Here is a 52,839-nt window from a genome sequence, read left to right as displayed (position 1 = left end):
AGATGTTCAATGAGATTGATGGAAACTTTGATGACGTAGCTATAAGGACCTTCAAGGTTGGCCTACCTGCCGAGCATGATTTGAAGAAGTAATTGACTAGGAAGCCTGTTAGGAGTGTACGTCAGCTTATGGACCATATTAACGAGTATAAACGAGTCGAGGAAGACCAACAGCAAGGGAAAGGGAAAGGGAAAGTTAAGGTTATCCCTCAAGATAGGAGGGATTTTAGGTCTGACAGATACAACAATAATTGGCCCCGAAGAGACTTTGCTAGGCAATTTGGGTTTACTGCTACTCAGGTGGTTGGCACAGTGTTCCGGGAACCAGTGTGTAAAGTTGTAATTTACAACTATGTGTTTTGTTGGCTTATATTTCGTGCCAAATTTGATTGTAATTATATTCAATCTTTTGTATCCTGTATTTCATGTGGGATTTATATGTAAGGGATGTGTGTGAGAAAGAGAAGGTGTGAAGACTCAAGGCATTGAAGACTGAAGTGTTTTCGAGGGTAGCTCGCAAGTAAGCATCCCGCGAAGTGATGCATGTGCCCTACACATTATTGGAATGTGAAGAGTTAGGACAGGATAGAGACAGCTGGTTTTCGCAAGTATCTCGCGGGTAAGGCCTTCCCGCGAGACACCAGCGAAACATTCTGTTTTGCCAGACTGTCATTTCTGATACACACTTTCTGTACCTACACTATTTATACCCATATTACCCACAGATGTTGAGGAGTGCTTCTGAGAGAAAACCCTAGTCACAAACATTGAGAGTTAGAGATTGTTATACCTATAATTCTCTACACAATTGTTTGTGAATTTTCCTCAACTCCTACCTTTCCATTTCCATACCATTGAGAGGTTGATAGCCCAAACACTTACCACACCTTTTCAGAGTGTTCAGTGAGGTTTTGGTGTTGCTGGTAAGTATTGGAAGAAGCCAGGCTTTGGCGGTTGCAATCGGTCGTATTGCGAGATCCGGAGAGCTAGACAAGACACGATTTCAAGAAGCCTTATTGGAGTAGGAGCTTGGAGGGCTTAGGTGCATCGGGTAGATTAGGTTTGGAGGGTTTCTTGTTAACCCATGTATCCCAACTGATTGTCTAGTGGATCAATTACCACTTGGAGGGCGGCGGAGAGGTTTTACGCCAAGTGCTTCGGTTTCCTCTTCGATAACACATCGGCATGTTATCTTGTGTTTGCACTCTTCTTCCCTACTCTTTGAGCTTCCATGTTACTGCTGTGTTATATTGAATATGGTTTAGAGTAGTTTGTTTCTTTATCCGCTCGCATTTACTTTATTCCGCACTTAGTATAAATTAGATTAAAATCTATCGAGCCGTAATTTTTAATTAAGAGGTTTAAACAGCTCTTATGTTTTAACACATTTTTGAGCATTCACAGTGCATCAAGTCTTGGAAAAGATTAAGAATAAGCCATACTTTAAATGGCCAAATAAGAAGGGAGGAGACCCTATGAAGAGCAACTAAAGCCTTCATTGCCAATACCACTAGGAGTGAGGACACACCACAGAAGATTGTAGAACTTTGTGGAGCCATCTGGAGTAGTTGGTCAGAGAAGGAAAGTTAAAGTAATTTTTATATTAGCCTAGTGGGCAAAGGGGCCAGGCAGGATTGGGATTTTAGAGAGATGCTTCTTCGAGAGCTCCTTTGGGCACAATTAATGTTATTCTGGCTGTTCCGGGGAGGACTGGTTCTCATCCCTTTTGGGTATTGTCCATAGCTCGACCACATGAAGAGGACTCCACCCCTGAGCCGAAAAGGTCTAGGATGGAGGTCCGACTAGTGTTGAGTTTCTCGAATAAGGACAAGGTTGGAACCATACAGCCATATGATGATATCCTAGTGGTCACCCTCAGGATAGGGGGGTATGATGTGAAGAAGGTGTTGGTGGATTAGGGTAGTGGGGCAGAGATTATGTACCCTGATTTGTATAAAGGGCTAAACTTGAAATCTAAGGATTTGACAAGTTATGATTCACCTTTGTTAGGCTATGTATGTGAAGTTCCCTCCTGGAGACTTGAACCGCGACCCTTGCCTCTCAGACCTCACAAGTATTTATATTTATGGAGTGACCATCGCACCAAGGGTGCATGGTGGTTAAGGGTCATATTTCTAGCGTAAAAAACATGTGATGTAAGTAGAGCGAGGGGAATTGTCTCCCAGCCACACCAAAATTCACCCTGATGTTATATTTTGTTACTTTTTTTTTTGGTATATATTTATAAATAACTTTAGAGAGAGAGTATTCACCTTTTTGTACGAGCAAAATATGGATTGAATAGAAGAGAAAATAGCAAAATTTATAGTAAATAAAACAGGAGAAGAGCAGTCAAAATAAAAAGAAGATAAAAGGATGGATGAATTGTAATATTACGTTATAGAGTAGTGGGGAGATGAAATGTAAAAGTGCGTGAGGGGGAAATATTGGAGAAAGTGTAATTGTAAAGTGAGAAATTAATAAAGAGCAAAATTGTTAATAATAGGAGAGAAAATGTTAGAAATATGTGGATGGTATATGATTGCTGATGTGATTCAATTGGAGCATAGTAACCAAAGTTTTGAATTCCGTTTCGGAGACCGTTTGGGATTGGTCATGGGAATGGAATATTCCAATATCGGCATGTGCCAGTACACCGTTCCGAGGTTACGCACCGGATATATATATATATATATATATATATATATATATATATATATATATATATATATATATATAAACCACAAATGCATAAAAGAAATATTGCACTTAAAAAAAATACTAGGCCCATAAAACCTCATTCTATCATCCTAAAAAGTCCATACGTCATAACATCTCATACATGATTAAACAAAAAAGAATTCATAACGTCTTATACATAATTTAAACAAACCATATGGAAATACTTAATTTAAACAAACCAAACAGAAAGCCATCTAAGAAACTAACCCCGCTGGTTTAAAAAAAGAAAAAGAAAAGAGAAACTAACCCCGCTCGATCAGTATCAATAAAAAGAAAATCATTAAGGTCAGGGACATTGGTCATGGCAACATCATCATCATCAAAAACAGGACTTTCATCATTTTCTATAGTTAAAGGAAAAGGAAAAGATTTTCAAAACCAAAAGAGAGACCTGTGATTAGAGACCTATGAGATAGAGAGTGAGAGTGAGCTGAAGTGGTAAAGTGTTGAGCAGCCGTGAGGGAGAGTGAGATGGAGGCTTGGAGAAAATGGAGAGTGACAGTAAAAGTGAGATTGGAGGCCAGAGAGATAAGCACGGAGAGATTGAGAAGAATTTAGGGCAACTAAGAGAGTAAATTGACTAAAAAGGGCATGCAACTTTGCTAAAATTTCAGTATATTTTATTGATGTTAATTTCCGGACCGGAACACCATTTTCAGCTAGAGCGCTGGAATTTCAGCCGAACACTGGAACAGGCCGGAATGGGCTGGAATTTGAGGCAAAACGGAACGGGGGGCCAACTGCACCGAACAAGGCACCAGAATGGAATATTCTAGCCGTTCCAGCCGAAATGGAACGGAATTCAAAACTTTAGTAGTAACAATATAGATAACTTACGTATATATGCCACTTGTAAAATATTAAATTGTATACACACATATTCAATTTGAGACAAGAAAAACTTATCCCTATCATTTCCCCTTTTGGACTTAGAAAAACCTATATAAAGGAGAGCTGATAGGCCTCCCTACACTCAATTAAGATTAATAAGCGATTAATAAGTTTTAGACGCAAGTTAATGTTTACTTAGTAAATTTACCAATCATTCCAAATTATGCCAGTTAAACTATTATGTGAAAATTATATGAAGCAAATGATCACACGAGTCAATCATATGAACATAGCTTAACTATTTCTAAAAGCCTTGTAAATAAATAATATTTACTATTTTTAAATAATGAATTCCATGGTTTTTGTTTAGAATAGCATATGTATAATGTTTACGATTCTGAACAAGAACCAATAATCATATCATGATTTTAATTTGAGCTTGTAGGATGAAGAATGACTATCATAGCATAATGAAAGTGAAATGAATAGTGACCATAGAATCAAAAAATCATTATTTCCCATGAGTTTAGGAAATACATAAGTAATTTCAAGTTCTCAAGCTTTTAAATCAATTGCAGTTATGGGCATAGGTAATTTAATCATATGGTATTTTCCAAGTATTAACAATATTGGGCTTTTTACTAAATAGTGCCAATATGAATTGGGCTCTTAAATATCGTCAGTGAGAACTGGGCTTTTTGATGTTGCCAATGAAAACTAGACTTTTAATATTGCTAGTGAGAATTGGGCTTTTAATGTTGCCAATAAGAACCGAGTTTTTAATGTTGCCAATGAGAGTTGGATTTTTTGATATTGCTAGTGAGAACTGGACTTATTGATAAATAATTTGTCATGGACTTGAATCATGTTTTTTGATCTTGAGATTTGAACCCCTTCAATAAAATAATTTGGGCATGAGTTTGAACTATAGGCCTTACGAAATATTGGGTTTTATAATATTTTATATTTGTGACACAATTTTGTGGTGGCACGGAGTATTGCTATGGGTTAGCATGATAATAGGGTAAAAAGAATATATATAGAGGGGCTCAATACTTTATTGGCGATGTTTCAACATACATAGATGGTATTTAAATAAAAATAGGTGTAAAAACATGTACCCTAACAACGTATTACAATAAGAGACAAACCCAATTAATTATAAAGTGACTTCAATTATTATATTGTATAGGTACTAACGAGCAAAAAAAGATCCCTTACCTTTAGATAAGGTAGGGCGCCTTTACTAATATTAGAATATTAAGGCACTTCATTCAGCAAAAAAAAAAAAAAAAGAATATTAGAGCATCCACATCCGGAATTCCTATCTCATCCTATTTTACCATTCCAAAAAGTCACTTTATCAATTATACAATACAATTTTACAATACTCTCAGCAACCCAATTTTTATTTTCCTATTCTACTCATTAAAATAATATTTTCACATAATAAAATAATATATCCCTAAACCCAAATAAAAACAAAAACCCAAAACCCAAGACCCAAATCACAACCACCTGCTACTACAACATTCCCAAACTGTTGCTTGAAACCCCGGCCACAAACTCCGGCAACCACGGCAACCCACAATCAAAATCAAAATCAAACCAAACCATGGCAACCCCCAACTCCACCACCATGAACCCACCAAAAAAAAAAAAATCATACCAATTCCTTTAAGCACCGATCACAGCAACAAAAAAAAAAAAAAAAAAAAAAAAAAAAAAACCAATCCAGAACTCAGAGAAGACGATCCAATCCACGGCAACCCCCAACTCCACCACCATGAACCCACCAAAAAAAAAAAATCATACCAATTCCTTTAAGCACCGATCACAGCAACAAAAAAAAAAAAAAAAAAAAAAAAACCAATCCAGAACTCAGAGAAGACGATCCAATCCACGGCAACCCCCAACTCCACCACCATGAACCCACAAAAAAAAAAAAAAATCAAACCAATGGCAACACAGCACAGCCAAATCCAGCCAAATCAAAATCAAAACCAAAATCAAAATCCAAAATCAAAATCAACATCCAAAATCAAACCCATCTGTTCTCACCAAACCCAAACCCATCTGTTCTCACCGGCAGCGATGGCGAGAGAGAGAGGGTCGCCCGTCGCTGGATTCATCCCAAACGCCAAACGCCAAACACCACCCCAACGCCAACCCAAACACCACCCCAACGCCACCCAAATTCGACCCTAACGCCGAAAACCCACGACCTCCACCACAGCTTTTCTGATCGAGCCTCACGCCGTTGGCCCCATTCCGTTGAAGAAGAGAGAGCAGGAAGAAAGAGAGAGCTTTTCTGATCGAGCCTCACGCCGTTGCCCCCATTCCGTTGAAGAAGAGAGAGCAGGAAGAAAGAGAGAGCTTTTCTGATCGAGCCTCACGCCGTTGGCCCCATTCCGTTGAAGAAGAGAGAGCAGGAAGAAAGAGAGCAGGAAGAAAGAGAGAGAAAAGAAACTGATAAAATGAGAGAGGAGAGAGAAATTTACCGGGATAAATGGATGAAGAGAGAGAAATGAGATTATTAAAAAATTATTTTTTTTTATAACATTCAGCTACAGTACCATCTTACATTTGAGATGGTACTGTAGCTAAATCCCAAATTTGACATTGGCATATGGCATATAGCCTTCCCATTGTTGAGTAGTTTTGGGGCTTGAATGCCAAATGTTTCTAATATTTGGCATATAGCCTTCCCACTGCTGATGCTCTTAAGGCACTTCATGCTTTAAAAAGATTGCAGAGGTACGTTAGCATCCTTCCTTCAGTTGGCTACAACCTATCTATTCATCTCTTTTTCCAAATGCGTATTTAGGGATCTCACTTGCTCATAGATCTTGAAAAAGATCAATATCCTTTATGCAATATTTCTTTCTACCTATTATATGGTTGCTATATTAAAAACTTCAATAAGAACAAAATCTGCCGTGGTTGTGTCTCAACTCTTATTGTTGTATTTATATTTAAAACAAAAAAATTGAGAACGCTTCTTATGAAAGAAATTTTTTAGAAATTGAAAATATTTATAGGAATCTTTTTGTAGATAGCAAATGAAAGTGGGGAAAGATCTCTATTCAAAATCTTGATTTTGTTTGCTCAACTTTACTTCATCAATCCTTTAAGGTGGAACCGGAATGAAGTTGACAAAAATAAAATTTGAAATAATCTTTACCCAAAATAACATTAGAGTGGTGAAGTTCAATAAGTGTGAGTAAAATAATTTTTGTTTCTGGTGTGTGTATAAATATGCTTGAAATACATATGTTTATAAGTATATAGTTAGGACAAAATTTGGTTACAAACTTAGTTCTTGCCTAAGAATACAACTCTCTCAAAAAAAAATTAGCATAGTTACATTTTTTTAATATCTAACCATTAAATTGCATGTTCTTTATGTTCTTAACACAAATGTCAAATTTCATACCAACTGGATGTAATTTACCATTCAATCTATAAACTTATTTTTTATGTATTATTTTAGATTGGCAAGACTTGAAATTTAAACATTAGATTGATGACATCGCTATTAATTTTGATTTCCTTGAAATCTTACAAACATGAAGAATATAAGAAGAATATAAAATACAACAGTGGATTTGGCAAAATTCGCATAAATAAAGAGATATTTAGTATAATTGTAACCTTAGGTTACAACTAAGTTTGTAGTCAAATTTTGTTAATATGATTATATGTCTTAAATGTGTTTATCAATTAGTAAATTCTTTGTGTTATGGAGAAATACTATCCACAAATTTCGTAACAAATCATAGGAGGTTAATTAGAAGGAATTGTTACATTTGTATGATAATTTAAAAATTATACCGCCTATTTTCTTCTTCAATATAAATAATTGCTAAGAGCTCCTCTTTCTTTATTTTACTAAATGATGTCGATAAAAGAGGGTTTTTTTTTTTTTTTTTTTTTTTTTTTTTTTTTTTTCTCACTAACCATCTTCTAAATATTTGAGATCGAAACCACTACCAAGATATTGCTGAGGAACCCTAAGGCCTCCATTAGAAGGTAAAAGAGCACGTGTAATTGAATTATAGGAAATCTAGGAAAGGAAAAACTTGTAAGGTTTACAATTGTTGTTTTTAACCATTGTTATATATATATATATATATATATATATATATATATATATATATGTGTGTGTGTGTGTTTGAAATTTTATTTTAGATAGCAATTGAAAGGAAGAAAGTGATCCCTATTTCAAAGCTAGATATTTTTGCTCAACTTTACTTTATCGTATAAGGTAGAACCCACAATGTTATAAGTGAAGTTATAGAAATAAAATTTTAAAATAAAAATTACCCAAAATAACATCATAGTGGGTGAAGTTGAATAAATATTTGAATAAAATAGTTATTGTTGCTTATGTTTATAAAGATGTTTAAGATATATATGTTTATAAGTATGTTTAAAATTAAAATGGGTATATGTCTATAAATATGCTTATTATTTAGTAAATACTTTGTGTTATGAATAAATTTTGCCTATATATCAGCCCTTTATACGACTCCATTCTCGACCACATCCTCTCCTTGGGCACAGAAGCCGCCATCAGAACCAGCGTTTTATCAAAGAGATGAAACTGGTTATGGACTTCTGCCTATGACTTATACTTCTATAACCTTCCTAGCGTAGCACGTGCCCCTGATTTCGTTGCCTTCCTGTGCAAAACTCTAGAGCTATACAGTTCTTCTGGTAAGTTAGAGAAGTTTCTCATTGACTTCGAATACAAAACTAGTTACGCTTCTGAAGTGAACAAGTAGGTTTGCTTCGCCACAACCCACAAAGTAAGAAAGCTCTATTTAGAATTCGAAACATCTGGTTCGAGTTACTTGTTCCCTCGACGTTTATGCACAAGTTCGACGTTAAAGACCTTGTCTCTAAGGTTTTGTCACTTTACAAAAAAAACTACTATTTGTTGGGGTTCGCTTAAAGTACAATGGTTGGTTATGCAAGGTTAATTAAGCCATGATATGATGCAGAATATTTTGTTGGGTAGTCTTGCTCTTACAGAATTGAGATTGTATAACTTTGTGTTTAAAGGTTACAAAGTGATCATACCTTCACAGGCCTGAAAAAATTAGAGCTAGTTGGAGATAAAGTTCTTGCCAATAGTGATGATGATTCTGCTATTGTAGAAATTTCGGCTCCTAATCTTCAGTCGCTAAACATTTCTGGGTTTATGAACAAAAAGAGGTTCCAGTTGACACAATTACTGAATATGGAAGAAACAGCTGTTACATGATCGATCAGATTGATTTAGTGCGTCTTCTTTTATAGCTTCCTCATGTTCCTAAACTTAGGATATCAGCTTGGTGTCTTAAGGTGAGGTTTTACATACTTTCTTGGCCCATTATTTAATACACAAATTCTTTTGTATGTTTTCTTTGAAGGCTAAAACTTAGGTAAAATGTATAACACCTAACTGTATCTTAAGTTCCTCACTTATGGCTTGTTTGGAAGTTTAAAAAAGGAGGGGGAGTAGAGTAGAAGGAGGGAGAGTAATTCAATTACCTTGTTTGGAAGTTTTTTAAGGAAGGAGGGAGAGGAGTTTGGAAGGGTTTCAACTATCTCTAACCCCTCATTTTTAATTCCCCCAAATTGGAGAAATTTGTAGGGAGAGTAGAATAGATAAATTATTGATTAGATAAATTTCTCAATTTACCATTTCTAAATTAATAATAGACCAATATTGCAAGTCCATTTTCAAATAGGGGTAAATTTGTCTATTTTAATCATTTTCTCTCATCTCCATCCTAATTTTAAAACATTCAAACAAGGGAAATGGAGTAATGTCCTTCCTCCTTACTAATTTTAAAAACATTCAAACAAGGTAGAGGGGAACCATTCCCCTCTACTCCCCTCTACTCTCCTCCCTCTCTAAACTTCCAAACATGCCATTAAATTGAATAATATAGTTGTATTGACTAACCAGGAAATTTGAATTTAATTGTTATTGTAAAAGATATATTGTTTCGTTGCATTAGTTAATACAACTATGTACGTAATTAAAGTCACCAAAGTAACTGCACCTCAATTTTGCAATATAAGATCTTATACCCAAGTTATGTCACCTTGTAAATTTGAGGATGTGCAATCATGTCATTAGGTCTTTTCTATTTTTCTTTGGTGGCTACCAAAGAAACTGAGAAAGGTCAATTGCTTCATTGTATCAACCAGTAATGAAGCCCACTAGCTTCCTCTTTGCTAAGAATGATCAATATTCTTGTCTGTACATGCTATGAAAACATAATTTCTCAATCATTTGAAAAGTTATCAATGCTAAACTCTCTTGCTTCTCTCTTGATTTGCTAAGATCTTAACAATTAATATTGAAAATGCAAAGTTGGCCATCTCCGTTAGCAAAGCTCAAAACTTTGGTATTGGACACAGAGCTTGGTAAGTGGGACCTTCCCGGAATAAAATTAGCTATAAACCTCGTGCCCTCCTACGGCTCCAAGGTGAGTTTTTAATTTTTAGTCAGAACTTCCTTTTTCTTTTCCAGTGCTATATTTTACAATACAAAGTTCATAAAAACTTTAGTATCTTACCACTTCTATTTGATCTATCTCACTTTATTTGTTAAAGTGGTTTTTAAAATGTCCAATTTCAATTGGAATTTTTTTCCCTTCTGGAGCCTTTCCAGTTGCTTTAAGATATACCCTTGTACTTTTTTTAAAGGAAATTACATAGCAAATTTCAATATGTATCCCTAACTTATTGTCTATCTTTTAGTTTGAGTTTCCCCCAGACTATACAGACAGTAACTTTGATCATGAGGAGTACTAGAAATCGCAGGACATGACATTTGGGCGTTTGCATCTCAAGACTGTTGAGATTGTTGGCTTTGGAGCAAGGTGTGTTGGTTTGAAATTTGTAACTGGACTTGTACAATTTCTGCTTAAGCATGCAAGGATGCTACGTAGCACCCTTGCATGCTTAGCACGGTATTCCGTGCTAAGAGAAGATAATTATATATGGAAAAAGAGAGGGTAGTACTACTTCAGGTCACTCAACTATTTTTATCATAACAAAGATCCTCTCCAAATGCTGTGGTTTTGTTCTCCTGAGGATTTATCGGAATTCTCTTAAGCAACAGATTCATTAATCACTATTACATTAATTCATGCATAGAGGTTTTCCTTCTAGATTAGAATTTTATGACCTAACTTTTCAATAGCCTATCCTAAAAATGTAGTAATGTCATATTTTTCTTGCTATTAAGCTTGTTTTAATGAACTATCCAATTCGATGGTACTTGATAAGTGCAATTGTTGTACTTTGCTTTTGAATTTTGGAAAATTTCCTAGTTCTTTGACGGTCCTGAATATCGATTGAACTTTTGAATTCAATGGCTTGCTGAATGGACCAAAAAATAATACGAATTCACAAACTTTAAAAAGTTGCTATGATCAAATGCTTTTGTTCACTGTACTTGATTTTTTGAAAATCACTTCACAGTCCACACTTTAAATACTAATTATTCCACAATCTACACTCTAAATACTAATTACCATCTCAAAAAAAAAAAAAAAAAAAGATAAAAGAAAAAGATAAATCACTCCACAATCTCTTTATTCGAAGTGGATTCTTTTACAAAAGAAAAAAAAATGTGAAAAAAAAATTACCTAGTATTTGATTTCTTGAAAGTATAAAGTACCATAAAAAAAAAAATAATAAAAAGATAGATCACACTACAGTCCACACTCTAAATACTAATTACTATCTTAAATGTTTATAGTCTACTACTTAATAATATAAAATTTTAGCTAAATTGACTTCATTATGCTTTCATGTAACAAACTATTAGGAGATATACAATAGATTCTTGGGTATTATTTGTAATTGCACATGGGTCGAAATGGCAATTTTGCCCTGCCCAATTTGACTTGCTCCTTCACGGTTTGCCTTGCATAGGAGCCTTGCAAAGGTGGTGGGGTGAGGGTGAAGCGAGATTTTAGCCCCGTACCACAGGACGGGACGAGGATAAGTTTAGACATTTTAGACCCACCTCGCCCAATCCCCATCCCTGCCTTGCCTCCCGTTGACAAGGGTTATAATAGTAAACGCTTGGATAATATATTTTAGTTTTTGCTTAAAATTAATTGAATTTGATGGGATGAATTTAGTTCTAATTTGTTGAAGTATATATTTATGAATGAAGTAGGTTTTATTGAAAAAAATTATAATATTTGTAAGACTAATTAACAAAAAGTAGAATTTTATAATACAGGGTGCGGAGCATCGTAAGCTCCAAGGGATAGAGATGGGGCAGAAAAATCATTCGACCCGCCATACCATTGTCATCCCTAGGTGGGCATACTCATAAGCTCATGAATTTTGCAAGTACTCACAGCCCACTTTACAAAATCCATCTCTTGGCCCATACGTAAGCTGTAAGCTTAAATGGGCTCTTCTCTCCATATATGCCAGAGAGGCAGATACCACATTATCACATTCCTTCAAAATTTTCTATAATTAATAGATCACCAATTTTCTAGGGAAATTGGTGATCTTCAAAATACTGGCTTACTATTTTTTTTTTTTTTGAGAACCTTAGAAGACTTTTGGGTCATGGAAGAAAGAAGCAATAGCAATTGTGTGTGTACCAAAAGACATAACCTTGACCGTATCAGCGACTTACCAGACTCCATTCTCCACCACATCCTCTCCTTCTTGCCCACAGAAGAAGCTATCGAAGCCTCATACTTATCAAAAAGGTGGAACTGGTTATGGACTTTTGCCTCAGGCTTATCCTTCTATGACCATCAAGATTCAGAGCATGTCACTGACCTCGCTGTCTCCGTGTGCAAAACCCTACCCCTATACCGTTCTCACAAGTTAGACAAGTTTCACATCACCGACTTTAGATACACACCACGTTTCGAGTGTTATGTGGACTACTGGGTTAACTTCGCAACAACCCACAATGTTGAAAACCTCTATCTAGAACTTGATAGTACAGAGATGCCCTATTATGATCAATATAGGTTGTCTCAAAGTTTATGCACTCACTCGTCGTTAAAGACATTGGCTCTAAGATTTTGTAAGTTTGAACCAAAACCTTGTATTCGTTGGACTTCGCTCAAAGTATTATGTATTGCTTATGCTAGGTTGACCCGTGATATGATACGTAAGATTTTGTTGGGTAGTCCTGCTCTTACAGATTTGAGATTGTATAACTTTGAGTTTCAAGGTAAGGTAGGTAAGAATGTGGTCACTATTAATTCTACAAGCCTGCAAAAATTAGAGCTAGATGGAGGTAAAGATCTATGCAGTGAAGACTTTTCTGTAGTAGTAATTTTGGCTCCTAATCTTCGGTCGCTAAGTATATCCGGGTTAATGTATAGAAGGAGGTTTCGGTTGAGGAATGTATCATCTTTGGTTGAAGCTAAACTCAGTTTCGAGAGGACAATGACTGATCATGAAAGAGAATCTTGTTACTCAAAGAATCGGAGTGTGTTAACGAAACTTCTTGTATCGCTTCTTCATGTTCCCAAAATCACCATATCAACCTGGTGTCTTCAGGTAAGGTTTATACTTAAAAAATCGAAGTTTATTGTATGTTTTCTTTTCAAGGCTAAAACTTAGGTACAACCTGTACCTTAGGTTTCTCACTTAAATTGATCAATAATGTTATTGCATTGATCAATGAATCATATGATTGAATTTAATTGTATTTTGGAAAACATAACATCGTTTTGGAAAAGATAACAGTTTATAAGTTTTTTCCCCTTTCTTTGAATGCATATAAGAAAACAAAAGAATATATTTGAAGAAGAGAGTTGATCAAGAGGACCTTCTTGATTCTTCAGCAAATTCTACCTTCATAGATGTTCTCTTATTCCATCTATTAAACGTTTCTAATTTCTGTGATTAGCTTTTAATGTATAAAGGATAATGGCCATGGTGACATTGATGATATGATTCTGGAAAAGGTTCAATCTATGAACACAAAAAATGGTTATCTTCACTGATAAGTTGGAAAAAAATTTATAATATAGTTGTCTTAGTCGACGACTCAAACCCTGTAATAGGAGAAACAGCTAACTAAACCTGTAATAGGAGAAAGTACTAATTAAACTATGTCAGCTCACAGTTTAATTAAAAAGTTAAAAACAGAATTCTCTGCCATTCTTGTGGCAACTAATAATTAGTAATGCAAATCATATTTTCTATTTTCCTTTGGTGGCAATCCGGGAAGGCACCTGTTAAGAATGTTCAATAACATCATTTTATCAACTAGTAATGAAGCCAATTTCCTTTCTCTTTGCTAAGATTGATCATTCTTGTTTGAACATGGTATGAAAGCATATTTTCTCAGGCATTTGAAAACTCATCTATGCTAAGCCGTCATGTTGTTTTTGTTTTTGTCTGAATGTGCTAAGGTCTTGAGTCTCTTGACAATATTGGAAGTGAAAGCTTTGCCATCTCCATTGGCAGAGCGCAAATGTTTGGTCTTAGACACAGAGCTTAACAAATGGGACCTTCCAGGGATCACTAACCTGCTTCAAAGTTCACCTGATTTGGAGAAACTGGTTGTAAACTTGGTACCCTCCTGCAACTCTAAGGTGAGTTTTTTATCAGAACTTCCTCCCCTTTTTTCCCTAGTGATATTTTACAATACAAAGTTGATATAAACTTAGCATTTTACTTCTTCTATTTGATCTCATCCCACCTTATTTGTCAAAGTGATTTTTAAAATGTCCTATTTTCCCGGGACAATCCAAGAAGGAACAATTTTGGGGGTTGGAATGTGCACTATGCAAGTAAGTCAGACTCCCTCCCCAACAGAACAAGATCCTTTTCATCAATTTCACGACTATGAATTTTTTCCCTCTTATCTAATTGAGTGTAGAGTGCCAAGTCATTTAATATTAAATAACTTTTTTTTTTTTTTGAGGGGATAATATTAAATAACTTGACACTAGATACACAATTAGATTTGCAGTATCTTATTTAAACAATGAATTTGGTCCGTTTCAAATGGAGATGATCCTTAAACTTCTAGAGCCTCCTTTTCACTTGCTTTAAGATATATACTTATATTTTGGACAAAGGAATTAACATTGGAAATTTCAACCATCTATCCCTTAACTTAATGTTCATTTGCAGTTGGAGTTTAAGCCAGAATTTATCAACGATTATAACTTCGATCACGAGGAGTTTTGGAATTCGAAAAGGACATTTGAGTGTTTGTCTCTGCATCTTAAGACGGTTGAGATTGTTGGTTTTGAAGCAAAGTGTTTTGGGTTGCCATTTGTACTTGGGTTTGTACAGTTTCTGCTTAAGCATGCAAGGGTGCTAGAGAAGATGGTTATATATGAAAAAAGAGAGGCTACTAATCAAACCCCGACTCTTGTGGAGGCACGTGAATTTCTGCAGGTCACTCAACTAATTTTATCATACCAAAAATCCTCTCCAAATGCCGTGGTTATGTTCTCTTGAGGATCTGTCAGAATTCTCATAAACAACAATTTCATAGATTACTATCACATTAGTTCATATATAGAGATTTTCCTTCTTGAACATAACTTTATGATCTAGCTTTTTCAATAGTCTGTCCTCAAAATGTAGTAGTGTCATCTTCTTAATATTAAGCTTGTTCTATTACACCATCGAATTTGTGGATGTATGAAAGTGGTGCCATTTTCTCTTGTCTAATCTCTTTGCACTATACTTTTAAATTTGTAATAGTTTAATTTCCAAGTTTCTGACTCATATATCGATTGAACGTTCGGTCTGAGTGGCTTGTTGACGAACCAAACCAAAAAAATGACTTCAACAGGCTAGAAAAAGTTGCTATAATCAGATGCTATTGTTAATCAATTTAAAGATCATGTAAGTGCTTTAATTGGATGATTTGTAAAGCTTAGGAAGTCTTGGATGTTTGAGTTTGACACCTTGGTCGAAGAGGGAATCATTTCTCATCTCAAGGATCCCATATGGTGTTGTAACTCCAACTCTTATTCTGAACCCCCTTTTTTCAATATGAATACATAACTTGTGTACACAGTTTACTGCTAGTTATAGAGATTTTATTTATTTATTTTAATTTTATCAATGATTAACATGACATGCTGCCTCCTGATACTTTAAAAAATCTTTCACATGTTATAAAATTGTTTTTAATGTATTTTGTCATAAAATCATTTATTTGATTGAAGCATGATGGGGTCCTTAGAACAAAAATTTCAAGGCTAGAAACATCACCTGAATGCAAACTTAATTATCACTGAGTATTTGATTATCTGGTTCTAGAGAGGGAGAGAGAGAAAAGTAAGAATATGCACGTTTTTATTTTTTAAAGAAAAAGAATTAAAGTTAGAAACATATAGCTTACTTTGGTTCTTGGAAAATTTCAATATGTCCCTAATGACTCTTTTGTAGTACAAAGATAACATTTCTGCATGTGTCAAATATCAGTTATCAATATGAATGACTCTATTGATGATTTGATATTAGGGACATAGAGATGAATTGATAACTGATAGTTGACACATGCAGAGCCTTATGGCTCTAGGTATACAGCACCAAAACCTTCTTTTTAACACATTTATAACTCGAGCTATCAAATTTCAAACTCAACCAACTGTTTTATAATGGAGATCAGTAGCCACAGCCATGATTCTTAATTTCCTATGAATCTAACAGAACCCATTACACGCTCTGGATCTGACAATCAAGTCAGTGATATCATCCATAAGAAACTTTATCCATAACATTCCACCACCCAAATGGCCCTAGGACTCAGAGAGAAAACAAAGAAAAAAAAAGCTCCAAAGATTTCTAAGAAGACATCTTGATCGGTTTGTCATCAACATTTTCTTTGACTTTTTAGCTTACTTGTTTATATGCAACTTTTTTTAATTACAGTTACATTTTAACATACTATCAGCAAATAACAAATAAGCCATCAATAATAAGCTGCATCAAAATGCAGAGAGTCATTGTCTGCCTAGGCAGTCCTCTATTTGTTGTTGCTTACTTAGTGGTGTTGGTATATTGGAATTATCATTATGTTGCACTGAATCCGCTTTCATTTTGTCATAATTCACTTGGTTTTCTAAGAAACATGACTTTCCCCAATATAAATATTAGTTGTCAAGGTCCAAATACTTAAAAGAGTTAAAAAGGATCAAGGTCCAAATACTTAAAAGGCATGCCCAGAAGTCATCGTCCTATAGTTTTAGTTGCTTTGTGTTTGTTATACAACATGGAAAGTGGAGACCTCCAAAACAAGAGGCCAAAGTAACCAGTATTTGAGGATTGTGATTAGGGCCCTCACTCGGTTGTGCACTAGATACGTGGAATTTAAACATATAACGTTAGTTCTATAGTTATTGCTCTTATCATCATGCTAAGATACGAATTGGTTTTTGATATAGACATGGTTTGAATCTCAAATCTCTTATTTAATGATAACAAACTTTACTAATCGAGCATTTGAGCTAACTGGAACTCATTGGTACGGCTAGGAAGTCTCAAATCCACTGAAACTTCAAATAAATGAACCAAACACTATAAATCCACAAATAAGACAATGAATTTTCATATGGATCACCATCCAATAAGAATGGAAAAGGCACCGGACCTAGACAAGTAAAATTGTACACTATATAATAATGAGTTGCAACAATTTTCTCTAAACAAATACAAGAGATTAGAACAACATCAAGAAAAGATCCCATCAACTGGATCTTATATAGCAGCAAATTCTTGGCGCATACATATAAAGTTGAGCTTCTTACCATTTCTTATGTTCAGATTAATGGGGTAAGAGCCTAGCAGAGAGTTCAAAAAGAGAGTTAATAATGTCGCTAATAAATCCAAGACCTCATAATCTATTGAAAATTTTCTTAAACCAAATGCACTTAAACATATAAAGTCCAGAAAGTATATGGCCATGACAAAATCTCCTGTTTTTAGTTGTGAGGAATCCGGGTGTACTTTATTTTATTTTGACTTTTGGTGGAATATCATCTTAGTTTATGTGAATATTTTGCGATTTTGTTGTGGCCATAAAAAAAACTCTATGAAGTGGCCTCAACATGTGATTTAGTTGCACATAAGAGATGATATTCTCATTTCTATATCCTCTTTTTTCAACATGTGAGATGATATTCTCATTTACTTTATGTTCTATGAATATCATCTCATTTCTGTATTCTCTTTTTTCAATAACTTTGTTTGGAAGTTTATAAGGAAATGAAATGGAATAGAATGATCATAAGAGAATGGAAAAAAATGAAATATATTTAAGTAATGGAAATAATGGAATGAGGTGGAATTAAGTAGCCTTGATTGAATGTTTTAAAATAAAAGAATGAAAATGAATGGAAATAAAATATTATTATTATTTGGACAAGAGGGCCCAATCCACATATGCCTAAAACCCAACCCAATGTTCAACCTAAGTGCATATAAACTCATATTTTCTATCATTTCTTATATGGATCTCAAAATTCCCACCACTTCAATATTATATTCAAATGGACACATTAAAAGTCAATTTCTTATTCACTTCATAATATTCTTCTAACATGAGCATTAAGATTCCTTTGCCAAATGTCGAAAGAATATATGAATTTTTTTTTTTTTTTTGAGAAATGGAAAAATATATGAAGATGAAAGCAATAGTCTTGATCCTGGCTTCTTGGATTATGCGAGCTACTTGAGGTAAAATACAAAGTTAATAAATATTTTCTCACTTTTCTCTACTCCCCTACTAAAAAACAAACTTTAAAAATTTTTATGTACAATTTTTTTGTTTATTTAATTTACGTATAACTTTTTAATTTCTTATTTAAAAATCTATATCCTTGATTCAGCTTATTATCTAAGCAAAATCAACCAAAAGTCTATATATATATATATATATATATATATAAGCTCTGAAAGCCCAATCAACTAGGCCCGTGAAAATAAACTCTCCCTCTGCTAATCTTCATCTCGGTCATTTGGGTCACCGGCTTGCTCTTGTGGGTATTTTTATTATTTATGTTGACGTGGCATATCCTCAGTGGAATATACTTAAAGAATTGCACGAGCAGCTACAACCCGGTAATTTTCTCAGCCAATTCCAACGGAAACGGGAAAGCAAATCTCGCTTTGGTCTCTCCTCAGGAAAAGGAAAAGGGAAAGGGAAATCTCAATTCCAATACAAAACACAAACACTCTTTTCGTGCTTCACCTCAGTAAGTCACTGAATTGATTCTCAGAACTTTTTCCACGCATATCAGTTCCTAAGGTTTCTCTTTTTCTCTCTCTCTCTTTTTATTCCGACCACATTTGCTCCTTCTGCCCCCTTTCTTGTTGCAAAACTTTTGGAGAATTGTAAAAACAAGATTTTTATTGCTATTTGAACCTGCGTGCGAGAGACTTTATCAGTTAAACTAACTCGATTTCAGTATGAATAAGAAGTTAATCTTATGTTAATGTTTGTTATTTTTTGTGAAATATCAAATGGGTCCAGCCAGGGGGCAGAAAAATATAGTTTTGAACTATCTTTGTATCAATACCCATAACATGAATTGTGCTATGGCCTATGTGATGGTTCAATTGGGTGATCTTTATAATTTTGAGTGAATAAAATTGTAGGGATTGTTTTCTTTCTTGTATGTATGACAAGGTGTAGCTTAAGAGTTAGTTGAGTTGTGTAAGATTTGGGTTAAGAAGAGATGGTGAAAAAAAAAAAAAAGTCGAATATCGAAATACTGTCATGAATTGGTTCATTTTGTTTTCAACCGTGAGATGTTAGTATTAGATTCTTGCTGATATTTAATGGGTTCTTATCTCAATTTCATATATATTCCAGAAATGGGAGCATAGCTGTAACTGGAAGATTTACTGTTAAAATGTCAATTGTGAAGCCATTAAAGAAGTTAGCATCGTGTGTTATCCTTGATTTGGATGGGACGCTTATTAATACAGGTTAGTTTGTGCTTTTAACATTGTTAAATTTTTAATTTTTTTATTTTCCATTATGTTATGTGTGATGAGCACTTTGCTGATTTGTTGAAAGTTGGTTAAAGTATAGTTGTACTTAGAAAAAAGGAAGCTTTAAAACCTCTACATATGTAAATAAGCTAAAATGGCAAATAGACACTGATTGATGTTTAGATATTTTCATGAGCAAAGTCCAGTGAAGTTTGGTAAACAAAGAATAGGATTTTTCTTGAATTCCTGAATTTCACCATCTGTTTTTACCAGACACTATTGATAAGAACGTTCAGAAATGGTCCTACTTAATAGAGGGTTGCAATCTCTATTTGCATGTGGCCGTCATATTCAATATATTCAGTACTTATCTTGATTCTTATTGTCCTATACTGTTTGCAACCATATTTTCATAAATTAGTTGATTGCTTTCAATTCATATTGGTGATTGTTTTCTTAATTCGTCATAATTTGTATTTTTAAATTTGATGACAGATGCCCTTTTAAGTGATGTTTTAGGCGGTTTCTTGAGTAAGTATGGAAAGCAATGGGATGGGAGAGAAGTTCATAAGACTTTAGGAAAGACACCACTTGAAGCTGCGGCTGCTATTGTGGAAGCTTATGATCTTCCCTGCACTACAAATGAATTTATTTCAGCAATCAACCCACTTTACTCTGAGAAGTAATTATCTATTGCACTTTTAAATTATGGTTATTAAATATGTAAAGTTTTTCCAATTGAGGCAAGTAATATTGCCCTTGAATTTCAGGCGTAAATTTTATTTCAAATTAATCAGCTTTTATTTTTTAATGGTAAGATGCATGCATGAATATAGTATTGAATCCACAACCACACCCTCAAGGCCTCAACCCTGTACTTATGGGGGAGGAGATGCTTTTTCAGGTAGAGCTCATTGGCCTTTTTTGACTTTTCTATTTTCATCTGCAAAGGTACAACATTACCAATTGCAATAATCTGGGGATTCCACTGGAAATAATAAGCTAAGACACAGAGTTTCTTATATAGTTATTTTTCCAGTTTTCGTCTTAGAAAATTGTTCTGCTATACAATCTATAAGCCATGTGCTCTATAGTTTGTAGAATAAATGGTTTTTTGTTTATAAACGCCAATGAAAATTTTTAATGTGAGAATTCCAATCGGAACTTCAGTTCTCGTCTGTTTAACACATACTCAAAGGGTTTCTTTGCAAATTTGGCAAGTTACTGATATGAAAAGCATGCTAACATGTCACCAGGCTATGTAGTGTTGGAATCTTGGCAATTTTCATCCCTATAAATGATGACTTATCTTTTTGTTTTTGTTATTACTTTCATGGTTTTTGTATGACTAGGCTGTTCTGCTATATAGGTCCGGGCTCTCATAAAGCATTTTGACTTGTTTTCATTAATATTTAACTATACAGGATGTACTTTGTGCCATTTGTTTGTCACTAGGTTCCTTGATGATATAAACCATAGCTACTCATCTACTCATTGTTATGTGTTTAAAAATTTGAATTTTTGTGCCAAAATTTTGAGTGTCATTTTACTGCTGTTGTTGTAGGTGGTGCAACATCAAAGCACAGCCGGGTGCCAATCGTTTAATTAAGCATTTTGGTGGTCATGGGGTCTCAATGGCATTGGCTTCAAACTCTCCAAGGGTAAATATAGAAGGAAAAATTTCTTTTCATCAAGGTAAATCTTAAACCACTTACAACTTGATCGAGATATTGACTTGCTAACATGCAGCAAGGATATCATTTTTTGTGATTTTAATTTCTGAGATTCTTATTCAATATTTTCCAATTATAGGATGGAAGGAATCCTTCTCTGTCATCATTGGTGGTGATGAAGTGGCATCTGGGAAACCATCTCCTGATATGTGAGATGCAACAAATAGTTTTTGATTTTGACTTCTTTATTGAGGTTTTTTTTTTTCTTTGGTCTTAAGTGTAAAAGTCCATGTTTGTCTGTTATTCTAACTCCATGGTTCACTGTTTAAGATATCTTGAAGCAGCTAAAAAGCTAAATGTTGAACCCTCCAGCTGCCTAGTCATTGAGGATTCTATGTAAGCGACCTGACTTTTAACTCTTGAAGTTCCGAAATTGTCCTTTCATTGTATTATTCTGACCATAGCACCTACTGAGTATCGCATTGGGGAGGGGATGGTGATTTTCCCTTGCATGATTATTGATTTGCCCTTGTATACTTGCACTTTATAGTATCAACAGCCACTTATATTTAAGTCTTCGATAGAACATAAAAGAGTTACATATTGCCATGTGCTATATTGGAATAAAAATATATTCAAAAATATTGTCTTCTTTTGTCTTTATACTTGTTTTTTATTTAGATTGGTAAGAAAAGAAATTTGTGATAATAGAAATACCACCTAGATCACTTGGAGCTCTGTATTATAAATCCCATGAGTCCATTAAGCTCCTCAAGCCTGTGTGCATTCCTCCATCATAGTCCATGTCATTTACCCTTGACGCAGAATCAATTCATTTCTATTGAAGTACAATACTAACTAATTATTTGTTGCAGCCATTTTAATTTTTTCTAAATATTGCTAAAATTCTTAATGTCAGGGATTTTTTTAAAACTTAACCTTTTAGTTTTCTGAGACTAAGGTTGCAGAAATTCAGCCCTATAGAAGCATAACTTTTTCATATATCTGTTATCTCTCAAGGCATTAACTGTGAATTTATTCAATTTCCATTCTATTGTGAAACCTCCAAGTTTGAAATATTTAGCCCAAAACTTGTATATAGCTCTGAAAATTACTTTGTATCAACATTTCAGGATTTCTGAATATTAATTCTTAATTTAATCGTTTTATTGCTAGAAGATGTACAATTGTGCATGGACTAAATTGATGGAGTTGCATCTTTCACCCGTGCCTAATGTAGGACAACCTAGGCTTCCCACCTAGATTAGTCCTACTGAAGAACCTTAGGCTTCCCACCTAAGGTGTTTGGAATCACCACCAAACAAATAATATGCAATCTTTGCAAATAATCTCAATAATAATAATAGTCTGTAAACTACAAAAGGAACCATCTGGAGCTTTATATACAGCTTCCAGAAATCATAATGATAAAGATAAACTCTCCTAAACAAATCCTAAACAATCTCAAATACTAATCCAATACTAAAGATAAACCCAAATAAAGATAACATAAATGATAAAGATAATCTCCACAGATGTGCCATCATGTGGTGTCCGCACCAGTGCCTTTGTTAGATTCATGACTCTATTTATTTATTTCTTTTTTGATAAGCTTCAATTTCATTAAACTAAAAGGAAGACAGAGCAGGGGGGATGTCTGCCTTACATGACTCTCTATTTCTTGTTTTCTAAGTTTGCTCTTCTTCTTTTTTTTTTTTTTACTTTTTTTCAGTTCTAGCATAATTTTTCACTAAGGGATAAAGGAGTCTATTCCACTAATATTACTGTCTTATGAAAAGCTGTCATGTAATGCTATTTAATATCTTAGTGATTGATACTTGATGTTTCACACAAATCCCTGCGTTCAACCATGGTCCATGGGTATATGTATTGCCCGTTTGGTATAGGTTATTTTTTCAGCTTTTCGAAAATGGGTTGTCTGAAAAAGCTGTACCTAGAAAATTTGAGGTTTAAAAATCTGTACTTTGAAACAGTTCGGTTTCAAAATGGGATGCCAAATGGGCATGTGGCTTGTTCACATTTTGGAGGGTTGACCATATTGTTATCCCTCAGTGCATGAATTACTTGAAATGGATTCTAGATATAGTTTTATGTGTTCGTCTAGTGATGACAAGTTTTTTTCTGTCTTCCATCAGATGAGCATGGTTATTTATTTGTAAGGGTTAATATGATGAGGATTTCTGTAATAATTTCTTAGGTTTTTTCTTAATGCTTGTATATTTGGTTGTCAGACCAGGTGTTACCGCTGGTAAGGCTGCTGGAATGGAAGTAGTTGCTGTACCATCCATTCCCAAACAATCCAATCTTTACACTTCAGCGGATGAGGTGATCAACTCTCTGCTTGATTTGAAACCTGAAAAGTGGGGCTTACCTCCATTTCAAGATTGTAAACCCCTCTCTACCTTTGTTTCAACCATGTTAAGTCAGTTCTATATGTATCAACCATTTTTAACAGAGCTATTGATTTGTTTTGCAGGGGTAGAGGGTACTTTGCCAATAGAATCTTGGTACATAGGTGGACCTGTCATTAAGGGGCTTGGTCGGGGCTCAAAGGTACTTGGGATTCCTACAGGTATGTAAAAATCCCCCAAGTTTCTTTTTCTTTTTTTGGATGAATGAGAGACTTTTTTTGCAAAAAGAATAGAACATTTAGTACAAAGGCTCATGGAAAACAAGCAGCAGTAAAGAAACAACGAAAACCACAAGAAAACTACTAGGTATTAATATCCCAAGCTACTTTCCAATTACAACAGATGCTTCTATTCCTTATAAATTTGGGATATTCTAGAAAATACCAATCTAAGCTTGAATATCATCTTTGATCTCCTTCAACAACTTTTCATCAGTTTTCACCTGTTTGTTTTAGACACTTGCACATCTTTGAAGTCAAATATTGTAAACAGTAGCTACAAAAGCAAGTTTACATGCTAGCAGTCTAAGTGTGCGTTTGGATACCGCTTATTTTGCTGAAAACTGAAAACAATAAAAAATTAATTTCCGGTTATTGTTCACATGAACAGTGCAAGAGGCGCTGGGTCAAAAAAAAAAAAAAAAAAAAGCCAAAAATGCAGATGCCAATCCAAACGGAGCTTAAAGCTTTTTACTTTAACTCTTGTACACTTCCCGATGTACTCGGGTTGGCTTTATTTTTAATAATATTTTATGTTACCTATCAAAAAAAAAAAAAAACTCTTATACACCCCAAAGCATAATGTAAGGCCAAGAACAAACATGTCTAATAAAAAGACATAAAGAGAGAACTAGTTTCCACACTCTCCTAGTGAAGGAGCACCCAGAAGAATAAACGATCTCTGCATTCCTAGTAATTTCTGCAGTACACACACTATACACCACCCTTATATCCCCATCTGGCCAGTCTATCACGAGTAGAATGTCCATCCTTGATAGCAAGCCATAATATGGATTGCTTAGCAATTCCAGATTATGGCTTGCTTAGCAATTCCAGCACTAAACCAAACCAACCTATACCAATGCAGTAGTTGATGATTTCCCCTATTCTCATTCCAAGCTGAGTTGCAGGTAAATTGACCTGAAGGCTTAGGGAACCACCTTACTGAATCTTCATGCTGCAAAGTAACTTGAAAAAGGCCCACTTAGATGGTGACCAAGGTCTCTGATCTGGCAGGAGGCCAATGCCACTGACCATCAGCCAAATCATCAGAAACTTTAGCATTTAGGGAGCTGCCAGCACCCTAAGTCACTTTTTAGCCATATATCAGCAAAAGAGCTCTATCAGGATGCACTTTTTGTCCTGAGCCTACTGCATGTTTTATGAGAGGTCTTATTACACCTTTCAGAGTACCCTTAGTGAATGTTGATGGACCAAAAACCCCCCAAAATTTCTCTTCCTTTGTCTCATTAAGCTAGAATTATTATGCACATTTCTTGACTTTTGAATACCTATTTGCTTTGAAATCAGTATTAATTTTACTTTCAGGCCACTGATGTGGTCTATAGATCTGTCAGTTTCTCATAGTTAGCTGGTTTTGTGGTTTCTCCCAATGTATCCTTCAACTCCTACTTTTGCTCATTGAGCTTGAGAGTTTTGGGATATTATTCAGGTTATAATTTATTCTTCTTTTTCACTTGATAATTTGTTCCATTTTGTTAATGTAATAACTTCTTTATTTTTCAGCTAATCTATCTACCGAAGGTTATTCAACTGTCCTTTCAGAGCATCCCTCGGGGGTATATTTTGGTTGGGCTGGATTATCAACCAAAGGTGTTTTTAAAATGGTCATGAGTATTGGGTGGAATCCATATTTTAACAACCCAGAAAAGACCATAGTGAGTGTGATGAGACAAATGATAGACTCTTGAATTTTTTTCCTCTTGTCCATTCCCTTGTTAAAGCTAGTTTACAATGCAGGAGCCATGGTTGCTTCATGACTTTGCTGAAGATTTCTATGGAGAGGATTTGCGTCTTGTTATTGTTGGTTATATACGACCTGAGGTATTATCATATATGATTGCTTTTTGCAACTTTTTGGCCCCTTGCTCATTCCAGTCAAGCTCTTCTTCCCTTTTTTCATGCTAAATTTGGGTGTGGAATGTGATAGGCCAATTTTTCGAGCATTGAGAGCCTGATAGCAAAGATTCATGAGGACGGAAGAACTGCAGAGAAAGCTCTTGATCTTCCAATATATTCAACTTACAGGGATGATCCATATTTGAAAAGCTGTGTCAAGGATAGCAGTAATTTATAAATTTCGTGAAATATATTATGCCAACCCCATTGGCTATAATGGTAATGGAGCTGTTTCCCCTTCATTTGATAAATAAAAATGATAATGGAGCTGTTTTTTCTTCATTTGATAAAGAAAACCGACTGTAACCCTGATATTCTTTTATTTTGATGAGGTTCTTTGCGAGTCCCAAGAACACAAATGGGTCTAATGTACCGTGGGAAAACATCATTTCAATGTATTGTTACAATTCATATATGAGTAGCAACAAAGAAAAATAATCATTTAACTGATAGGCCCATGGTCCTGTTTCATTTTTCGGAATGGTTACTAAAATTTTCTTCCAATTAAAAAAAAAAAAAAAAAAAAAAAAAAAAGCATTTCTAACTTAAACAGTAGAAACACAAAACCCCACTAACGTAAGAAGCATTAACCATTAATGATTTTGCATATGTTAAAACCCATATCATGGTGTAGTATTGTTCCATTATAAATTCTGATCACATATGTGATACGACGTAGTTTTATTGGACTCACGACGTAGTTTTATTGGACTCAAGTTTCATCGACGACAATGAATGGACTTATAATTTCATTGGCGACAATGAAAGGAAGGATCAACTTGACAGAAATGTTAAAGTTTAAGATTTGAATGACAATTCATCTAACCAAACATAAAGGTGTAATTTGAATTTCAACCTTACTCCCTAATTTCTCTCAAATTGCTCACTTTGGTTAGATCCACCCATTCACTTTTCACATGCACTACATAAATTTTATTCCCCAACCTCCAACTCAAGAAAAACAAACAAAATCTCACAACTATTCTCCCCCCCCCCCCCCCTCCCCCTCCTTTGCTCCTCTCTCTAGAAATTTGACCTATGTTGGAAGAAAATCTAGAGGCAATATAGTAGGATTGGTGACTACAACTGTATTTGCCAATATTGAATTAGTTTTTTTTTTTTTTTTGGGGGAATTGATGTTCACTTTTCACATGCACTACATAAATTTTATTCCCCAACCTCCAACTCAAGAAAAACAAACAAAATCTCACAACTATTCTCCCCCCCCCCCCCCCCCTCCTTTGCTCCTCTCTCTAGAAATTTGACCTATGTTGGAAGAAAATCTAGAGGCAATATAGTAGGATTGGTGACTACAACTGTATTTGCCAATATTGAATTAGTTTTTTTTTTTTTTTTTTTTGGGGGAATTGATGTTCGATCAACTTCTCCACAAATAATATAGTAAATCCACTATTGCCATTTTTGCATTTTTTGTGCTTTTACTTTCACTTTCACTTACAGTTCTCTTGCTAAAAATCGACCAAATGGAAAAAAATCTCCGAACGATTTCTTTGAAATTTTAGCATTGTCGATAGGCCAATTTAGAAGCCGACTCTAAATTAAAACAACATAAAGTGCATCCACCCCCCCCCCCCCCCCCAAAAAAAAAAAAGCAAAATGAGCTCTTGAAGTTAAAAAAAATAATCCTCTTTATTTGTTTATAAATGAAGACAGGGTACATTTTATGATGAGAATTTGGTAATTTTTTTTTTTTGAGGAAAGAATTTGGTAATTGACAAATCAAAAAATAAATATAATACCATACTATTTAAAATTAACTATTTTTCTTATTTGGTGGAATAGAATTTTAAAGGAAGTAACACCAATGTTTTTATATTTTTTTTTATAGGAAGTAACACTAATATATTGTTTTAATATTGCATAAATTCATATTTCTTCTGTTTCATTCTTAAGTTCTAAGAAGTTCATTTTTTTTTTTTTATTCTTAAACCTTTTAATGAGTTTTTTTTTTTTTTTAATTTAGAATAAATAAATAAATAAAATATTATTTTTTAATAAAAAAATTAGGATAAAAAAATCTAGAATTTAAATCTCTCTTAGTTATCAAATTATAAAAAAAAAAATAATTAATTAAAAATAGTGTAACATTTTTTCAATATTTTAAGAACCATAAACGAAAATCTCCAAAAGTTTAGGGGAAAATGTAATTCATAGAAATTTTAAGGAGGAAACAGTATTTTTCTTAACCTTAAAAAAAATAATAAATAAATAAATAAAAACGTCTCCTCTTTGTAAAGAGCAAAATTGAGCGGAACCTCACTAAGCTCGCTAGTCAGTGGTGAAAATGTCTGTAACAGAAGCAATGGGACAAGAAGAAGAAGAACAAGAGAATCACAATCACAATAACAATCACGAGTCCGAGTCCAAGTCCAAGTCCAACTCGCCCTCAGAAGTGGCAGAAATTACAGAACCAACCAAGGACCAGGAGGAGCAGCAACAACAAGAGTACAGTTGGCCTGTGATTCGGTTCGATGTTCCGCCTCATAGAACCTACCATTTCTACAACCAGTTCAGGAACTCTCCAAACCCTAACAACTTCCTTAAAGCCATCAAATGGTACTTTTGTTTTTTTTTTTTTTTTTGGGTGTTCCTCCCATGTTGTTTTTACTCTTTCACAAGCTTTAATTTTTAACTTCTTTCTTGTTTTTGTTTTTTTTTTTTGTTTCTTTGGTTAGATTTTGAACTTTGGGGCTTAATTTTGTCTTGTTTTTGGAGTTTTAATGTAGGTCTCCAGATGGGTCTTGTTTTCTTACAAGCTCTGAGGACAATACTCTTCGTGTGTTCACATTGTGAGTTCCTTATATTTTTAGATGCTGTACTTTATGTTTTTTTAATTAAATTCAACTATGTGGTACATATAAAAAAAAATTAGATAAATGCAACCATGTTGTTGTGTTGACCAATCACTCTCTTAGGCCTTGCAAAAATGGGAGTTTTATGCACTGAGTACGACCTTTTTAAGAATGTGATTGTATCAACCAATGAATCACGTAATTGAATTTAATTGTCTTTGAAAAAGATAACACTAGTTTGTATGCATTGGTCAAGACAATGAATTCAATTAGGAAATCTAAGCTTAAGCACCAAAAGAATTGTATCTAAGTTTTAGCTTATGGTTTTAGAAGAGAGTTTAAAGTTCAAACAGGGCAATGCAAGTGGTATATTGAAAAAAGAAAAGGAAAGAAAGGATGCTCTTGGATACCATTTTGGAATTACTTTTCTTGCTTTTGAAATATAGATTTAATGCAGTTTGTGATTTCAAAAGCAAAACCTGCACTTTAACAACCCAATATTGATAGTCACCTTTTTGTTACTTATATTTGTGTTGTGGCCTCAATTTTTTTTTTAATGCATTTAATGACCTTATGAAAAACACTCACATACGCACAAACTAATGTTGTAGCTAGGAAATTATTGGTGTTAAAACCATATAAAATTTCTTTGTAATTCATTAGGACTCTGTCATGTGTACGTCTGAAATGGATCAGTTTCATGGTTTGATTAAATATTACAAATCTAAAAGTGTATTTGGTGCCACGTTAATTAAAACTGTTCAATGACTTGACACTATATACATTGTCAGATGGAGAAAATAAAATGACATTCCTTTCCAGAGGGACAGAGTGATCCGCAAAATAGGATTGGGAAAATTACAATAACTTCCATTAACACATAAAGAAATGATAGAGTGGCCAGCAAAGTTTTGCAAAAAATGACAGTCCTTTCTAGAGGCATGTGATAAACATAACATATACAAAAAAATACCTATTTTACCCTTGAGTTACTCAATTAAGCATGCATAATTTTTGGTAATTGGGTGAATCAAATAACTCAAGGGAAAAATAAGGACTTTATCAATAAAGCAAGGGAAAATTAGGACATTAACCAAGAGCAAGTTAGTCCACAAAAATAAGGTAACTCAAGGACAAAATAGGTGTTTCTTTTTATGTTTTATATTTATCACTACAATTAGGGAGGGGAGTGTCAACTTTTGCAAAACTTTAGGGGGTCATTGTCATTTTTATTTACCTCAAGGAAAGTTGTGTTATTTTCCCCATAAAAAAATTCTTATAAAAAACTGGGTAAAACTAATGCTTTTGTTTATGAAAGCAAGGTGTTTTAATAATGCTAGAGAAAAATTATTTACGTGGTTCAGAAAATGATACTTTGTTTGCATGCTCCTATTTTCACTGTTATGTCACTTTGATGCATTAATGTGTCCATAAGAACTTTACCATAATAAGTATTTTGTTCTTCAACAGACCAGATAATGGAAGTGGTGGTGATATCAACACTTGTTCAATAGCTGCCGATGAAGGTAAGTTTATATTTAAGCGTTTTTGTTTATTACACTATACCATAACCATTAACTCTCTCCAAAGATGATTTCTTGTGAGAAAAGAATGAAGGGGCAGTAGTGTATGCCCGAAACTTCTCTTTATTGAGAATGATTCAGAACAAGAATTTTAACTAGTTTGCATCGATATATAGAAGCTAATTTTGGGTTCTTTGTATCTAAACTTGTGAAGCTCACTTGCTTTATTCAATCATTATACATATACTTATGGTTTAACTTTTAAAAAAATGCAGATTCCTATGCTGCAAAACTTGTCATGAATGAGGGAGAGTCAGTATATGACTTTTGTTGGTATCCATACATGTCTGCTTCAGGTGCTTCAATAATCTCCCTTGTCCTTGTGCTGTGACTCTTATGCTTTCAGTTAAATTTGGATTGATTTTGTGATTGATTGATGGTATTTCTAAATGGAAGTTTGATCCGAGGATTGATTGACATTTCAGATCCAGTTAGTTGTGTTTTTGCAAGTACGGCTCGTGACCATCCAATTCATCTTTGGGATGCTACTTCGGGAGAGGTGCTGAGCTCTTATTGCTGAAATGCTTTTTGTTAATGAGATTTGTGTTTTATTAAGCTCTAAGACTCGAAAATGGCTTTGTAATATACAGTATACGGGCCTTTCCATGGGTACACCTCTCTTTCCTACATTATGAAGGCATGGTGGGTCCCACCCTTAACATGCGCCATGTGTATATTCCAGCTCACCATTTCTAAACTCTATGTGCTCATTCATAGACTTTCTACGAAGCTTGTGCACTGCATTTGTGGTTTCCTTATTACTATAACTGGTTGGTGACCATTTCCTTCTGACTGAAAATTTCAGCTGCGCTGCACATACCGGGCTTATGATGCCATGGACGAAATAACTGCTGCCTTTTCAATTGCATTCAATCCCACTGGGACAAAGTAAGTAAGGTTTTTCAAACGATTCATAATTTGCACGCGCTGCTATTTTAGCCTTTCGTATTAGGATTAAAAAGGACACTGTTCTCAGAATAGTAGATGCTGTTTATTTATATATCACCTTTAGCTCTAATGTGATGCTAATACTTTATAATGAAATGTGGTTTAGTGCATTATCTGAACCATTTATATAACTGCCTCTATGTGTTGTCATCTAACTAGGGTTTATGGATAGTGCAGGCATGGTATCTGGGTGCCAATTAACAGATGATCCATTGATGTTTATACTTTTTTTGTCATGCAGAATATTTGCTGGATACAACAAAGCTGTTAGGATGTTTGACATACATCGCCCTGGTAGAGATTTTAAACAACATTCTACACTTCAAGGGAATAAAGAAGGCCAAACAGGTGCGTGTTCTTATTTTAATCACCTGAGTAAAATTTTCTTTTGGTCAATGAAATAATGAAGCACATATCCTCATCTTTTTTACTGTCTACAGGTATTATATCTGCACTGGCTTTTTGTCCAACTCATACTGGATTGCTAGCTATGGGTTCTTACAGTCAGACCACTGCAATATATCAAGAAGATAACATGGAACTCTTGTATGTTTTACATGGTCAAGAAGGTGGGGTTACACATGTAAGTCTGTATTCCCCATCATTTACTTCATTCTGATATTGTATCAATAAATAAAGGCAAAAATTATTTCTTCAGGTCCAGTTCTCGAAAGATGGAAACTATCTATATACAGGAGGCCGGAAGGTAACTATTTCTACTTTTTTTTTTTTGGTGAGCGTTGAGAATGGGATTGGATGTGGTAATGAACTTTTTTCTTGGAGACCATATATTCACTTCTTGCGATCAATTTATACATCTATGTTTTTCCTATTAATGGCCGACTAAAGACAAAATATGCAAAACAAAAGCTAGAAAAATTTCCGGGCTATCCAAAGTTAAATAAATATATGTAGTTTTCCTATTAGTATTGTATATTAGATTATAAATTAAAACATAAATGATAGTTTTGCTATTATAAAAATTAATGTTTAATAGTAAAATCAAAGGTTATGGGAGGGTAATTTGTTTTCCAATTAAGCCAGTTGTCAAGAGGTTGGGGTATAATTTTTTTGCCTGCTCCAAACATACTAGCTGACATGATGCTAAAATGTAATATGTGGTTTATTCAGTTCACCTTCAGATTTTCAAATATATTGCAATGATGATTTTTAGTGTTAAGTACACTGTTGTGAAGTTCAACTAGTACGGTCATGACCTGGCGGGTGGGGGTGGGGTGGTCGTTGTGGGTTTAGGCAGTGCCTCTTTTGTACCACATAATATTGTGCCCCTAAAATAGAACAAAACAGAAAAGAATTATTGTTTCTTTCTTCACCTTATGTTTGCCAACTTGCCATTGATATTTCTTGCACTAGAGTCATTACTTCCTTAAGGCCTTATTCTTCTGGGGATTTGGCAAAGTTGCTCTCTCTTTTTGCATTCTTGTATGAACTTCTGTGTAATTCAGCCATGTTGTCATTTTCTGATGGACTTGGAAAGTTCAAATATGGTGCATTTTCTTATGCTAACATTATGTGTACATGTTTTCTATCCACCTGTATAAAATTCGCATTTAATTTTCTTGAAGGACCCATATATACTATGCTGGGATATACGCAAAGCTGTTGATGTTGTGTACAAGTAAGTAGTTTTATCTCATCTGGAGAAGCTTTCCTTCTTCTTCTTTATATATATATATATATTTTACAATAATATGCTAGTCCATCACACAAGGAGGTGTACACACAAACAACTGAACATTTACAAGAAAGAGACTCTTAAAGATATAATAACCAATGTATTGGGCCCCACTTATAAAGGGAGAGTTTAGGCCCACAAGTGAGGGAGAGTATTAGAATTACGATTAAATGATTGAATTCACCTTTTCCTAATAGTTTAAACTTTTGGGAGAATTGGTAATTTAATACATAGCAACACCCAATAAATATTATGAAAATTCTAAAACCAAGTATTGACAATTTCCCAAATCATGTGCCAATAAAAGTGTATGAGTATGTACTTGGCAATTTTCAGTTTCAATTAATATCTAATCTTCGCATATGGTTCTTAACATTAATAAAAGTGTTCCTTGTCATTTTCCATTGACTTAATGACTACCAAAAGGAAAATCTAACGCCATTAATAAAAACTTATGGTATCTATTAATGCAAGTTTGTTTCTTTCATTCATTAAAATAAGGCAATATTGAAGTGTGACCAATTTTATATATGTGCCTTGTATTAGGTTATACAGGTCATCAGAATCTACCAACCAGCGAATATTGTTTGACATTGAACCCTTGGGCCGACACCTTGGTACAGGTGGTCAGGTATTGTTTTAGTTTCAATTTATCTCTGTGGCCAGATATTATGCCATAGCCAAACAAGAGTTACCATTTCAATTAAGTTATTTGTTTGTTATTGCACTTTTGGCTTCAGGATGGTTTTGTTCATATATATGATCTTCAAACTGGGCATTGGGTATCAAGTTTTCAAGCTGCATCAGGTATTAATGATATTTCATATCTGTTAAAGATGTGGCTGGTTGAATTTTGCATATATCCTTATCTCTTTGATAATTAATTTTTTTATATCTGTTCTATTGGCTATACAGACACAGTAAGTGGATTCTCTTTCCATCCATTTCTGCCAATGGCTGCCTCCTCTTCAGGGCACCGAAGATTTGTAGTTCCTGATGATCTCTATGAGGATGTGCCTTTGAGTGGTATCTCCAGTAACTCAGCTGCAAACTTTGTTCTTTTGGAGATGTTTTGTAACATTTGCAATGTCTTTCCTTCCAATATCAGTCTTGTTGAATTGTGTCATTGTTTTTGGTTATACTGCTTCTTCGCTCAATGGTATGACTATTTGAGTGTTCTGGCCATTACTTGCTGCTTAGGGTGTTATTGTTTTGGTTCAAAGGGTAATGCAATATACTTGGGATTTGTTTTAAGTTTAAATGACTTTAGAAAAAAGGTTTTAAAAGTCAATATCTTTATTGTGATGTCTGGGTAAATACATCTAACTGGATTTTGGCTGAACCCAGAAAATACAACAAGAGAATGTAAATAAATAAAATAGTTAAGTTGAAGTTCAATCTAATCTGATGAACTACAGCTTCAGGTTTCTTGAGTCACAAGGTAGTAACATTAAAAGCATAATGAAATTGGTATTTACATATTTATTTGTTTTCAGCTTCTCAAAGTTTTAGATTGTAGGGCTTCTATGTATTCGTACTGCATTTACTTTATTATGGAATTGCAGAATTTAAGATTGTTTCATTGGAATGGAAGAGCTCTGTAATTTCATTTTTCATTTCATTGCTAAAGAAAATTTTTAGGCGGCAAAAAAACAAAAAACATCAGAATGGAAGAGGGTACCTGTGTTTATGGGATTTTATGAATTGTTTTGTTCTTGTAGATGAATCTATTCCTATTTAAATTTTGTTTATGTTTCATGTAGGCAATGAAAATTGTGCTTCTGTGTGGAATTTCTCTGTTGCTTCAGTGGAGAACGATACTGAATTGAATGGCAACGATTTTAACAATCTATCTGAACATGAAGAGCTGCACCAGGGTCCTTGAGTCATTTGCCAGAGCTTTGTATATATCAAGTTTCTGGATAAGCTTTTGTTACAATTATGATTCAAACGGTTATCATGTGCTTAATTAATACACATTGTTTGATTGAATCAGTGGTAACAGAAGTCTATCAGAATTTGTATTGAGCCTTAGTGCCTGTATGTACATTCCATGTTTTTGGGCTGAAATTGGACGGATTTTTCATGAATTGCTCAGTTACAGAGGTTTTGGGATCTCATCAATTGGTTTTATGGATTTTTATTTATTTATTTTTGTGCTGTTACTGGTTCATGACCTGTACAATAACAGCAGTCCATCTATGCCTATGGCTGTTAAATGGGCGGGTTAGGCCAAGTCAATCGGGTTGTGGGTTAAAACAGGTCATTTTAAGCGGGTTAAAGATGGGTTCGGGTTAATCAGGTTACAGGTTGGGTCGGGTTGAACCGTATTTTTCACATGAATTTTTTTTATAAAGAAAACATGTATTTGCTATTTAGAAAGTCATACAACAAATTACATGATATAAAATGCATTACTTTGAATTCACCACTTATATCAAGAATGAATTACACTTATTAATATTTATTTAATAATTTTAAAATTATACAAATCCTAATATTGCTATCTAAACAAAATACCACAAAGATAAGTAAAACAAATACACAAGTTTAATTTCTACACAATATCAACATCTCAAAATATAAAACAAAAATTACAAATGACTTATTAGATAATTCATTTGACAAAGAATAAAAACATATAAGAAATTTACAATTTTGAAAATTAATTTTATAATATATTGTCAATTGTGATTGACACTCTATTTCAATTTGAGAGATATATTAAAGTTTGATTGTTTACTTATTTATACATGATTTCTTTTATGAATATCATATCATTGTTAAACAACACAAGCTCTAGGAAATATCATAATTTGTTTTGAAAAACCGTTTATTTTGGATATAAATTGTTAAAAAATAGGTCTAAGCATTCATAATTTATGTTAATTTGATACTTTGGCTTCACTATTTTCACACTTGTAAATATTTCTCACACATGTCTATAATTTTAAATCTATTTTTTTAACTATAATGTAACGAGATTATCTTGACATGCACTTTGCTATTTGATATCTAAAAATCTTTACTTATTACAAAATGTTCAATCATTCATCTTTCAATTAATTTGCATACAGTTATATAAATGTCTCAATTATTTCCTTAAAGCTCACAACGAACGATTAAACCAATATTGTCTTTATTTTATTTTATTTTTTACCCAAAAAAAAGTTTTAAAAAATGGTTCGGGTTCAGGTTGATCCACAAAAAACACAGGTCAGGTCACAGTTCAACTCGTTTTTGCTTTAGGTCAAAAAAATTGGGTTCGAGTCAGGTATTTTTTGGGTCGGGTTGGGTCGAGTCAAATTTTTTTGACCTATTTTGCCATGTCTACCTATGACTAATGCAACAAAAATAGCAATAATGATAATGCGCTTAACCATTCATGGAGTACAGAAATAGAGCAAATACTATATGGGCTGATTTACCCTGAAGCATATTTTGCAACTCAAGATAGAATGCACAGAGAGTTGACATATATAAAGCACTAGATTTTATGAAAAATTCCCTTTGTTCCCAAATTTTCCACCATTACAATGATATTATTGAAAAAGTATTGTGGATGGTGGGTGAAAAGGCAAGGGTATTATGGTTAACTTCACGTTGTCACGCCTGTAACATGATCAATGTTGTCCCTCAAAATGATACCATAATTTGTCAATGTCAAGGGGCTATACCAAAGGACTCACTGGTGGCGAAGCTAGAAAATATTTCTAGGGGGGCCAAGCTAAATATTATTAAAAAAAAAAAAAAAAATTATTTAGGACTTATCCAAAACCCAAACAATTGAACAATGTATAAAACTTGAGTTCTAGACTAATTCAAAAGGATTGAGGAGTTAAAGGCCTAAATTCTAAAATCTAAGGGGGGACAATAACTACATTTTTCTATAATTTGTAATTTTTTATTATTTGAATACTATATATAATTGAAAAATCTAGGGGGAGCCACGGCCCCTTAGCTTCGCCTATGGGACTCGCCAGTCTAAATCACATTAAATGCTCCACTAACCCATAACCAGACTTTTCCCTTAGCTTTAAATGCAATGTGGCATCCCCCCCCAAAACACCAATTCCCAACAAGCATTGCAACCATTTAGGAGGAGCACCTAGGTTGGTGGAGCCGACATAGCCAATCACATCCAAACAAAAGTAGTGTAGCAGTCATGATGATCCTATAGTATGAATTAAACACTATAGGCTTATTAGTTCAAAAGCAAAAGGTCAAGATTACCACTCACTAGTTACATTCTCTCATTACAATGAAGGGCAAACTAGACCTTTCAACTCTATAGTATTAAAGTGGTATCGAATTATTACTTAAACATCAAGATTCAGGAATGCATAAAACTTATCACCGCACACCCTTCGTGCAATGGTCACTTCACAAGTATAAATGCTTGTGGGATGTGGTGGGTAAGGATCAGGATTCAAGTCTCCAAGAAGGAGTTTCACACATATATACACTTAAATTATACTAGAGTAGAATTTCTATCTTTTATATATATATATATATATATATATATATATATATAAATCCCTAATAAATTCAAATACATAATTGCATTGCATATAATTGTTCTTGGAAATAATGAAACTATTTGTGTTTTAATTGTCAACAAATTCAATACAACAAAATATTTGAATTTAATTGAGAAATCCAATGTAGTGTGACTAAGATACTGTTTTTAAGTCTCCAGGATGAAGTTTTACATATATATACACTTAAATTAGACTAGAGTAGAAATTCTATCTTATATATATATATATATATATATATATATATATATATAAAACTTAGACATAGAATACAATATTAAATCCCTAATAAATTCAAATACATAATTGCATTGCATTTAATTGTTCTTGAAAATAATGAAACTATTTGTGTTTTAATTGACAACAAATTCAATACAACAAAATATTTGAATTTAATTGAGAAATCCAATGTAGTGTGACTAAGATACTGTTTTTAAGTTTTATCAGTTTATGACTATCCTAATTAGCTACCATACAAAGGAATCAAACCAAGGAAGTCAATATTGTATTGGGAAAATATATTGCACTAGCCATTAAATTGGTACCAGTACTCCTTCAAAATGACAAAATGTACCAGATATAATAGAGGGTTATACCGGGATATTTTGAGTGTTTAGGCCGGTAAAATTTGTGTAAAAAACATGTTATTTAAACATATATATTGGGTTAATGTACTTGGGCTAATATTTAGGCTTATAGAACATGTAAATTAAAAATTTTATGTTGAATAACATCAAAATTAATAAATTCATACTTACATAAATAAATACAAAAATACATATATGTATAAAAATATATAAATAATCGTAATCCAGAAACGATACACTAGTATCAATCGATACAGAAATATTTCGTTCTCTTGGCCAAACCGAAATTAGCTCTGGTACAAAATTGACTCTCTTGAAACAAACACATTGAAACAGTCATGTACACATTAAACTACCGATCCTAAAACGACACCAATTTCAATTATATCTCATGATGTCACAAACCTTAGCTTTTAAAATCTTGAGTTTCATTAAGTCACTTCCATTTTTTTCAAAATATAGTCACTTATTATATTACCATTTATAACTTATAAATTATAACTTCAAACTTGACTATAATTACAATGCCATGAAAAATAGAATTAAAAAAATTCCAATTTATGGGATGTTTAAGTTGGAAAAGTAGAATGCATAGAGAGTTGACATATATAGAACACTAGTTTTATGCAAAATTCACTTTGTTCCCAAATTTTCCACCATTACAAAGATATTATTGAAAAAGTATTATGGGTGGTGGATGAAAAGGCAAGGGCATTATGCTAACTTCACGCTATCACGCTAGTAACATGAACGATGTTGTCCCTCAAAACAATATCATAACTTGTCAAAGTCAAGGGGCTATACCAAAGGACTCATCAGTGGCGGAGCTAGAAAATTTTTCCAAGGGTGCCAAGCTAAATATAAAAAAAATTATTTAGGAGTTATCCTAAACCCAAACATTTGCACAATGTATAAAACTTGAGTTCTGGACTAATTCAAAAGGATTGAGGAGTTAAAGTTCTAAATTCTAAAATCTGAGAGGGGTCCATAACTACATTTTTCTATAATTTTTACTTTTTTATGATTTGAATACTATTTATAATTAAAAATTGAAAAAGCTAAGGGGGACACGGCAGTCTAAATTACATTAAATGCTCCACTAACCCACAACTAGACTTTCTCCTTTGCATTAAATGTGATGTCCCTCTCAATGAGCATCGCAACCAATTGGGAGGAGCACCTAGGCCGACGGAACTAGCATAGCCAGTCACATCCAAACAAAAGTAGTGTAGTAGTTATGATGATCCTATAGTATGCATTAAACACTCCAAACTTATTATTGAGACTTACTTCTTCTTCTTCTTGCCAACAAGGGCTTGGCTCAGCTGGTAAGGTTCGTTCGCTCCGCATAACCAGCCCAGGTTCGATTCCCGCTGCCAGCGGGCTCTTGTTGGTGGGCTGCTGTGTGAGGGATTTAAGGGGAACACAGGTTCGAGCCTTGGTAGGTATCTCGGTGGTCCTTGTGGGTCCTGTCCCTCATATGGTCTATACTAACCTGGGTGGCATAATACAACCATAAAGGCCCCCATTTTTGTCTAATAAAAGCCCAGCCCAAATTTGGGTCTGGTTTCTCAAAAAAAAAAAAAAAAAAAAAAAAAACTTCTTCTTCTTCTTCTTTTTATTATTTTTTTTTTTTATTAACTCAAGCTTTGAAGTGATCTTTACCACCCAAGAGAGGTATCTTGCTTTGCTAGGACCTTTTTTTTTATAACGAAACACCAATTTAGTTCAAAAGCAAAAGGTTAAGATTACCGCCTCACTAATTACATTCTCCCATTACAACGAAGGGCAAGCTAGACCTTTCAACCCTATACAATTAAAGTGGTATCGATTTATTATTGAAACATCAAGATTTAAGAATGCATAAGAAATTCACACACACATATATATATATATATATATATATATATATATATATATAGATTAGGTTAGAATAGAAATTCTATCTTGTAAAAAAAAAAAAAGAGAAAGAATGCATAAAACTTTTGTACATGGCCTTAAACATAGAATGTTATTAGGTTTCTAATTAAATTCAAGTACATAATTGCATTGCATTTAATAATTTTTAAAAACAATAAATTTATTTATGTTTTACTAATTAATACAACCAAATATTTGAATTTAATTGAGAAACCCAATGGAGTGTAACTAACATACTGTTTTTAAGTTTTATTAGTTTATGACTCTTAAATCAGCTACCATACAAACCAAACAAACACACCGAAACTGCCATGTACGCATTAAACTACCGGTCCCAAAACGACACCGATTTCAATTATATCACATGTTTTAGACACCTTGGCTTTTAATACCTATCCATTGACCCGGTAACATAGTAAACGTTACTGCCAGGTCACTACTTTGTCGTTGCCTCACTTCACTGATCAGCTCACTGGTTCAGTCCTCCTAGGAATGCCACAAAAGGTAAACCAGCCACAAAGCTAAATTTTCTCTAACAGCACCAAATACATAAACAAATAGTTAATATAAATTCAAAAAATCATTAACTTCCCAAACACCAATTCAATTTGTTGTTGTTTTTTCTCTTCATATATTTTTCATTGTTTTATGCATAAAAGAAAAACCAGAAAAAACCCAGCACTTTACTCTCTCTTTGTTATTTTTCAATGGCTGCACCAAAAAGAGAGAACCAAACAGGTTCACAATCACCACAAAAGAGAACCAAGAAGGTTCACAATCAGCACCAAAACAATCTTATTAGTCACATAGATGGTGTTAGTTCAAATCCTAATCGTTCAGGGAACCTTCCTGACGATATTCTTGATAGGATTTTCTCGTTCTTGCCAATCAAACAAGCGGTGGAGATCGGAGTTTTGTCACCAAGGTTTAAGAAATCTTGGCTTTTCAATCGTAAAATACTGTTTGACAGAGAGTTTGCTAGACATCATGATCGTGAGGAGTATATTCACATAGTAAACCATGTTTTCAATTCTCACGTGGGTTCGAGAATTCAAAGCCTAAGTTTGTGTTTTGATCCCACAGCTAAGGAACACATGATTGAGAGATGGCTCAAAATATGCGCTGAAAAAGGCATTGAAGAGCTTGATTTAGATTTTTTTCAAGGGAGAGATGTTTTTAAGATTTCACAGTTTCTTGACATCAAATCATTGACAACATTGAAACTAGTTTACTGTGAAGTTGATCTTTCACCACAGTTGACAGGTTTGAGTTTCTTGACCACTCTCATCCTTAAGAAAGTCGATCTCAACACTGAAACGATGGAAACCTTGTTTTTCCATTGTTTACTCCTTGAGACTGTGGACCTATGGCAGTGTTGTAATATTCAACATTTGAAGGTTTGTGCTAGGAGCCTTAAGAGGTTTAAGGTCTTGAAAGTTAGGCATTGCACTGAAATTTTGAGCATTGATATCGATGCCCCGACTCTATGCTCAATTTATTATATTGGGAATGTTGTTAAATTTCAATTTGCTGAGGTCTTGCACTTGGATGAAGTGTTGCTTAATTTCTCTCCTTCTAGATGTTTTGCAAAGGCCTCTCTAGTGGAAAATTTGGTATCTGATCTCTCTTATGCTAATGTTCTGACTACAACTAGTGCATTTCTTGAGGTATGTATTTATTTTAATGGATTTTGGTTGTTAAATTCTTTCCGTTAATATCGTTAAATTACTGACTGTTCTAGCTTAAATTTTTAGAAGATGGTGAATTTATTGTCATTAATGGTTGTTCATTTCTTTTCGTTAGTATTGTTAAATTCCGAATTGTTCCAAAAATTTAAACTTCTAGAAAATAGTGAATTTATTGCCAGTGAGTGGAGGCTCAACACGTGGAAGATTAAATGGAATGTGAGGCGGTGATAGGAGATTGAACCATAACCTTTTATTCTAATATCATATTAAATTATTGATTTTCTCAAAAATTTAAGCCTTTAAGAGATGGAGAATTTATTTCATTTAATCTAACAAGTATTATTTGAGGGACACCCAAGTGGTTTCAACATTCAACACTCCTCTTATGGTGCTTGATAGTAGGGCTCAAATCTCACCGACGTATACCCCCTCCCCCTATTTACCTATAAAAATTAAAAAGTATTATTGAATTAAATAGAAATATATAGCAAATCCTGATGAATGTAATTTCTTGGTTTAATTTTGTGGTTTGTTTGTTGGTTTTGTACGGTTTAGGGCTTGACAACAAGAATTCGAGATGGAGCTTTTCGAGATTTGCAATTCAGATTATGGAATTTGAAGGAATTTCAGTTATTCATGGAAGGTACAAGCTATTGCAATCTTTTTGATATTGCTTCTTTTCTCAAGAATTGCCCGAGCCTAGAGAAACTGTTTCTTGATGTGAGTATATTCAACTCAACCAATTGTACAAATTGTGACTTTGTTCTTAGTAACATAGCCTTACACTTAGCTAGCTAGTCTTACTCTACTTATTATTGATCATACTTGAAACTATTGCAGCTCAATGATTTTTCTTTTGACTGCGGGTTTTACTGGGAATTACATCAGAAGCAACTACTTCAGTACTTCCCTCACTTCTTCACTGGTCTCAAATTCATTAAAGTGAAAGGTTTCAAGTTTCAAAAGCATGAACTAGAGTTGGTGAGGTTTCTCCTAGGGAAGGCAGTATTCTTGGAGACTCTAGTTCTAGTCACTCCTAGAACTGGCCGTGTAAGAATATATGAACCTGCAGATGCAATAAATTACAAAAGACTTATTTTCTCTTGGAGAGCGTCTCGAAAAACCAATATAGTTCTACTTGATCATTATCATGACAAGGGTCCTGTTCAACCAAAAGTTTCACAGTTTGGATAGTAATCAAGTAGGGCAATATACCCTTATATGTGCTTAAAAGATTTAGGGACATAAGGGAACTCAAAAGTTTCAAATCATGTGACAAAATTTGCAGCACTCCTTTGGATTTGTCTATCACATTGATAATGGAAATGGAAAGAACAAGAATACAGGTCAAAATTTTATATTAGGTTCAAAGAGTTTAAAGGTTCAGAAAGACAGAAAGGCATTGGATTTGTGGTTCTATCTTCCATTTGTTTTTGAAATACTTTCTTATAGAATATTATCTGCATTGTGTTGTATCATGTATGGTTCTTACTTATAGAAATTAATTATACTGTTTTGGAAATATCATGTACCTTCACTGTAAATGTGATTGGTTAACTATGGGATGACATTGATATTATTCCAATTCCAACATTTGAGCTTCCATCCGAAAGTCAATTACATCATATGAAAAAGTACATTACGAACTGATCTAATGAGGTATTTCTCTTACAGCGTATGTGGATGAGTGGATCCCACATGTGTAGATCACCCTATATATATGATGTGAGAGGGTGATCTCATGACAATATAAACTCCCAAATCTTTAGGAATTTATTGGTTGCACTATCATCCTTGAAAAACCACGAATTATTCACCGAGATATATTTTTACAGAAGTGAACTGGATTGAACTATGGACCTAGGCTCTTTAGCTTAATAGAATGGAGAAAGCTGGTCATGCTCTGCTTTCGATGGAGTCATTTTAATTTTCCATTTTCTATAACCATACGTATCCATTTGGCAAAAGCAAAAACATTTCCTAAGGAAAACTATCATGGGAACTTTAAAGTTTAAATCACCTCCCTCGCTTCTATGAACTTGCAATGCAAAATTGATTTTGAGTTTGAAATTTTAAGAGAGATCCTGAGTTTTGATTGATGCACCTTAGCCTTTCATTCACTTTCTCATATATTATGGATCACTTCCTTTCTCAACTTCATTTACTTGTTCTTTTATTTATTTATAATTATTAAGTGATTGGTCGATCCTAGTCTATTGAGAACCTATCAAAAATTCTAAAAATCACTAATTTTTAGGAGTATTATTAAGATAGTTTAACTTAGGTTAAACTCAATTGCCAATAGTTTACTTTACCTAAACTTTATTATCTAAATTTCACTAAATTTAAATTAACTACCAATAATATATTCCACATAAAAATCTACTACTTAGTTTTAAGAATTTGAAACTCTACTCCAACTAAAATTTTATTATTACAAAAAAGTTTCAAGTCATTTTTAAATAAAAAAATTAATTGTTATTTTTGATTGCAAAATGATTGATGCAACCACACTATCCCAACGTTTCTTCTACCTTGAATGGGCTACTAAACGTAATGAATCAGTAAGCCTCAAACTTATGGGCTTCGGTTAACAAAAGATACAAATAAATTTTTGGCTATAGGCCCAGTCCAAACCCAACAAATACTATTTCTCTTCTGTAGCTCGAGTGCATGAGCCAAAAATTAAGATCGGTGCACCACCAATTGTCCCACTAGCTATACAGCAGTACCAAAGCTCTAGTTTCAAGCCCAATATATTCTATTAAGACCCATCCACCATAAATCTATGAGGCAAAACATCATATGTTGGATCCACTGGCCCAACCATGGTACGAATAAGCGGGTTGTTAGCAAAATAAACAGTTGGGCCTGGCTAAGCCGCTCTACCAATAACTCTTTAATGTGGACTATGACCATTTGCTTCTCTGTCTCTGTCTCTCTCAACATTGTTTCTACCTTAACTTGGTTCAATAACGTATTGGTTCACTTAATATTGTAGGTACCAATTAGGTATGCTGTATCTGTGCAGAGGTCTTATGAAGTTTGAGTTTTGAACTGGGCAAATATTCTTACACCCACGTTAATGTATATTTTATATACAGAAATGTTCATAAATATAATACAATGTGTTCACATTTTTAAGAATGTTCACATTTAACACATGAAATGAGTGATGTGTATGAATGATGTACACTAACGAGTGTGCAATAATCAGTGTCTTTTAAATTTTAGAAGGCTTCTTACTTATGAAATTTCACTCATAAGAATATATATTTAGGCTTTAGGCTATGGATATTGTTTTTTCTGTGAGAGAATTTGAGTTTATGTTTGTAAAGGATTTCATACAAATGTGTTTTTCACAAATAAAAAGATAAGCTTTAGGCTATAAGTCCAATTTATAGGAATATGCGTGTACCTAATTTTTTAGCTTGTTAACCTAATAATTAGTGCCCAAAGATAGGTTAACAAGAAAATTAGGTATGAAATCCTAATTATAAGTCCAATTTATAAGAAAATTATAACCTAATAATTATAAATTTAAAACTAAGAGAATTAGAGTACATCCAAAGATATATAATTGTTTGGTTAAAGAAAAGAGTTTAGCTCCAGGTTTGGAGCAATCTTCCTCCAACTCACTATATAACAATAAAGACATCATTTATAAATTGCCACGGAGTAGATTGTATCAGATAGTTCTTAATGAATTTGGAGCTAAATTTTTTTCTCTTTGGATGTACTCCAATTCTCTCATTCCTTCAAAAAATAACTCAAAAAATTGGAAATAATAATAAAATAAAATAAAAAAAACTAATGATTAGGGTAAAAACCTAAAAAATTAGGTCAATATTCCTATAATTTGGGCCCATAACCCAAAGCTTAAATATTTATCTTTTTATGAGTGAAACCCGTAAATGGATAAAATCTTTGAAAATGTAAACTCAAATTCTATCCATAAAAACAACACCCATAGCCCAAAGCTTAAATATATCTTCTTACAAGTGAAATCCAAGAACAATCCTCAATCTAATAGCTAGATGATATGTTATGCTTAGTGTGAATTTGGATATCGCTTATTTTGCTGAAAACTAAAAACCGAAAACAATAAAAAAATAATAAAAATTATTGTTCATGCTTGAAAGTACTGTTTATATGCCTGATTGCACTATTCATGTCCCATGAATACTGCAATAGGCACTGGTTTAAAAAAGAAAAAAAAAAAAAAAAAGATAAAGAAAAAAGAAAGCTAAAAACGCAAATAATCTATACGTGGATGTGCAAACCAAACCGACCCTTAATCTTCATTTATTGGAAGAAGGATGTAATCCTTTTATAACAATAAATGCTAATATTATTATAAAAAAAAAAGAAAAAAAAAGTGAGATTTGGTTTCAAATTTCTAAAGATGGCATGACTGTGTATAAACTAGTAATAAATTGAAGTGTTCACTTCAAGTAGCTTTATCAACAAATCATGCAGTAAAGGCTAAAAAATTAAAGGAATTATTAATAGTTGGATGATGTTGTATCAATTTATCAAAATTGTTGTCTTTCTTAGATATATTACATATCTCAAAATTATGTGCTTTTCTAGTTTTTATTTTATTTTATTAAATATTTTAACATTTTTTTAATAAATTAATTTTAAACCCATGTAAAAGATATGTCAAAAGATGACAAATTGTTATTGATTTTTACATGAATTGACCATTAACACTACTTTATATTATTTGGTCATCAAAAAAACTGTGTATATAAACAAAGTTTTTTTTTTTAAAAAAAAAAAAAAAATTTATTTTAAGGAAGTATATAAACAAAGTTATTGATAATTTCTTTCTCAAAAAAAAAAAAAGTTATTGATAATTTATAAATCCATCAATTTAGAATCAATTTAACAAATACTTTAAACAAATGTTACGTTTATATTATTTTTATTACAATTTCACAATAAATCATAAATTGCATGTTATTACTAACTATTACTGGTAAATAAAAAAAATATTTTTCATATTTATGATCCAAGATTAGAACTAATAACAATTCCCAATTTATAATTTGTAAAAAATAAAATAAGAGTGGTGTAAAAGCTAGTTAAAGGTTAGTCAAGCTACAAGTCCAACTTGTTTTTGCCGCGCAGATTCAAACCATGCAATCAAAGAGATTTTGGAGGGACCATCTTAAAGCTAAGAATCATGGTCATTGACGTGTTCTTCTTCTTCTTTTCTTCTTCTCTTCTCCCAAAAAAAAAAACGAGTCTTTGACGTGTAGTTGACGGTGAATTTGGATTATCATCATCAATCTAAAACCATCAAACCCACCTCAGCCGCCGATTTAGAATACTTTAAAATAACAAGTCAAAACAAAACCAAATTGGCCACGCCAGTCAACCACCACTCACCTTCTCATCCTGCGTAATTTCCCCCCCAATCCCCACCGTTCAAATAAAACCATCTACACGTGTCACATAACTAAGCGCTCTGGTGACGATCACAATAGCCAAACTTCCAGAACACGGTAGAACCACGCAACGTGCTCAATAAGATTAAAAAGCCAGCCGACTTAGACCGACCATATCGCCACGTCACCACCCAGGTTACTTCCCTAATTCCTCTCAATCATCGCCACGTGTCTCCCAACTCAAACGGCTAGTTTTCAGCCATTTTAACTCTTTAACCGCCAACCCACACGAAGTAACGAAGATTTTTCCATAGAAAACTCCAGTAGATTCCTCAAAACGCGTAGATATATTAATTAATTATTTATTTAATTTTTTTTTACTGTTTGTACTTTTTTTTTATTAATTCAAAAAGCACTCTCTCAAAAAATTAAAAATTTAAAAAGCAAGCAAAACACTATCTTCTCCTCCCTCCTTTATATATAAGGGAGTGATAGAAAGGGACACGACAATTTTTTAAAAGCAACTCCGTAGTTGAAGAAAGGCGGTTCTAAGTTTCCATTTTTTTCACAGCAACAGAAATAGAAACAGTTATCCAAAAGAGTTTAAGAGAGTTCGTTTTGTTTTTATTTTCAAAATTTGCTTTCAAAAACAGATTTGTTTTTCGAAACAATTTTTTCTTTTTGAAAAATATGGCGTTGGGAAAGAGATGCGGCAGTTCTTTGAAATCGAAGCGCGTGGTCGGCGGTGAGGAGCTAGGGCTAGGGTATGTGAGGTACACGAGAGCATTTGGGAGGAAGAGGATTTTAATTTCGAATCATTTTGAGGGTTTGGCGATCGATTCGGCTCCGAAAACGCCGTCGAAGAAAATGTGTGGCGAGAGATTGGGTTTGGATTCTGAAAGGTCTCTTCTCGAAGCCTTGCCTCAGGATATTCTGGTTAGTACCAAAATTTTCTCATTCTCGAAGCTTTGATTCTGTTTCTGAATCGAATTGAAACTGTTTTTGGTAGTGAAATTGGAATGGAAAATTGACATTTCTGTCTTTTTTTTTTTGGCTGAGCAGATTAGGGTTTTGTGCGGTGTGAATCATGAGGATTTGAAGCAGCTATTCCACGTTTCGAAATCGATTAGAGAAGCTGTGAGTATATTTATTCATAAATCAATCTTCAATTTTTTGTTTGATAATGTGAATAATGGATATTGATTTTTAATTTTTGTGTATTTAATTGCAGACTCTGATTGCAAAGCAATGGCATTTCGCGTATAGCACGCCATCAAAGACTCAAGCTTTTCGAAGCGCGATTGATTTGGAGAATCCAAGCGAGTTAGATGATGAAATTGAAGCTCCGAATGCTCCAAAACAGTTGAGGCCTCGTCGGTCGCTGCTGCCGGAGAAGAAGCTGGCCGATATATCAGTGGCATTGTTCGCTTCTCCAGACGAAGAGCATTGGCCGAGAAAAGCACTATTTATGGAAACAGAGATATGAATGAGAGAGGCTTTGAAGGTTTTTGTAAATAGATTTGGTGTTGTATTTTGTAGTTGGTGTTGTTGATGTTGTTGTTGTAAATTTGGTTGATTTTGTACACGTACTTGTAAAGAAATCTTTGCAAGCCAAATCTTCAAAAGCTTTCATTGAAGGTGGGATTGGCTTGGCTGTATTTTTTTTTACACGAAATTAGTGAGGGGAAAGAGATAGAGAGTCCAGGATTTTAGTTCAGGGGGCAAATCTTGAACCCCTTCTTGTGTCATAAAAATTTGAGTGTGTACAGTTGATTCTGTATACTCTTCTTTGAGCTTAATAAAATGAGAAAATTGTTTCTATGTACTTGTTCTGTTTTGGAATCTGTATATGCATTTTTCTTTTGTTTCAATGTGTTGCTTGCTAGAGATTAGACCTTTGTTTATTATGATATGCAGCACACTAAAATGTGTTATTTGCAATGAAATGTCCCTGTTTTGCACTTATATAAGAATTCGACATAAACGGGGTTTTAGTTAACTTAATTGGTAAAATCTTTTACCTTTAAATTATGTAAACTCATGGATATCTTGATTTGATTATAAAAGGCAATTATGATGGAACGGACCTCATAGATTCCAAATCTCCTATCAAATCTATAGAGTTTGATATTGGAGTCTTGAATGAAATGCTGATTATACTGATATGGGAATGTTTTAGGAATGGACTGTGTGTGAGAAAATGCCTACATTGCTAGGTGCACTGTGCACATATTAAAAAGAACAATTGGCGTGCTCGTGTTTTACAAGGCACAGACAAGCACATTGCAAAAAGTCATTATTTTACACGGTTGGAATTTGGTGGAAAGGGGAAATGTGAACAAATACAGATTGACATTTTGATTTTGTTGGGAATTGACGGGACAGAATGTTCTATTGAAAATCTAATCAAGTACAGCTATTGGGGGATAGTGTCTTACTTTTCCCAGCTGTACTGTACGCGGTTTACAACTCCAGAAAGCCTATGCAGTAGCTCATGTACATTTAAGAATCTCTCTCTCCTATTGTGTATTTTTTTTTTTGCTAAAACTCTCCTATTGTGTAATATGTGTTAAATGTCTGTACACTGTTATTAATAGCAACCAAACCTGTAGGGGAAAAAAAGTTCGTATATTCTTGTAACTGAAACTTGATTGAGAAAAACTAGAGAGGACCATGATTTCTGATTTTCCATCATTGAGTCTTTGAGACCTGTTTTCTGCAATTCTTTGAGTGGATCTATCATCTATATTTTGTGAAATTTAAATGGATATGGAAATTGGAAGGATTGGGAGTCACCTATGGTGCTGTTACATCTTTATTTATTTCAGGAGATTTTTTCCCATATATAAAGATGAATGTCCCTAAATTTCGGCTCTTTCTCCAAGAATGGTAAAAACTTGAGGGGAAAGAAAAACTTTGAACAAATCATTTATTTCTGGCTGATATATAATAAATAACTTCTGATCCAATATATAATATTATGTTCTGTTAGGAACTATCTTTATAACTGTATTCATTAGATTAATTTGTTTGGTAGCAAAAATTATCTTGAGTGACAGGCTCACAGTACTTGAGTTTCATTTTCGTTGGTGTGTGGAGCCCATAAAATGCGAAAAGAGCATTCTATAAGAAGATTGTCTCATAAAATACTTTCTCCTAAAGGCCATATTGTTTCCTAGGCAGTCTTTGTTCAACGGCGGTGCCACTGTGTCTGTATTTCTTCCTACTACAGCTTATTTGGTTTCTGTGTATGGCCATTGGAATTCGCTTCTCTCACCTCCCCTCCCCTTAAATGAAAGTAGGGGTGAATTAAACATAAGGAGTTAAGGGTGGCATACAATTGTAAACTGGAGAATCCACGGCCCTGCTAATATGCTGTCAGTAGTTGAGTCTGTGCCACAACTTTAACTTACACTCGGTTTGTTAAATCCCACTACTCATCATTAAACCAAAGCACAAAGCATTGTCTTCAAGATATCTACATTCATTGGGTTTTATATTTGGTGAATATGAAGCCCAAGGTCATAGTCCACTTGCTTACTGATTTGGTTTTTTTTTTTTTTTTTGAGAGAGAGAGAGTTTCAACCTATGATATTTGTTATGATAGCTCTTTATCATTAGACCAAAGCACTAATCAGTTTTTACTATAGGTAATGATTAAATCCCAGATCTCTTATATAACCATAAAAAATTTTATTAGTTGAGTTAACTAGAACCCACACTGATTTAGCTTTTCTTAATGTGAAATAAAAGTTGAATTCTTAATGTGTGTAGGGGCCTTTTTTTTGCGTATTGTGTGTTGGGCTGGGTTGCCTCCTATGGTAATGGGCCTGAATGTTTCTGAGTAAGGGAGTTGAGACCGGTCCAACTGTAACTCAACTTGGGCCGGTTTGCGCACAAACTATGCCTCGTCTGCCAAGAGTAGGCTTATAGCAAGCAGAATTGTTTCAGATGAGTTACGGCAGACAAATATAATAATAATAACAAAATAGAGTACTCTGACTATTTAATAACAAATGGCCAAGTAATCTCTACTTATAAAACATAATTACAGTCGTGATAATGTCATTTACAAAAAAAGTAAAGGAGAAAGAAAGTAATATGAACTAATCAATAATGGGCATAGAGTCAAGTTTTAAGTTTGGTCCACAGAAGCAAAATCAAAGAGGGGAGAACGCTTCCTCTCAATGCAAATAATATCCCAGAAAAAGATCCTGCCGTGGGGATTAATGGTTTTGAGGGAGTCGGACCTGAATGGTTAATGTCTAAAAGGAATCCTTGTTATGTTTTGGAAGAGAGCAGGATTTGAATGGGGAGAGAGGGAAATTGGCCTACTGGTGCATGCCCATTGTATTATCTCTCTTTTTTCCTCAATTTCCTCTCTTCTTTCCTCTATTTTCTCTTTTATCTTTTTCTTTTCTTTCTCTTGTTTTCTTTTACTCTGCTTTCTTTTACTCCGTGAATACCCTTTATTTTTCGATCCCTTTTTCAGGGCACGGTAAGGGTCCTTTTATAGTGCTTGCCGTGGCCAGTTTTTTACCACTTTGCCCCTTAACCGCCTTTGTCTAGTCTGGGCGTACTTGCCAACCACCAAAGGGTTCGTTGTGACACTCACCCTTGCCAGACAAAGACAGGTTTGTTTCATTCGTCAGTCCACCGTAGCACTCTTACCTGCCACGGCATAAATGCTTTCTTTCTCTTTCCCTCAAGGCATGCACCTAACGGTTCCCCCCTTAACCTTGCCTCTTTTGGGTGGTCTGTCATCTCAGTAGGACGTACCTCCCAAAAGGGCTTGGGCAGGAGCCGCAAAATAGGTCTTTTCCTCTCTCCCTACCACCAAATCATACCCTCTTTACCTCTTACCTCTGGCCCATGACCTCACCACATTTCATATTGGCTGGGTACAGGCTGGTGGTGCCTAGGCCTTGCGCGTGCTTTCCTTTCAGATATGTCCAAAAATTTGCCTACTGCACATGCGTTTATCGTGATCTGGAAGCTCGCCGTCCGTGTTTTTTGACTTCTTATGTGGGTTTTTCTTTGTTTTCCCGCTCCATTCAAGAGCTGGACTTTGTCTGATGATGGATCTTACATTTCTTTGGCCCACTCTTGATTTTCTTTATTTCTTACAATGTTGTACTGTTATTCCTGCCGTAATAACTTAATCCTGTTGGGCCTCTTTTGGGCTAGCCGTTTATTCATTCTCTCAGTGGCTTATCATGGCCACTGTTTTGTTTTTACTTATGGGCTCCTATGTCCATTTGGGCTTTCCTTTGGGCATCTACGGCCCGTTTGCTTTCTTTGGGCTTTCTCGGCCCATTTACTAATTCCACACTCCCATGGGTTTTTTACTAACTTCATTGGGCTTCCCTGACCCAATAACCTTATTCTCATCCTTGGGGTTCATGGGCTTGCCATAAACCCCTTACTCTCTTAGTTTGCATTATCTTGGGCCTGCGGCGGCCCTTCCTCGCTTTTCTACCTCATACACTGCCCATGGGATGCTACTTCTTTCTTTCCGGGCTTCTTTGAGCCCACTTGCCTCTTCAAGACTCATTTGTTTATTTCTTGGACCTGTGATCCATTATTCCTGCCGCTTGGGCCTAATGGTTTTTTGCTGTCTATTTTGTCAATTCCTTGTTGCCCTTATTATTGGGCTTTCTTTCTTTCTGCCTGGGCTCTCACAAATGGCCCTCAACAATGTGTAAGAAAAACTTATTCCTTAATATAAAAAGGACAAAGTTTAGTTACAAAATTGATTGTAACCAAAAGTTACAATCTTACTTAATATCTTTTTATTGGAAGTGAATTTTGAGAATTCCACTATTGGATTACTTCTTCTTTTTGTATCCTCCATATTTGCAAAATTTCTAAAAAATTAAAGATCAATAGTTA

The 52,839-nt window shown here is 34.0% G+C and overlaps 5 protein-coding genes across 5 annotated transcripts; all 5 read left to right on the top strand.

Moving 5' to 3' along the window:
- Nucleotides 1-12,170: 12,170 nt before the first annotated feature.
- Nucleotides 12,171-15,044, top strand: LOC126728840 (F-box protein At5g03100-like). Its single transcript, XM_050434601.1, has 3 exons — nucleotides 12,171-13,124; nucleotides 13,985-14,167; nucleotides 14,712-15,044. The coding sequence occupies exons 1-3, from the start codon at nucleotides 12,171-12,173 to the stop codon at nucleotides 15,042-15,044; spliced, it is 1,470 nt and encodes a 489-aa protein (XP_050290558.1).
- A 3,488-nt stretch (nucleotides 15,045-18,532) lies between these two features.
- LOC126727420 (bifunctional riboflavin kinase/FMN phosphatase) lies at nucleotides 18,533-26,228 on the top strand. The gene is made up of 11 exons (XM_050433089.1): nucleotides 18,533-18,793; nucleotides 19,414-19,529; nucleotides 20,031-20,217; nucleotides 21,100-21,230; nucleotides 21,348-21,417; nucleotides 21,539-21,604; nucleotides 23,461-23,615; nucleotides 23,706-23,801; nucleotides 25,386-25,537; nucleotides 25,620-25,703; nucleotides 25,810-26,228. The coding sequence occupies exons 1-11, from the start codon at nucleotides 18,597-18,599 to the stop codon at nucleotides 25,954-25,956; spliced, it is 1,401 nt and encodes a 466-aa protein (XP_050289046.1). The 5' UTR covers nucleotides 18,533-18,596; the 3' UTR covers nucleotides 25,957-26,228.
- A 1,796-nt stretch (nucleotides 26,229-28,024) lies between these two features.
- LOC126727419 (uncharacterized) lies at nucleotides 28,025-34,938 on the top strand. Its single transcript, XM_050433088.1, has 14 exons — nucleotides 28,025-28,355; nucleotides 28,526-28,588; nucleotides 30,062-30,117; nucleotides 30,390-30,470; nucleotides 30,600-30,673; nucleotides 30,980-31,062; nucleotides 31,364-31,470; nucleotides 31,563-31,705; nucleotides 31,781-31,828; nucleotides 32,709-32,761; nucleotides 33,365-33,449; nucleotides 33,559-33,625; nucleotides 33,734-33,844; nucleotides 34,582-34,938. Exons 1-14 carry the CDS (start codon nucleotides 28,084-28,086, stop codon nucleotides 34,701-34,703), a joined length of 1,365 nt encoding a protein of 454 aa, XP_050289045.1. The 5' UTR covers nucleotides 28,025-28,083; the 3' UTR covers nucleotides 34,704-34,938.
- Nucleotides 34,939-40,329: 5,391 nt separating this feature from the next.
- Nucleotides 40,330-43,142, top strand: LOC126727418 (putative FBD-associated F-box protein At1g61330). The gene is made up of 3 exons (XM_050433087.1): nucleotides 40,330-41,530; nucleotides 42,107-42,271; nucleotides 42,392-43,142. Exons 1-3 carry the CDS (start codon nucleotides 40,571-40,573, stop codon nucleotides 42,743-42,745), a joined length of 1,479 nt encoding a protein of 492 aa, XP_050289044.1. The 5' UTR covers nucleotides 40,330-40,570; the 3' UTR covers nucleotides 42,746-43,142.
- Nucleotides 43,143-47,407: 4,265 nt separating this feature from the next.
- On the top strand, nucleotides 47,408-48,772 carry LOC126727417 (F-box protein SKIP27-like). Its single transcript, XM_050433086.1, has 3 exons — nucleotides 47,408-47,883; nucleotides 48,010-48,084; nucleotides 48,179-48,772. Exons 1-3 carry the CDS (start codon nucleotides 47,638-47,640, stop codon nucleotides 48,431-48,433), a joined length of 576 nt encoding a protein of 191 aa, XP_050289043.1. The 5' UTR covers nucleotides 47,408-47,637; the 3' UTR covers nucleotides 48,434-48,772.
- The last annotated feature ends 4,067 nt before the right edge of the window (nucleotides 48,773-52,839 follow it).

Source organism: Quercus robur, chromosome 5 (assembly GCF_932294415.1).
Source record: "Quercus robur chromosome 5, dhQueRobu3.1, whole genome shotgun sequence".
NCBI classification, from domain to species: domain Eukaryota; kingdom Viridiplantae; phylum Streptophyta; class Magnoliopsida; order Fagales; family Fagaceae; genus Quercus; species Quercus robur.
This window is presented reverse-complemented; position numbering and strand designations above follow the sequence as displayed.

Coding starts and splice junctions, on each gene's coding strand:
- LOC126727420 (XM_050433089.1), top strand. CDS start 18,597: ATGTTGACGTGGCATATCCTCAGTGGAATATACTTAAAGAATTGCACG. Junction 19,530..20,030: donor TGGGACGCTTATTAATACAG/GTTAGTTTGTGC, acceptor ATTTGATGACAG/ATGCCCTTTTAAGTGATGTT. Junction 21,231..21,347: donor AAAAATTTCTTTTCATCAAG/GTAAATCTTAAA, acceptor TTCCAATTATAG/GATGGAAGGAATCCTTCTCT.
- LOC126728840 (XM_050434601.1), top strand. CDS start 12,171: ATGGAAGAAAGAAGCAATAGCAATTGTGTGTGTACCAAAAGACATAAC. Junction 13,125..13,984: donor TATCAACCTGGTGTCTTCAG/GTAAGGTTTATA, acceptor GAATGTGCTAAG/GTCTTGAGTCTCTTGACAAT. Junction 14,168..14,711: donor TACCCTCCTGCAACTCTAAG/GTGAGTTTTTTA, acceptor GTTCATTTGCAG/TTGGAGTTTAAGCCAGAATT.
- LOC126727418 (XM_050433087.1), top strand. CDS start 40,571: ATGGCTGCACCAAAAAGAGAGAACCAAACAGGTTCACAATCACCACAA. Junction 41,531..42,106: donor CAACTAGTGCATTTCTTGAG/GTATGTATTTAT, acceptor TGTACGGTTTAG/GGCTTGACAACAAGAATTCG. Junction 42,272..42,391: donor TAGAGAAACTGTTTCTTGAT/GTGAGTATATTC, acceptor AAACTATTGCAG/CTCAATGATTTTTCTTTTGA.
- LOC126727419 (XM_050433088.1), top strand. CDS start 28,084: ATGTCTGTAACAGAAGCAATGGGACAAGAAGAAGAAGAACAAGAGAAT. Junction 32,762..33,364: donor GCTGTTGATGTTGTGTACAA/GTAAGTAGTTTT, acceptor GCCTTGTATTAG/GTTATACAGGTCATCAGAAT. Junction 33,450..33,558: donor ACCTTGGTACAGGTGGTCAG/GTATTGTTTTAG, acceptor TTTTGGCTTCAG/GATGGTTTTGTTCATATATA.
- LOC126727417 (XM_050433086.1), top strand. CDS start 47,638: ATGGCGTTGGGAAAGAGATGCGGCAGTTCTTTGAAATCGAAGCGCGTG. Junction 47,884..48,009: donor CCTTGCCTCAGGATATTCTG/GTTAGTACCAAA, acceptor TTGGCTGAGCAG/ATTAGGGTTTTGTGCGGTGT. Junction 48,085..48,178: donor CGAAATCGATTAGAGAAGCT/GTGAGTATATTT, acceptor ATTTAATTGCAG/ACTCTGATTGCAAAGCAATG.